The sequence below is a fragment of the Papaver somniferum genome, chromosome 9, assembly GCF_003573695.1.
Source record: "Papaver somniferum cultivar HN1 chromosome 9, ASM357369v1, whole genome shotgun sequence".
In the NCBI taxonomy this organism is placed as follows: domain Eukaryota; kingdom Viridiplantae; phylum Streptophyta; class Magnoliopsida; order Ranunculales; family Papaveraceae; genus Papaver; species Papaver somniferum.
In genome coordinates, this window is record NC_039366.1 from 1,313,197 (window position 1) to 1,384,825 (window position 71,629).

General features: G+C 38.7%; 4 protein-coding genes and 1 long non-coding RNA gene across 15 annotated transcripts; 3 read left to right on the forward strand and 2 right to left on the reverse strand.

Moving 5' to 3' along the window:
• Window positions 1-4,310: 4,310 nt before the first annotated feature.
• LOC113314378 (40S ribosomal protein S27-2-like) lies at window positions 4,311-5,363 on the forward strand. Its single transcript, XM_026563174.1, has 4 exons — window positions 4,311-4,432; window positions 4,529-4,630; window positions 4,739-4,767; window positions 4,897-5,363. The coding sequence occupies exons 1-4, from the start codon at window positions 4,430-4,432 to the stop codon at window positions 5,021-5,023; spliced, it is 261 nt and encodes an 86-aa protein (XP_026418959.1). The 5' UTR covers window positions 4,311-4,429; the 3' UTR covers window positions 5,024-5,363.
• A 6,263-nt stretch (window positions 5,364-11,626) lies between these two features.
• LOC113310117 (transcription termination factor MTERF8, chloroplastic-like) lies at window positions 11,627-22,589 on the forward strand. Of its 5 annotated transcripts, XM_026558696.1 has the most exons (5): window positions 11,627-12,866; window positions 13,487-14,060; window positions 14,684-14,931; window positions 16,572-16,627; window positions 22,564-22,589. In XM_026558696.1, the coding sequence occupies exons 1-2, from the start codon at window positions 11,754-11,756 to the stop codon at window positions 13,517-13,519; spliced, it is 1,146 nt and encodes a 381-aa protein (XP_026414481.1). In that variant the 5' UTR covers window positions 11,627-11,753; the 3' UTR covers window positions 13,520-14,060; window positions 14,684-14,931; window positions 16,572-16,627; window positions 22,564-22,589. The 5 variants fall into 5 exon arrangements, with proteins under 5 accessions (XP_026414481.1, XP_026414480.1, XP_026414482.1 ...); XM_026558695.1 differs by lacking the exons at window positions 16,572-16,627; window positions 22,564-22,589 and adding an exon at window positions 15,917-15,991; XM_026558697.1 differs by lacking the exons at window positions 16,572-16,627; window positions 22,564-22,589 and having other exon boundaries at window positions 13,487-13,732; window positions 13,871-14,060; window positions 14,684-15,918.
• LOC113310116 (cell cycle checkpoint control protein RAD9A-like) lies at window positions 21,058-26,906 on the reverse strand. 3 transcript variants are annotated; one of them, XR_003340934.1, is made up of 13 exons: window positions 26,708-26,906; window positions 26,488-26,607; window positions 26,276-26,384; window positions 25,294-25,545; window positions 25,067-25,182; window positions 24,746-24,810; window positions 24,068-24,321; window positions 23,737-23,893; window positions 23,071-23,114; window positions 22,836-22,978; window positions 22,262-22,326; window positions 21,477-22,122; window positions 21,058-21,231 (listed from the first exon to the last, which is right to left on the reverse strand). XR_003340934.1 is itself a non-coding variant. In XM_026558693.1 (11 exons), the coding sequence occupies exons 1-10, from the start codon at window positions 26,810-26,812 to the stop codon at window positions 22,857-22,859; spliced, it is 1,344 nt and encodes a 447-aa protein (XP_026414478.1). In that variant the 5' UTR covers window positions 26,813-26,906; the 3' UTR covers window positions 22,226-22,326; window positions 22,836-22,856. The 3 variants fall into 3 exon arrangements, 2 of the variants coding, with proteins under 2 accessions (XP_026414478.1, XP_026414477.1); XM_026558693.1 differs by lacking the exons at window positions 21,058-21,231; window positions 21,477-22,122 and having other exon boundaries at window positions 22,226-22,326; XM_026558692.1 differs by lacking the exons at window positions 21,058-21,231; window positions 21,477-22,122; window positions 22,262-22,326 and having other exon boundaries at window positions 22,520-22,978.
• An 18,655-nt stretch (window positions 26,907-45,561) lies between these two features.
• On the forward strand, window positions 45,562-49,219 carry LOC113313687. Of its 5 annotated transcripts, none has more exons than XR_003341991.1 (3): window positions 45,562-46,796; window positions 47,038-47,124; window positions 47,411-49,219. XR_003341991.1 is itself a non-coding variant. In XM_026562480.1 (2 exons), the coding sequence occupies exons 1-2, from the start codon at window positions 46,236-46,238 to the stop codon at window positions 47,073-47,075; spliced, it is 624 nt and encodes a 207-aa protein (XP_026418265.1). In that variant the 5' UTR covers window positions 45,562-46,235; the 3' UTR covers window positions 47,076-49,219. The 5 variants fall into 5 exon arrangements, 2 of the variants coding, with proteins under 2 accessions (XP_026418265.1, XP_026418266.1); XR_003341992.1 differs by having other exon boundaries at window positions 47,472-49,219; XR_003341993.1 differs by having other exon boundaries at window positions 47,479-49,219.
• Window positions 49,220-53,136: 3,917 nt separating this feature from the next.
• Window positions 53,137-54,326, reverse strand: LOC113309477. The gene is made up of 2 exons (XR_003340620.1): window positions 53,912-54,326; window positions 53,137-53,689 (listed from the first exon to the last, which is right to left on the reverse strand). It is a non-coding gene; the product is annotated as an uncharacterized LOC113309477 (long non-coding RNA).
• Window positions 54,327-71,629: the final 17,303 nt, after the last annotated feature.

Here is a 71,629-nt window from a genome sequence, read left to right on the forward strand (position 1 = left end):
CAAGTACGCAAACAAGTTCGCGGACTTAAGGCAACCGACAGTGATTTCCAAACTCAGCAGAAAATCTCGGCAAGGAGACTTTCACCAGTTCGCGGACTAGGTTCGCGGAATTAACGCGCAAACGTGTTTTTGGAAATCCTAGTAGGAATTCTCGGTAAGAGAACTTCCGTCAATTCGCGGACCGAGTTTGCAAACTGAGTTCGCGGACCTGGCAAAGCCAATTCCTACGGTTTCTCTCAATCAACAAAGTTCACAAACTCCGGATTAAGGAATAGGACTTATGCACATATGTGTTACCACACAATGCTTATATCCATCATCGGTTATATTGACCTAAACTCTCATTCCAACCATTGAAACATTCTTAGAGGACGTTATATAGTTGTTACACTATTTCTCGTCAAAGTGATTGAAACATTATGACTTTCGTCATTAGGTGAAGATAAACCTGATCAAAGCGAAACGCTTTATCAACACATGATTTCGAGATATAGATAGGCGAGATATACTCGGCTCAAAATATCAAATGTGTATGATCCAATCTATATAACATACGACTTTTGTCTCATAAGAAGTAGGAGATAGAATAGATAGACTTTTGAGTGATAGATAAGTTCAAGTCTCCACATACCTTTTTGTTGGTGAAGTTCCATGGTTCCTTGAGTAGATCTTCGTCGTTGTATGATGAATCGCCATGAAGTCCTTGAGATCAACTACACTTTTCTATCCTAGTCCGAGACTTAGATATGTAGACTAGAAATCAGGACTCATAGTTTTGATCACGAACATTGACAAACATGTTTGATATAGCAACGCATGCGAGGTCGACCGGGCAATGCTCTAACACTAACAACAATTACAAAAAATATTCTGGCCACAATAACCAAGCTTTAGCAATGAAATATTCTTCGCCGCAAAAACTATCGTCACCAAAGCCATGTTTTCTTGTAGTATGTCTATGTTTTGACTCTACAATACAATTCTTTTCAGGTGTGTGTGAGCAAGAGATTTCATGAACAATACCATGGTTACTAAGAAATGAAGATAAATTCTTATGTAAAAATTCTCCACCTCCATTAGTTTGAATAGTCCCAATATAATATTTAGAATATTTTCAACTTTAGCTTTTAAATGAAGAAGAATTTGCTTGAAATCTGATTTTCATATAAAGGTAAAATCCAACAGTATTCGGAGAAGTCATCTATGATGTTTTCATGACAAAATAGGGGAGTTTTTATTACATTAGTAAGGGCTAGAGACCTACAAACAAATTGTAATTTCTGGAGATGGCTAAGTCTTCTGTGCCAGATATCAGTTGCAGTAGTAGTTGTCACAGCCGCTAAAGCTTTATTTGAGGATTCATGTAAAAAGTGAAGGTTTAGAGTCCATTAAGATGAGGGCCTTGTAAAAGTGTCTTCCCAGTTGATAAGTCCTTCACTTTGAAACCAGTTGCATCAAATGTAATTGAGTAGTTATTTTCAGATGTGAATTTATGAACAAATAATTGTGATGCTTGTGGCACTAGAAGAACATTAGAGAGTTTAAAAGTATGATTTGGTGTAGATTTCAAAGAAAAACCAGTATTAGTTGTTCTCATAACTTCACCATTGGCAGTTTGAATCTCTTAAGCACCATCATAAGCAGAAGCAAATTGAAGTTCTAACCTATCAGAAGTAATGTGATTGTTGGCACCAGTGTCATAAGCACCATCATAAGCAGAAGCAAATTGAAGTTCTAACCTATCAGAAGTAATGTGATTGTTGGCACCAGTGTCAGCATACCAAGGGATTTCACCAAGAATATTTGTTGTGGCTAACATAACAATCATATTTTATGGAGTATTGACATTTTGATACACAAAGTTAAGTTTGTGTCTACAGGCTAAAGCAGTGTGACCATCTTTGCTACCAACTTGACAGATTACATGACCAATGCCAGGTAAGAAAGGATTTGCAGATGTTGTAGCATGTGGTGGTGGTGGTGGTGGTGATGATTGAGGTATAAAGTGATTGGATGTTGATGTTCTTGCAGTTAAATGAAAATTACTTCTAAGCGAAGGATTATAGACATTATTACCTCTACCATGACCTCGACAAGATGAAAAATAAGATGGAAAACTTGAAGAAGGAGCTGATCTTTGATGAGAAAGAAAAGATTGTTGAGACTGAAAAGCAGCAAAAACTTTGCTATTGGATTCAGATGGTAGGCTTTTTGATCGTTCATCGACCAAAATTTCTTCACTGAGGAGCAAGTTGTGAAGTTTATCAAAAGAAACAGGTGGATGACGAATTCAGATTGATGTACTAAAGGCATTATAATCCTGATCATTTCCATTTAAAATAAGAACAATTAATAACTCATCATCACCAACAACAAATCCAACAGTAGAGAGTTTATCTGTCAATTTCTTGATTTCGCCTAAAAATTGAGTAATAGTGCCAGATCCAAGTTTTAATGATTGCAACTTCGTACATAGTTGAACTGAATGTGTGGTTGAAGTTCTTACGAAACGTGAATCAATACTTTGCCAAAGTTCTATTTTTGATTTAGCACCAACAACATAAGGTATAACAGAATCCGAAATGGTTGATTGAATCCATAAAATCAAACTATTATCATCAACTATCCAAGCAGTATAGTTATGATGAATAGTACCTTGCTCAAGATCATGCTGATTGAGAAATTTTGGAAGACAACGAATAAATCCATCAATAAGTCCTAAAACCTTGTATTGGTTCAGTAATAGTAGCAGAAGATTCTTCTAGGTGATGAAGTTGTCATCCTTGAGTTTGAGATTTGTGATACTAGAGATCTAATTCAATTGAATGTTTGAAATACGAGTTTCGTACTAATTGAACGCTTTTGATGAGAAAATAAATTTAAAGAAAAGAAGTAAAAGAATCAAGATTTGGCGAGAATGAGAAAATAAAGACAAAAAGATCAGAGAAATTGAGCGGAAATGAGGATCTTTGGTCCTCTTGATACCATAGTTGTATTATTCAAAAGATCAATTACATGTTCTTGATAAAATCAACTCTGCAATACTTCATTAATTGTCTTACTTACAAACAAAAAAATAAAACAAACTACTTATTACAGAAAAATAGAGAGCAATTGTCAGTAGACGTGCACACAGGGACCAATGAGAAAGTGACAACAATGATGGAAGACATCTAGCAAGAACTGACTGGAACATGCTAGCAAAGGAAATACATGTAAGCAGTGTAACAGAGGTGTTACTGAAACAAAACTTTATTATAAGTTTCATACGCTTGTGTTCGAAAGAGAAACTTTATTGCCTTGTTCGCAGCTTTCTCAGGTGCAAACTCAACATGGACAAAGTGCACTTTGGGGTTTCCATCCTTATTGAGACGCACATCAACAATATCATCCCCAAATTGTTTAAAGAAGTTAATTACACGAGATTTATTAGCGGAATACGATATGTTGTTGACAATAAGTTCTTTTGATGCTCCTGTGCTTCTCACTACCGGATCATCTTTTTCATCTTTTTTTGGTTTCTTTCTTTTGCTGGGTTTACCCATTCCGGTAGAAGATTGAGCGTCCGAGAACGTAAAAGAGAAAATAAAGTGTGGTGTAGGGTGGAACGTCAACCAATCTTATATATGCGTCAATACCTTGAAAAGATTGCTTATAGGAAGCACCAGTTTACTTAAGAGGAGACCATATTTCATATAGGACAAAACATCTTTCTCCTAAAAATGGTAAACTACCGATCGAGTTGGTACCCTTAGAGCATCCACAATGGACGATCAAAACCAAATGTTTGGTCTAGCAATGAGACGCAGTCGATCGTACTAAAGATCAAAAACTAGACTAAAATTATAATTCCGACTATATTTGGTCTTGATCCAGGACCAAAACCAAATTTGGTCGAGCGAATGTAAAGTGTTCGTTTATTAATAGGCGTTGGTATAGATCACGCTTGGAATGAGGCGGTTGTATTCTTCTAGTTCAGAAATTGAGGTGTTGGTATAATCAACGCTTGACGAAATTGAGGTGTTCAGAAAACGAGCTTTATACACACGCTCCACACCAAGCTCACATTATATTAACGCTCGACTAAATATAGTCTGCTACGGTAGTGTAGCACCAAGGACTAAACTCAAATTTAGTCGGTTTATCTGGTCTTTGGTCTTTGGTTTTAATCGTATCATTGTAGTTGCTCTCATGGCCTTATTAGCAGTCATACTTTATGGGTATTTCCAATATTCATCGGCCCATACTTGCAAGTGCCCTAATGCTACAAACAAAAGAGCCCAAGTCTAATAAAATCAACGGCTGAGATCGTAAGATCTAACATCTCTCTTATATAACTCCTCGAACAAAAAATTTCTCAGTTCCTCCAAAACCTAAAATCTCCGCTGCGGCTCAGAAAGAAAAAAGGCTTTCTAGGGTTTTCTTCATCATGGTGAGATTCGTGGTTCATTAATTCGTTGTTCGTTTCATTAATCATCTCTATTGATGATTCTGATTCTGATTCTGATGGTGTTGTTGTGTGTTGCAGGTTCTCTCAAATGATATCGATCTGTTGAATCCACCAGCTGATTTGGAGAAGAGGAGGCACAAGCTTAAGCGTTTGGTTCAATCCCCAAACTCCTTCTTCATGGTAAAAATTCCTACTAATCGTCATCCTCATCACCATTATTATCAATCTCTATGGTCTCTTTTTGCTGAATCTGATACGGAAGTTCTTTGTTTGTTTGTTTTGAAACAGGATGTTAAGTGCCAAGGATGCTTCAACATGTAAGTACTAGTTATTAGATGAAACCTTGATTGATTTTGTATTCTTCAGTTTTTATTTTATTTTTATAATTTTGGAAAATATTTATGAGTGTCTGAATCTTTGTGTTGTTGTTGGATTTTTGATGGCAGAACTACTGTATTCAGTCACTCACAAACAGTGGTTGTATGTGGAAATTGTCAATCTGTCTTGTGCCAACCAACTGGAGGTAAAGCTAGGCTTACTGACGGATGCTCATTCAGGAGAAAGGGAGATTAAGCGGTTGCGATAACGGAATGTTGTGGTGATTGTAGAATGAATTTTGTTTTTCTTTCTACTTTTGTTTAGTTTTAATTGGAGAATGGAAGCCAGGGAATTTGAATTTGAATTTGAGAAATGGGGTTTAGGATTTTGGTATTAAAGTAATTATGCTGCGGGGACGTCCTGTCTTTTGACAGTTATAGTAGCGCATGTTATCATGTTTTGACAACAGATATTTGGGGTTGTCTACTATCAGTTATTCACGCTTAAACCTGTTTTGCTTTGTTCAAATGATAGTGTAGTGCTTCATGTTTCAACGGAACAGCTAGTTTGTGAAGCATTGTTGATTGTGTATCTAGTTGCATTCCATGTCCATGTGGTTCATACTTGCTGCCTTGTTTTTATCTGGACATATAGATTTGAAGTTATGCTATTCTGGAATTACTGCTCTTTGTTGGAGAACTGTATAACATGCTAGAATGTGTATCTAGTTACAATATAATGCAAGTATCTCAGTCACATTACTCTTCACTAATGGTACTGTTGTATATGATGGAATGTGTGTAATGCAAGTATGTCATTCACATTATTTGTTATTAGTGATAGTCATTTGTTTGTGGTGCACTAGGCAGACTGACCCTAGTTTCGTAGTTTTAAGGATTATATTGATGGAGGGTAAAAAGTTGGAAACCCGTAGGGATAGAAGTGCTAATTTTTGTTAGACTACTGCAAATTTGCGATGTCTAGGTTATTTTGATATGTAGTTTTTAGCTAAACCATAAGAAGAGAAGTGACAACTTCAGAATTTGTTAGAAGTTGGAGATATGATAGTAACTTGGAATCATCTGAGAAGTTCATATGTATGGAACATCATTCACAATTTAGTAGATACTCATTTGGAAAATAGATGATGTATTTGCTCATAGAAAATCGAGATGACAGTGGAAACATCTGCCAGAACCTGATAGAAGGTTAGAAACACAAAGGAAGAGATCATGCATGTTTTTCACAAGTCTGTATGTTTTGGTTCTGTACCTGTCTTTGGTCTTCCGTGCATACTGTTAAAAACACAAAGGAAGGGATCATGCATGATTTTCACAAGTCTGTATGTTGGTGTGCACTGTTAAAAACACAAAGGAAGGGATCATGCATGATTTTCACAAGTCTGTATGTTGGTTCTGTACCTGTCTTTGATCTTCCGTGCAAACTGTTAGAAACACAAAGGAGGGAACATGTCTGTGTGTTGGTTCTGTACCTGTCTTTGATATTAGTTACGTATTGATCGCTTGGAGTTGTTCCGGAAGGTTTAGTCCTCTGGTTCATCAGAACTTGTTGAAATGCTTTCATGCTTTGCTTCTACGTTCTGCTTATCCCACAGGAAGAAACGCTTTGTCACTGCTCTCCCAGATAGGTTGAGACATTTATATTTTTGTCAGTCCAGACTCCAGAGAGAGTTTGTTCTTTAGCATTTAACATAAAATTTGTTGAGTCCTCGCAAATAAGTTTTTCTGATTGCTCTTACCAATTACCATGCTTTTTGCTTTTTCCTTGTTGATATGTGAGCGTTTGCTGTATCAAACAATAGGTTGCCTCTAGTCAGAAAGTCATATTTCATACTCTATACGGGCCCATGGGCTCACTCTTAAGTCCCATATCTGGAGCAAACCCATATGCTATGTTACTTGTAAGCCATTAACATTAGTAAGAGCAGTCTTAGATCTTTTCTTTAAGAAACAATGATGCTTGTTTCTTGACTGCGATCTGGGCAAGAAGTTCCTCGACCCTTCGTGAGTAGAAACTTTCTATGTACGAGAACAAGCCTATTATTTTGACATATCCGGTAAGGAAACATGTTCATTTTTTAGAAACACAGGGGAGTATGAATTTTTAGAGTCTGATTCCTACTTGAACTAGAATTCTGAATCCGTTTTAAAGTAGTCATCCAAAAACCACTCTTCTATATATACCTCATTGGTCATCACACAATCTGTATACTTTTCTCTTCTCTTTTTTCTTCTCGTCATGGGTTTCAACACCAGATTCTTGCTTCCCTTGGTACTTGTACTTGCGGGTCCTATAATGGTGAGTGCTGTTGTTTGGAAAGTTGGTGGTGCTGCTGGTTGGTCCCGTCAGGCTGCACAGGTTCAATATGATTACTCTAGCTGGGCGCAGAATAGATTTTTTACACCCAACGATACTCTCGGTTTTGTCAATGATCTCAAGATAACTAATGTCTTAGAGGTAAGTTCTGATGATTACCAAATATGGAATTACAGGTCCCGACTCGCCGCTTACCGATTACTTCATTTACGGTAATCACGTTCATTGCCAAACGGTCTGAAGGTTAACATTCAGGTTTTTAACGTGCATGATTCCATCCTCTACAAAGACTACGATGTATCCACTCGCCTTCTACGACTTGGGGAATTGATTAACGTGCATCAATAGCTTGAGGTTGAGATTAAAGTTCAAGTAGCTCTAATTGTTCCTGCATTAGTTGTAATAAAATTATTTTTTAAATAATTTAATAATTAATAAAAAAAAATTTAAACTCAAAAATTTTAAAATGAAAAATGTCAAAACATAATAATGATTAAGTACGGACCTTTTGGTTGTTATGTTTTTTCTTTTCTTTATTTTTTATTATGAAAGATGCCACTGGAATTTTTTCAAGAAAGAAAAATCAAGTCAATAATTACAAAGTGCGTGCCGGCAACCTAGTGACCATCTGGGCACCAACAACTTTTTGAATAATAATAACTATTCTATGAAAGAGAGAGACTTCAACTTTGCATCATGACTAATGAAACGGTTCTTCAACCTTTTCAAATATGTGCAGATCTCTTCACATAGCTCACCAAGAATATAGAAAGCCAAACGCCCAACTCATAGCCATGTCTTTTAATTATTTTTAATAATTGCAATTCAAATGTGGGATTTTTTTTTAAGAACGATTTCTCGTGGACCATGATTTTTCTGGGGGTCATGGTTTTATTTTGGGTAAGACATTTTGAAGTAAATCTGAGCCACCACTTCTCCAAATATTTATGTTAATCCCAAAATTACCCTTCCTAATTAAGTTTGTAAGATGATTAATCAGTTAGTGTAGTAATTAGTTGAATTATTAAGTTAAGTTAATTGGTGCTTAGTGAAGTTAAATTAGTAAATTGGTTTTCTATGAGAAGAAGAATTGTTAAAAGGGTAAATTAGAAGAAGAAGAAGATGATGATGATGGAAAAATAAAATAAAAAATTGAGATGGGTGAATATGAATTGAGTGATAATGGCTCCTCCAAATCATAACTTTCATCTCTTACGTATTCGATAATGTTGTTTGAATTGTCCAAAATTTTCCAAAAGTGAAATGTTTTAAGTAGATTTTGGCTAGGTCAAACAAGTTCGGCTATAATATCTTTAAAGGTAGCCAAACTTATTTAGAAACGTCGTTCGGCTAACGTTTTCGAAGACACATGTAGCCAAAATTTGCTTTAATGGAGTTTCTGCTTTGTTCGGCTAACGGGTTCCGGGATAGGTAACCAAACTTTTATTCTAAAATATACAAAGTAGTGTTCGGTTTCCAACATTCATTTTCGACTAATCCGAGCTCAATATAAGAGTTCTCGGAGTGAAGTTCGGTTAGGAGAAAAAATTCTCAAATAAATTGAACTCAACATATGTGATTGCAAGTAGAGTTCGGTTAACAATATTTTTCTTTTGCTAACCAACCGAACTCAACATATTGACCTTCAGAGAAGGGTTCAGTTAGCAAATTTTATTTTTGCGAACCATCCGAACTTAGCATTTGTTATTCTAATACAAGCGTTTGGTTAAAGGACAGACTTTTCCAATTAACCCAACCAACCGAACACAACATACTGGTGTTCAGAGAGGAGAGAGGAGTTCGGTTAGAGATATTTTTTTGCGAACGAAAAAATAAATTTGTGATAATCGAAGTGTTCTTATTGTTCTTGGTTTTAGAATATTCGGTTAGGAAACTAGGTTTTTTTTTTAAACTATTCCTAACCGAACATGTCACTGTAACTTCCATTTAAACCATATTTTGATGATTTGTACTCAAATTTCTCAATAAAAAACGAACTAAAAGTGATCGGTTTTTCAATCGAACAAGGAACATCAAGGATAGAGAGAAGAAGAATAGGAGAATTTTTTTTTTCAAAACTAAAATTTTCCATTCCCCTCCTATCTCTTTTTTGTTTTTTTTTGATTTTGCTTAATGATTCATTTGGATTACATATATATGATTAGATTCATATAGTTATTATGTTAATTTTAATTTTAGTTAGATTAAAGGGTAAATGTGTATTTTCCTAACTTTAGAACACCCCTTATAAGTATTGGGAAGTTGGCCGAATAAAATCATGTCCCCCAAATAACCCATGGTCCGGAAAAAATCATTATTTCTTAATACGGTCCGTGAGGTATAACCCCAAAGGTGTCAGTATCCATCCACAAAAAACCCATCAAAACAAAAGTAACAAAAAAATCTCAAATAGCAAAAATAACACAAAATCCCCAAAGGTATTTTTCCACCACTAACTACCAGTACTAGCAACCAACACCACATCCACCAACAAATACTAGCATTACTGAGAACCGAAGCTCGTTTTCCAGTAAGAAGTACCGGGTCGAGCGAAGATAAACCGCGTAACTTGTTTGTACCCTATTACATTTACACCAAGGAATGGATTTACGCATGCCTAAAATGCTCTTCATGTTAGCTAAGCATGGTTCATTGGGCCTAAGCATTCTTCCTTTATAAAGCAAGTATGGCTAACTAGGCCTCACAAACACCTTATATAGGAGCCCATGTGCATAAGTTCAAATCAAGCAAATAAGGAGACCCATCACCAATGCCACATCAGCAACAATGGCCAACCAATAGACGACAGGTCAGCACTAATATTCAACTTAGTTGTCCATCTTGATTTCAACTTCTTTGTGTAATTTTTTGGAAGAATGACCAAACACTTTACACAGATCACATTTGTGGGTTTCCACTGATATTCAATTCATTCTTGAGTTTCCAGTGTTTGCTTACAGCTTCCTTGACTGCTGGAAAGGAAAGTATTTCCCCACGCAAAAACCGATGACATAATCCTTACATCGTTTAATTCCTGCTGAAAAATCACCTGCTGCATAATCCACCACCCTCTCACAATTTAGCTTAGCAGATGGAGTGAATTTCATTGGAGGTTGAGGGGTGATAGGCTTTGCAGAGGGAAAAAATTTCTCCAACCTTTAGTAGTGTTTGAAGAACCCCCAATTGAAGTTGCAGAAGAGCCCACTGTTCCATTTGAATTAAAACCCCAGTCTTCTTTCTGATGTAGAACTATCTCAAGCTTATTATGAGTTAGTTCAGTAACAATATCCTCATTACCCTTCTATCATCTCCATGGTTTTTAGGGTTTATAGAGCTAAGGTTGAGCTTCAGACCTCCGCATCCATTAGAATCAATCAAAACAGGGAAATCAGACCCCAAGTCTGATTCAAATTCAACCATGGCGGTTAGAAGAAGCTAATCATACTCCTCCAAACACGAACCAGAAAGTAAACTTTTTACCTCATCTTGTACATCACAAGAAAAGGGAGAAAATACACAAAAAAAAAAATCAAAGAATTTTGACTGAGATAAGAGAGAGAAATCGAAGATTTAAGATTGGATTTTTTAGTCATGTGTTTTTCTTGACTCGTTTTCTCTCTCCTGGATGTCCACGGTTTAGTGTTTTCTAATGATGGTGGTGATGATGTAGTGAATTCCGCAGCAAGAGAAGCAAGTTGTTCTTCGTGAGGAGGAGAAAAAGAGAACAAATTGGATAAGGATAATACAAATACACAGTAAATCTGTTTTATTATTAGAGGCTTATTAAATTTGGGGTGGGGGCTAACAAAAATGACTTGAATGACCAATCAAGGGGAAAATAAAAAAACTACATCCATATCCAATCTAAAATCCAATCTAGTTCAAAAACTACATTCCCATTAAATCCATTAATGAACAGTTTGGGAAACTATCCATAAAAATGCGATCGGTCCAGATCGAATACACGGATTTCGGTCTAAATGCTCACTCCTAATCAGAGATACGATGTTGTCGTTGACCGTGCAGCTAAGATGTGTTCGGGTATGTGGCCTCTCTTTAAATGCTGACACATCATATGATTTAACAGCGTTAAATGTAATCAAATCTTAATAACACGTGGCGGTTTTTTAGTGGCTGGCACGCGGGAACTGGGAATTCTCGGCACAGACGATCGGGAGACCGTTAGAGGAACCAATTATACTCAAAATAATTTATACCTATTTTGATAAGCAAAAAGAAATATCTGAATTGACCTAATTTTCCTATTACGTGTTACCATAGCAGGAACTAGGTATTACCGGGCCTACGGCCCGACTCAACCTTGTTTGGGTTTGGAGGGGGCAGATATTTTAGTTAGATATGTGTAAAAAAAATAAAAAGCGGCCACCTACAAATGTATGTGGTCCGACCACATCTTAACCGGGACGGTCATCAATTCTTGGAAACAAACCTACAAAATCTTGGGCCCATATCAAGGCCCATGCTCGGGTAACTCCTGCCTACGCCCAGCAGAGTCTTCATTTCAATTTTTTCGTATTATCCTCTCAATCGAGTGAACTCGGAGAAGACCGGTTCCGCCAGAAACCCTGTAAGTGCGATTCTAAAACCCTAATCTTAAAATTTTCCCCCAATTCTTCATTCTATAGCAATGTTTCGTTCTCTACGCACTAAATTGATTCGAAATAGGATCATCAATGGAGTAGATTCAAAACCCCTTTGTGTACAAAACCCTTGTTTTATTCTTCTTCATCATGTCAAGGTTAGATTTGTTTCTTCATCTTCATCATTTGTAGTTTGTTACTTGATGAATTCATGTGGGTTAACTGAAAAACAAGCTCTCTCTGCTTCTAAGAAACTTAATTTCAAAACCTCATCGAAACCAGACACTGTTCTTACTTTCTTTCAAGATTACGGGTTCACTAAACCCGACATCTCCAAAATCATTACCAGGGAGCCAGTCATCCTTTCACTTGATGCTCGTAAAACCCTTAAACCCAAACTTGATTACTTCAATTCTAAAGAGATCTCTAGACTTGAGATCATCAAGTTATTATCTACTAACTCAACCGTTCTAACAAGAAGTTTACAAAATCATATCATTCCTTTTTTCAATTTCATCAAAAACATCGTTGGTACCGATAGATATACATGCATTGTTTTCCGGAGAACGATGTTTCCTCCTGTGGGTTTCATTGAGAAAATGAAGCTCAACTTACAGGTTTTGAGAGATGAAGGTGTTCCTCAATCAAAGATTGTCAAGTTTCTAATCAGTCACCCGAGATCACTATGCACTGGCAAATTCAAGGACATTATACAAGAAATTAAGGGTATGGGTTTTGATCCACACAAATATGCATTTACTAGTGCTATTCATGCTTTGTCTGCGATGAGTAAATCGACTTGGGAAATGAAGTTGAATGTTTTCAGGAAATGGGGTTGGTCGGATTCTCAAATTCAGAATGCATTTATATTTCATCCTCAGTGTATGAAGCACTCTGAGAAGATGATATCGGCGAAAATGGATTACCTTGTAAATCAAATGGGTATTAGTTCACCGCTTATTGCCAGATGCCCTGTGATTCTGAATTATAGCTTGGAGAAGAGGATTATACCTAGGTGTTCATTTTATCAAAGTTTAGTCTCCAAGGGTCTCATTGAGAAGGATAAAATTAGAATATCTTCACTTTTATGCATAACTGAGAAGTCTTTCTTGGACAAGTATGTGATCAAGTATCAGCAAGAAGCTCCTGAACTACTGAAGGTAAACCATAGTACTATGTCTAAATCAATTATAGAGATGTGAACATGTTGGTAGTGAAATTATAGTTTACATTTGTCTTTCCTACTCTACTCTGGGTCGATTTGACTTATTGGCCTGATTCTATTTTCTCCAATATGAAAATTGTCTGTACCAGCCGCTTTGTTACTTATGTATTGATTGACAACAAAAGCATATATTTGTACGGGGTAGTTGTTTTATGAATTCTACCAACTCTTAGTTTATCTGGAAGTTGAGCATTGAATTTGAATTACTAAGTTTTAGCTGTAGATTAAATGGAACTGACATTTTAGGATAGTTATATCTGTGTTTTATGTATGGTTTCGTAAGTTTATTAGCTTATCAAATTTTCAGTACATCAAAGTTTTATTGTTTGGATACTATCAAGCTCTCTTTGTATTTGTAGCCAGTAACATTCTCATATAGTTTACATCATGAATTTTGAGATTTTTGTGGTTCTCGTAAATTTATAAGAACCTCTCTTAGGCTTCTGCTTAGAAAGGTGCGTGTTAGTACTTCAATGCCCTATGCAAACTTTTAGAGTACTGGTAATAACATTTGGAATATCCTGATTAAACTTTTCTTTATGATGCCTCCTTCAGGTCAAAGAACTCTCAGGTGGAATTGTTGACTGATGCAGATGTGAATGTTCAAAGTTTTCACAGTGGTTCAAATACTGTACCTTTCGTCTCCGTGGATCTATGGTGGTCGAAGTTTTCATCGGGAAACAGACTGAAATTTCTTTTTAAGTGTGTCGGCGAAGGTAGTCAGCGACTGGTGACCTTAAATTCAAGGCAACCGAATCTTCTACAATAGTTGCATTTTACACCTCCTAACAATACGATAAGGTAATAACTCGGGAATTCCTTGTGGTTCTATTGTATGAAGCTGCGCAAAATGTCAGAAGTGCCATGCTACTTTCTTGTAATCGAAGGGGTGAAAATGGATTATTCTTTTTTTTAACAAAAGCAGTCAACTGTATCCAGGAAACTCCATTCTCAAGGATCTATAAAATTATAAATAAAGGAGGACACTTAGTCTGAACTGTGTTCCATTCTCATTGACATGCCTTCTTCAATGGAAACTCTTGTGAAGGCAGTGTTGGATTTGTCTAATAGGCTTATCTCTGTGTTCAAACCTGGTGGACCGTTTCTTCCCTCCACGTCAGTAGTTCAGGTTTGTTTTTCTCCTCTCCAGTTCGTCCACTGGATGGTATTAATATGTAAGTTTCATTTACCTAAGTGGAAACACTCGATGTGTGAGCGGACCCCAGTTGCACCCGTTTACCTTCATTTTTCCTTGTTACACTATCAGGCCCAACTTGTCTTAAGATTTAACCAGCATGTATTTTGTATCATCATGTAGATATGGTCAAATGAATCGCCCCAGGGATAGTCTCCGATGTTAGTCATCATATTACTAATACCTGATTCACATAGAAAGCTTATTTTTCAATATCCTTAGAGCTTTTTAAAATCGTCGAATTCACCACAAGATTTTTTAAATTTTTCGCGGCCCTTCAAAGATGAGAGGATTATTGTCCGCATTGAGAGGAAAGGAGTTGAATAATATAAGTTTTGGGTTCATTAGCACGGGATAAAGAAAATGCAGTTTGTTCTGATAACTAGTGAAGTGATCCATCCCGAAAGGAAATTACCAAATGAAACAGCATACTTGATGCTTCAACAGATTCTAACACCCTCATTGATGAGTTTATTTGACTGCATTTCTTGAATATACTTTCCAGCTAGTTATTCGGTAATTGATAACGAAGAAACTTATTGAATACTGAACTGCAGGGTTGTGCTGGACTTGCAAAGCATAGACTGAAGGAATTTCACCAATTCTGAACAGAGACATTTCAGATATGGTGATTAAGTAGATGAGTGGTCAAGACTCAAGATACAAATCCTCATGTTAAAAGGAGTTAACAGATTTGGTTCCTAACATTCTGGCAAGTTCATTCTTCTACTTTACATTGCTTCATGATTCATGAATAATAGTCAAGACTCAAGGGACAAGTCCTCATGTTGAAAGCAGCTAGCAGGTTTGGCTCCTAACATTATGCCAAGTTCTTTCTTCTATTTTACACTGCTTTTGATCTCCATTTAGTTAAGACTTGAGAACTAAAAAAAGGAATATTAATGGTTAGTTTCGGCTGGGATTTTCTTTATGGTGTTCCATTTTTTACCTGCTGTAATTTCGTCTGACTGACATAATCCAGTAATCCACTGAGCCCAATTGATTCCACTCATGGTGCTTATGTTTTGTAAATGGTTATTGGTCCTGGCTCTATTATTCAATTGGTTACTCTGATTTTCTAACCCAATTATTGTTGGATCATGGATCAAGATAGGAGTGAGAGAGAGATTTGAACAAAACTCACATAAAGATTACATTGCTTAAATCACTCTACACTTTTCGTTAATCAAAATTAGTCTTAAATAGGCTTTTACATGCACTGAAACACTAACCCACATACTAATTGTTCCACTAACATTTAGCTTCTAAATTGTAGCCTTGTAACAATTCAACAAACACTAAAACACGTTTAAGTCTCCCTAATTAATAGGAGATAACATTTACTAACTCTAAACATAACACATGTTTTTTTAACCGTGTTTGGATTATAAATCCCAATAATTATGCCTATTTCAGTTGCCACTCCCAGTCTGTTGACACTCACTACAACTCTCTCAGATTAACATTTTATCCAAGTAACAAATTCTTAAATTCAGGAGTAAGGGTAGATCTATAGGATGTAAATGGAATAAATTCTTCCTTCTCATAAAACTCTAACATCTCAAAAATATCATTTCCAAACACAAAAATTTTAATTTACCGAAAAAAGAAAATGAAATGAAGAAAATTGTTCAATAAATTAAAGAGATTTAACCCATTAAAGATATCACATCAATCAAATACTAGAAAAATGACATTAAGATTGGAAAGTTGGTACAAGAAAGACTGACTCAAAATTTAATAAAATGATCTTACAATGAGTAATTAGCTCCTACATTTGGTAATGGCAGAACAACCACGATTATAGGGATTAGCCTGAGCACCAGGTTTACAATTATAATAAGAAGCTCCCTTCTGAGAACAAGGTACACTGTTTTTCTTTAACGATTCATAACTAATATACTTTGTTGTTTCCAATATTCTTCTACTAATCTCTGAATCCATTTCATCGTTTTCACAATCACCTACTCTTGAACCTTCACATCTTGATGATCTAGTAGTTGTTGAAATCCAACCCATGTCATGATTACTATTGCTATCAGAGTAAGCTTCCATTAGTGATGTTGTTGTTGTAAGAATAATAAAAATGGTGAAGAAGAAGAAGAAGAATACCAGCATTGTTGTTGAAACTGAATATCTGTTCGCCATTGTTGAAATTTCTTTGAATTTAGTTTGAGTTTTTTGTTTTTTTTTTTCTTTAAGATTTCCACTCTATCTCTCTGTCTGTGTTTGTTGTCTTTGTTCTGACAAAGAGGTATGGGAGCCTGGGAAGGAACCGTTTGCATGTTATAATAAGTGCTGGTGACTGGTGAGAATTAAATTGACATTTATTTGCAATGTCATTTACATTTTTGCCATTAGACAGGTGTTGGAGAATCTCGTGAGGTGAAATTCTTTTGAGGTACCAAGTATTTTATGATTAAGAAGTAATTGCCCTTTGTGCAGGTATAGGATATCCTCCTATTCATAGGAATTACTGCATTTGTACGAGTGATCCACAGGTGACAAAAATTTCTCTTTCCCCTACCTCTATCTGGATGAACCGACAGTAACATCTTTATTTTAAGTTGAGTCTAGTTTGAGTAAATTGACAACAAAATCGTTATATAATTTTTATTTCACGAAAAATGATAATTTCATTTTCTAAATTTATCATATTTTTAAATTTCAGGAAAATGAAAAAAAGAAAACGTAAAATAAAAGTATCATTTTTCCTAAAACAAAAGTAGTATTATTTTGCAACTCAGGAGATCACTACCATAAAATGCACAAAAATTGTAATGGAGGCCGAGGAGGAACAATTTTGCGTTGTTGTATTCCACGGAGAGTTTGAAATGGAGGATGACTAAGATTACCAAACAAAAAAGCAAATATTACAAACAAAAGTATCAATTTTCCTGAAACAAAAGTATCATCTTTGAGCAACTCACGAGATGACTACCATAAAATAAACAAAAATATGGAGGCTGAGGAGGAACAATTTTGCAGTTGTTGTTTTCCACAAGGGAGTTTGAAATGGAGGATGACTAAGATACCATAAAAAAGGAAGCAAATATTACAAACCCATTTATAGTACCAAAAATCACACCGGAAAACATATAGAAAAGCAGAGGGAATAGTAATATGCATAATCAACTCTTGCATTTAGAGAGCTTGCTGCAACCACGATTGTAAGAATTAGCTTCAGCCCCGTATTTGCAATTATAGTAAGAAGCACCTTTCTTAGAACATGGCGTTGTATTTTTCTTTAGTGCCTCGTAGCTAACATACTTGGTCGTTGCTAAAATTCTCCTACTAATTTCGGAATCCATTTCAAATTCATTTTTAATCTCGCGACGGCCAACCACTATGAACTACGGAGACTTCAGCCCACGCACATCCATCCTATCCAGAGTAGAAAATTGCAAGTAGGAAACCAGACCTGGTCAAGTTGAGTCAAAATGGTTGGTGAGAAAAGATAAAGGTGTTTTGTTTTATCATCAACCAATTAATTAGAAACTGATCAAAACTTTAATAATACATTAATCTAATTAATAATTGGTCAAAATCGTCGGTTCCTCAAACATCAGCAGCAACCACAGCCAGTAGATCTAACTGCACAAATCTCAAGAATGATATCATATCATTCTTTTTCTTTTTCAAATTTCTGCTAGCATCTTAATAGTATTTTGGCAACGTTCCCCAAAAACTTTTTAGTGATTAAGCTAAAGAATGAATTGAACCTATAACGACATTCTCTAAAATACCCTAAACATTATAATCCTAAAGTAATTTTCAGTGGTTGTCTCAATCTTTGACCCTACCAGATTTGGTCTCACTTTAATAAAGAGAGGTAAACAGCCCCCGAGTAAACTGATGACCTTATTTTAACAGCGATGATAATAAAGAAGCAAGTTGCGTTTTTGAATTTCCGCTCATCTGTCGGTTTCTCATCAGAGCAATTTGATCTAGAATGTTTTTTCAAAAGAATCTCCGATTTGTTCCAAGGAAGAAAAAGAAAAAGCGTGTTATAGCTAGCCGTATCTCTAACAAATTGTTAGCACTAGAACTCCAAATAACATGGTGCATCTAATGTCCATCCACTCTAATTTCCAAAGCAGTAGTAGTGGACTCACCGTCCACTTGAACTCCTCCGAAACCGTCTCGTAGCCACTTCAAAATTAGCAGGAGGCCAATTTAGGGTGAGTTGGATTCCATCCTATCCTGTGAGTCAACGGTTTTGGGAGAGTTCAAGGAGAATTTCAGCTTACAAAAATTAGAAAATGTACTGTGATGCCAAGTCGAAATACCATTTTTTCTATTTTTTTTTTTTTTACTTCTAGCAAGGTCAGTGAGAAGGTGCAGAAGAACAATCTATTAGTTTATAGGGCCCTTTCAACACCTACCAAAATAGAAAAGAAATTGATAATCTTGTTGCTGATTTCAAGGATCTTTACTGGCATGTAGGGTTAAAGTAGGACGATTTTTTAATGAACCAGTATCATGGTAGATCGAACTATAACTGTTACGAGACTGGGATTTCAACCAGTATATAGACAAGAATCAATTTGGACTGCAATCTTGGAAAACTGGCCCAACATTAAAAAAAGTTGGAAAACTGCCCCATTGTTAGAAATCTCAGTTAACTCCGCGTGTGCGAGTTCTCACGTACCAAAAAAGACAAAAATACCCCGAACCGCTAAGATGTTGCCACGTATGCGAAAGATCTGACGGACTGAAATGAAGAAGTAAGCACGTGACTCGCACGTGATATTCAATAAAATTACCAAAACAATATTACCTTTTCCCATTTTGACTTATGTGACCATTGTCTCAAATTGCGACACGTCGCCGGAGTAAATGCTTACAGCCGTTGATTGATAACACTACCAGATTCTTCCACGTGTCATGTGAAGAATGCAAGGCATTCCAAAGGGTTTCCGATGCACACTTTGTTGCACAACACAAGAAATTTGCTGATCAGGAAAATGCTCTACGTGAATAATTTGAAAGTAAAATGCTTTCATTATGTAAGCATAACATATGAATTGCACTACTAATTTTATAACAATAAAGACCATACCATCATACCATAATAAAGGCCATACCATAATACCATAATATATTACAACCATATTATCTTTAGGTAACATAACATAACCGGTCTTCAAAGTTTTTGGGAAGCATAACATAGCCAGTCTTCAAAGTTTTTGGAAAGCATAACATAACCGTAAGTCTTAATACAACCATAATACCACTGACCACTAGAACAAAGAAAAACTAGACTAGACATACTTTGAGTTAGGCTTTCTTTGCCTTTTTGATGATGGTTCACAAATATTATTTGTCTGGTTCTGTATGTTAACTGTGCCATGGTAAGTTTGACTAAACAAACCAGCAGCTAAAGAAGAACCAGCACCACCTGCGGAAGAGGTGGTTGGTGCAGTAGTTACCTTCTTTGAAACAGATGTAGATGGTGTTGTAGAGGTTGATGGTGCAACAACAATTGTAGCTTTAGCGGCAGAACTTGATGGTGCAGCAGAGGTTGAGGGTGCAATACCTTTTGCCTTCCTTTTCGATCCAGTAGAAGATGTAGCTTTAGCGGCAGAGGTCAAAGGTGCAGCAGTTCCATTTGCCTTCCTTTTCGATCCAGCAACAGATGTAGCTTTAGGGACAGAGGTTGAACGTGCAGCAGCAGCAGTTCCATTTGCCTTCCTTTTCGATCCAGCAGCAGATGTAGATCCAGCAACAACAACAGCAGAGGTTGATGTAGCTCTATCAGCAACAGCACTTTTGCTTGAAGATGCAGTTGCTGATGCAGATTTTAATGCAGATTTCTTCCTGATCTTCTTTGTGTCTATAGTTCCTACAACAATAGTATCTCCATCAACAAGAATCTCTATTCTCACTCTTTTCTTCTTTGGATTAGATCCAACAGGCCCACCCTTGCATGTTCTGCTGTTGTGATCATCACCACCACATGTACTACAATCCCTAGGTTTGCTTTGTTTATTCTTCTCCATCCAAGATTTCTTCCTTCTTACACAAGGTCTTCCAGGATCTCTTAATCTGATTGGAGCAACCAGATCCACCTTAGACTACACAAGATGAAGAAAGGGATTATGTTCAGTATTCTTTATATACCTAGATCTAGAAAGAAAACAAAAAAAATTATAAAGAAAAAGTACAAATAAGATCTTTCTTTATCTGTCTTCTTAATTTCATACTGCATAAATTTCAGTACTGCATATTCTCTTAGATGTTTCCTGAAAGCAACTATGTCTGGAAATGCCATTTTAGTACACAACACACCAGGTTCAGGGTCAGGTGCTTCTTCATTCTCCATTGTCAGAGTTTGTTTCCCAATATAGCCACCATAGTCTTTTTCCCATTCTTCATCTTCATCTTCATCCATCTCATACTGAAATTTTGGCCTATCATCTGGATGACACTGATCTTCCGCTTCATTCTGCAGATTCACTGGGTCTTCACTAATATTAGCATCTTCAATAATTGAACATTGTGTAACAGCATCATCCCAGAACTCCGTTTCTTGCTGATCATGTATATTGTTTGCCACACTAGCTTGTGTTGTCATAACTTCAGGCACATCTTCATTACCAAAGTTCAATCTAGTTGGTCTGAACTCTGTCTTCTGTTGCTGCTTTGTAGACTGTTTCTTAGCTAGTTCAGCTAGTCTTGGACTCTTCCTAACATTAAACTTCTCACTAACCCTTTTTTTTGGAGGAGTAATATGTAGACTAGACAAACCACTACCACTGCCACTGTGTGCACCACCAACTGAACTATTTACCTTATCACTGCCACAACCAAATGGTACATCACCATCAACCATAAACACTTTATACTCAACAAATCCATCTTCATCTGGGACAATTTTGTTCCACATTTTAATAAAGTCATTTTCCTTTTCACACATAAAATTTTCTTTATCAAACAACATAAGGTTAAACTTTTCTTCCATACCCATTTTGATCATCCTATCCTTCACCATTTGTATAAACCCAAGACCACTAATACCAGCAACAACATTTGGAAAATACATAGGTGTAAACTTATTATTTCCATTGCTCACAGTAACTCTGATGTTCCTATCCATATTACCCTGATATATATACAAACAAAATTCAATACAAGCATGTCAAAATCCACACCAGCAAGTCAAAATATTACATACAACTCATGTTAAATAACAATCAAAACTTTCAGTTTCACACAAACTGAACCCTAAATTACAAAAGAAAAAAAAAATTCATGAAACCCTTAAATTATAATTTCATTACGTTTACAAATTAGCACAAAATATCATCTGATTCAAGCATAAACAACGATTGGGTTTCAATAACTTACTTGTTTATCGACCAATTAAACTGCAAATTTTTCAAACTTATACTTTCATCGTCTCTAAGTTGTTCTTCAGGATCTTTCATCGCAGTAACATTAAGAGAAAAATCTTAATCATTAACAGTTAAAAAATTTCGAGTTCAATCGAGATGAAATTGTAGTGCCAGTCACTTTACCTAATATTCTTCTCATTCTTTCTCCTCTCTCGTCTCTGGTTAGATCTAAATGAAACAAAGAAGAAAATATCTTCTCGATATCTTTTAGGGCAGAACTTACAACCATGTGAGATATCACGTGTGACGGTGACACATCTCACCATAAGAAGTCGACACGTAGGTGACATGTGTCGTGACTGGACGGTGACACGTCTCGTAGATGAACTTCATTGAATATCACGTGCGAGTCACGTGCTTACTTCTTCATCTCAGTCCGTAAGATCTTTCGCATACATGGCAACATCTTAGCGGTTCGGGGTATTTTTGTCTTTTTTGGCACGTGAGAACTCGCACACGCGGAGTTAACTGAGATTTCTAACAGTGGGGCAGTTTTCCAACTTTTTTTAACGTTGGGGCAGTTTTCCAAGATTGCAGTCCAAATTGGGACAGTTTCCCAATTTTCCCTTTTACTTTTAACAGGGAACAACAATGGGTCCCTAATTAGAAATGAAAAACTAAAAGAAATCAGGCTTGGTAAAAAAAAAATCAGATTAATTATGAGTCAATCGACATATGTTCAACTATCAGTAAACAACCAATATTCTGATTACATCCAGCATAAAACTGAAAATATACCTGGAATTCGGTTGTACTCGGTCAGGCTTGCTACAATTTTAAAGTGGTTGTTTAACTACTTCTGCCTGGAATTTAACAGGAGATAAAGTTTGTAAGATTCATCTTAAAGTAGGTTAAAACCATATGTAAGCAGATGGAGATGCATCTTCGAAAATTGCTTAATAGCAAAAAAAAAATAAAAAAAATACTGTGTGCCTGTAATTTGCAAATTTGATAGAAAGATGTAAAATGTGCCGTGAATCAAATCAGTTACTCAAACACATGGAAAGTTGTCATTCTGATATAACTATATCTGTTAGCAGATAACGAACAATTGGCCCAACAACAGACAGAGCCCTACTTTCAAATTGAAGAGTATTCAGTGTGTGTACATTCAAATTACAGTTGTCAAGAAACATGGCAATAGCGTTTGCTGGTCAGTGAAGCAAAGAGCATATAGAAGAATAACATAGCAGCTCCGAAACTCGTAAAACAAGCTAAAAGCCTACAAGCCAATCTTTGCTAAAACAGAGGAATGAACATGTACAACTGAAGAGACTGCAACTGGACTATATATCGCAGGACTTCAGCTTACCTATGTCTGTTGCTTTCCTTGCTAGTATGGAGGTGTTGATTGAACAAACATGTCATTCTCATCCTCATCGTCATCCTCATCTGGACCTACCCAGTTACTAGGATGATGTTGGGACCATCCATGGCCATCCATTTCATCTCCCCCTGCAATAGATTGGTAGAGCTAGTTGCTGTAGTGCATCTTTACAGCGTAAAATTCCACTAAGTGAAAAAGTAGTAAACACATTTTAGCATACCTTGAGGTGCTTGCACATAGGCTGTTTCCACCGGAAGATGGTTGCTATATCTAGTCAAGAAAAAGTACTTATACTTCTTACAAGATAAATTCAGCTGATATATCTTGAGAACGATGCAAATTATATCACCCATTCCGTGGCTGCACCCATATAAGGGTTACCAAAACTTACTGCAGGAAATTAGATATATCCCATGTATGTGGAAGACACTCTTGTATGATTGTTACAGAGATGTAGATTTAGGAGCTCATGTGGGTCTGAGGATATTTAAAATTCCGAATAAGGTACAGGTCATTTGTGATTATTCCAAAGATTGAGGTGTCTAGATCAGAAGATGGGATGATGTATCAAAGCGGAAGCATGCCAGTTATTTGTAAAGAAGAAACACGAAACCAAGAGTGATGTACCTATGGGACTTGAACCTGAACCTGAAGTGACACCTGAATACTGTCTATCCAATACTAATATTTTCAATAATAACTTGAAGGCATTGAAGTTTTGCAGCTCAATAGAGTCTGTTCCCATAGTTTTCATGGAGTGTTAGCTTCATGTGATAAATGGCAGTAAAAGATATCGGATGTGAACTATATGGCTATCTCTTAGTCTTTCTCCCCACATGACCTAGTACTGCAGTATATTATTCATGTGAAACAAATTTCAGGATACATATCACGGCCAGGAAGCGTGCCTTCCCTTGCAGAAGCCCTGTTTGAAATACCCATTGCTGTAACCCTCTCCATTAAGCTTTCTCCATTAGTATTCGGATTCGCTCTTGGTTCAACCTGTCTCTCTTCAACACCACTTCCACTTCTGGCAGCACTTCCTGTTTTTGTTCAAGATTAGTTAGTAGGTCTAACATAAGTTCAGCGACTAGGGGCAGTTGGGTATGGCATAACAAATCAGTATTTTACACATCTAATTACAATTAACACAATAGTTTTTCTTATACCAAATAATATGAAACTAAAAGAGAAAAACACAGAAATGAATGTTTTACCCGAAAGTTCTGACCAGATTCTGGTATGATCTGATGGTTGCTCAGAAACACAAGCTCTTGAACCCTCCTGCTGAGCTGCGGAACCTGTTCCCTGATCCGCTCGATCACCTGTCTCAGGGTCTGCTGCTGGTGGACACTCTGGTGGATTTTGTGGATGAAGTTGAGATACAAGCATGGAAGCTAAAACCAGTGTCACGTCAAAGTCTGATGTTGACCCATCATCAAGACCAAATTTTGGGGCCATTAGAATAGGCCTGTTACCAAAGACCAAATTTAGAAGTAAAAATTGTGTACTCCATGAAGCTTGCATACAATTTTAAAAGAAGGAAAATAATACGAATCCTTTGAAAGCCTTACTTTCAATAACAGAAACGTAATAACAATTTCTTCAGGATGCTACTCAGGTTTGAGTCTATGGATTTCAGAATTCGATCACACCCAATCTTCTAGCAAAGATGAACAGTATATCGAATACAAAATATATGACATCCAAGCACTGAAGTTTGTACAAAATTTAATCATTGAATGCTGTCACTATTGTACTATCATTTAACCAATTGACGACCTATTAACTTGAAGTTCCGATCAACTATCCTAATTGGACAAGATACAGGCAAGTTCTTAATTGGTTTAGGAAAAAGATGATGAAGAGGAAGATAAGATAAGTGAGTGTCTTACACGCCTGCTTTCTCAAAAAATATGTGAATGTCAACTTCACATCCCTCGCAGAAGGTAAGAAATGCCTGCATTTATCGAAATAGGAATTTGGCATTAAACGCACAACACATGTGAAACTGAGAATATTCCAAAATTCACACTATAGCTGAAGAACAACCACAGATAATGTCATAAGAGGCATAAATGCATAATATGCATATAAAATGGTAAGGTTTACCGCCAGGTGTTTCCTTTGGCATATATTACTTCCATGCTCATAAGATTAACCCTTAAGGAAAAACCAAAACACTAACAGAAAGTAGAGAAAGATGACTATCATGCCTTTAGCTCCTTCACCGCAAAAGTCACATCCACGGGATCTCCAGTGTGTGTATACTGCAGAAATTCTTCAGAAGGGTCTATCCAGAGCTGAGTATGTAAAGCTGTATCACTATCATCTGCAATTTATATACATTTATTAGATTCACCAACACCAAGTACACTTACAATGCTCCTTAAAATGTACATTCAACATATAAGAATTTTTTTTTAAAAAATTATGGTCTTACCTTTGGTTGGATCGATATAACTTCTAAACTCGACTGCTTTCCCTCCTATTTCACTATCATCATCAGAAGGTAAGGGAGTTGGTTCTGTGGCAATCACAGTAATCTCCTGAAGTGATGACTGGAAATTACCAAGAAATCTGTTCAAGTCACGAGGTCTCACTACAAAATTACTTGGGAACCTCGTCCTATCAAGGGTAAGATGTTGTATGTCAGGCTCAACATTACAAGTAATCCAATAGGATTTCTTTATACCTGCACATAGTTTTATTTAACTAAGAATTTTGATTTTTCTCAAAGCTAATTTCAACTGAATTGTCTTATAGTTAACACCCTTAAATGGATAAGGCACAGACAGCATACTATCCATTTAGGAATGTGAAAGCATTTCATAGAGTGCATTCAAACCATTATCACACTACATGGCCAATTATCCAATATAACCGATTGGTCCGAGACAATTAGACTTGAGAAAATTAAAACTACTTAAATATGGAGAAGTTAAAGCTATAACTTGTTAGACAAATCATTTCAGATGAACCATAATACACATATCCTACCAGTTAGGGAGCCACATCCATTCAACTTATATCTAAACCTAAACTAGGATCATCAATAAATGTTAGATTAAGATGAACTAAAGGCAATAGCTGTTACACAGTTTATTTTCGATGAAACATGTACTCTGAAAGTTAACAACAACTAATGGCAAACAAAACACAGAGTAAGCATCATCATCTATGTAGTATTTCAGAACCCAATTAGAAAAATGATTATGTATTCTGCAGGGTGACTATGTACTCCCCCACTGCAGAAGATGTAACCTCAACCCCTAACCATGGTACAGGACAATGGTGGACAATCCCATGTACTATACCCAAACGTGTACACCATTCCAACTAAAATACACACCACAGATTACTTAACTTGAATTTCGACACTGCAATAAGCTAAATAGGAATATATGAAGAAAGTCGAAGAATACCATTGGTGCAATCTATAGTCCACTGCATTTTTGAAGCATCAGATTTCGGCATTAGTACACAAAGGCGATCAATACTCGCAACTGGAGTCCTCAGAACTGCACAAACAGCCTAAAAAAACAGCTGGTCAGAAAATAAAATAAAATTACACAACCCAATTAGTTATACAGAAAATGATTTCAAGACCACAGAGCAAACCCCAACCGCGGATTACCTTCAAAAGCACACTGCACTGAACTTGGGGTTCAGAAATTGTATAAACATCGAAGAATTCAGGCTTCAATGTAATAGACTGGTACGCTGACCGGGATGTATTTAGTGTGTGAAATCCAAGCTACAAACAACAAATTTTAGAGAAAAAATCTTCAATTGGACTCAAATTCGAAAAACCTAATTATCAATTGAAGAATTAACAAAAAAAAACCCTAAATTACCTGTGATGGAGAAGCTTGAATGGAGAGTTCATTACCAACACGAGCAAGACAAGTAATTGAACGGGCGAAGGTTTTTAGACTGTTCCCTGATAGGCTAAGCTCCATTTCCCTTTTCTCTTTCCCAGCTTCGATTCAGTTTCAGAGCCCTCCTTTCTCCTCTAACCCTTTCTGGCGGGAATCGAAGGGGTAGGACAACATTTACAATGGGTTATGCCGTGGGGTAGAGATCCCACCTATACCGACCCAGGCAAAGGGGCAAGATCCTTACCGGCCCTATGGCCCCCTTCGCTAATCGGGCCTGAGTCCGGGATCAGGGACGGAGCTAGGAATTCATGTTGGGAGACAAAAAAAAAAATTGGTAGAAACACTGCATGAGTTCAGGCTTTTTGAGGTTCGGATGACAATTGCTATAGACGCCATACTTAGAGTCTCAATCACTTGTGTGGCTTGCAGTTTGTTGAACAGTGATATTTTGGGGTAGCATGTGGATCCTGTTGTGAAGACAAATGCCGGAGTATTCATCTTCTGGTCACACGACAGTCGATAGCTTAGTCTTATGTTCGCAATTAATAAGGCAAGAAATTCAGTAGTTGTAGTATTTTTTGGAATTAATTTAGGGGATGGTGGAATGAAAGAACTAACATGAGGACTTCTAGACTTGCCTTGTACTAAGAAATTGTCTGTGCAAAAGTAATGTCAGATTCTTTATACTTTAGTTTAGAACCAAACCACTCTCTGTATGAGAGAATGTTCGTATGAACTTTTTCTAAAGTCATACCGAATTTCTAACACCAACTCCATGACTCATCCTTGTTATTAGTTGCTGCAATATTCTTCTTCATCTTCTTGTTAGTCCATTTAGCTAAACTTTTAGGAATTTCCAAACCACTAACACGCAACCAACAGTTCAATAAAATGATTCCAATTCACCTACAATAGATCATCGAATACATGTTCTTCAAGTGTTACTTGTTAACTACTGCGGAGACGGTTTCCTGTAAACTTAAATAACAAAACAAATCTTAACCATTTCCAGTTTTAACCTAGCTGAATTGTCCCCCTTTATACTAAACTTTCAATTTTAATAGACATATATATATATATACACACGTAATATTAGAAAACTCAGTGGGGACTGCTGTCCCCACTAGACTATTACTAGCTCCGTGCCTGGATCCTATCTTTTTTGATACACTTAGGTTGGGTCTAACAGTAATCCAAGATTCAAGTTTATTCTTGGATCCACGTCACCCAAATACATCGCCGAGCGCAGTAGGGATCCAAGATTTCTAGTGTATACGCTGTTTGAAGAAGCGCGACACGCACTTAGAAACGGCGTGTCGTTGGGGCTTCGCCTGAGAATCAATTTTGGCAGAGTCTCGTCCGTATTACGGTATTTTCCTACCATTTTTCAGGTCATTTACCTCTTCATCCCTGCACAATCCCAAGTTCCTAACATACATCTAATTGTATCCATAGTCAGGCAACTTCATTCATTCTTCTTCTCTGAATCACAACATTGTTCTTCACCCTAATCACCCACCAAAACCCTAACCAATTCAATTGAAGCCATCACTATCTACAGCAGCAGATTCTCAATCAACATCAAACCCATCTCTTATTTCACAATCTCCATCAATTACAGAGACCAAACACCACCATTGCTTCGCTCAACATCTTCTATGCCTTGATTTCTCGATCTCAATTCCATCTTCTCTGTTCAATCTCAGCTGCAAACCATCTTCATCACTTCGAACTAAAATTCATCCCTAACAGTCCTCCATTAATCAATTCGGTCCAAACCCCATCTCTTACTTTACTGATTTATCATCCTGAATCAACTCCCTCTCTGTTCATCAATCAATACTCTTTGAATCTCCTTCTTGTCTTCTCGAATTGATAGCAGAACTCATCAGTCTTGTTATTAGAAGCAAACCACACTACATATCAATCAACTCCGATCTTGAGCCCTCAATTTCATCTCTTCGGTCTCTCGGTTTCAATAGCAGCAACCATTATTCTTCCCAGTTTCAGATGTGTAAATGAACGGCGGAAGAATATTTTATGCTGGTACGCGTTTAGGAACCGCGTATGGAGCTTTTTTGATACGCAGTTTCAAATCGCGTGCCCGGGTTACTTCCTTCTTGGATCCAAGCCACACGCAGTACTCTCTGGGATGCAAGGAAACTGTAGCGGGATAAACGACACTTCCACAGTGTTTAATCTTGGATCTTGGAGATGGTTAGACCCAGCCTTACAGTGGGGGTTGGGTTCAGGTTTTTCAAATTCTAGGAATTCAATTCTCACGTAATCCTTTTTCTCTAGAATTAAATTTCGTTAGGTCCGTCGATGTAATGTAGAAGACGGGAGGGGATTGGATTCCTACGAAATTTAATTCTGAAAATTTTACGTCTATTACTTTAAGGGGATTTGGTATATTCCACCGGAATCTAATTCCAGAGATCCCGAGAGCCTGAACCGAACGCGTTGTTAGGTTGTGTTTGATATGAGTAAATTTCATGGAATTGGTTATCTTTTAACGGATTTAAAGTATTTTCTGTCGGTTGATTATAAATTTATTGCAAGGAGTCGTGAGCTTATTTATATTAAAAAGTATGTTTTGAACTTAATTCCATATAAATTTACGAAGAATCATTCCTTGTCTTTCCTAAGATAAACATTACATAGAATACGCTTTTCATGAAATTGTTTCTTTTCTATGATATCAAACACATCCTTAAAATCATTGTTACAAATGTTGACTATCGAATTATATTGTTGAAACAAAATCTACAAGCATCTCATGGAGCACCGACCTGGGTGTCTTAACGACTCTCCGTTGTTTTGAGGGACTTGATTCAATGTCAAACTCATGAATGCTTAGCTTGCTTGGGGCAGGAAGGGTTGTTTCTGTGATTTTTTAGGCAACTTTTTATTTGAATTGAAGTTCAATTGGAGGAACATTTCATCTCAAGATTTAGATGGAAATGATGGAGGTGAAACTAATAGTTGCTGATGGGAGTACCATTTTATTGATAGTGTATCAAAATTTATATATAACAGTTGGTAATGTGAATATCAGTTTAGTGTGGAGGATACCAAAACCCATATACAGTATCACTTCTTTAAAATAATACCAAATAATCATAAAATAATACATTTCAAAAGTTCACCTTAAGGATTAATAGGTCCCAAGTAATATAAAGTAATAATGCTACTAGAAAACCAAAAAATAATTTTTACAGTATTAAATTTTCTCAAAATATGATTTAATATTGGTGTATTCCATCCCTAATAGTTCGTAGTGCACCCAAAAGGCTCGGAATCACGTTGTTGTATGGAAATAAAAAATGTTGAAGTGAGATCGATACTTAAAATGCACGTATTCATATCGTAATTAGTCAATAATATATTATCTCTACATAATTAGTAGATATTGTACTTACAACTATAATTAGTATTCAACTTCTAGACTAAGAATTAATCTCTAAAAGGATAATATAATATTTAATAATAAAATAAAAATTAATATATTATGTTTTTAATATAATAAATTTTCTTAGTCACAATCCTATTATTTTATAAAATTTATACTGTAAAATAAATAAAAGCATTTGAAATTAATTGCCTTCAATCTCATATCTATCACATGTTAATGTAAGATGTCTAGCTTTAGATTTATTTATCCAAATTTATATTCACCTTGTGAGTTTAGTAAAAGAACTTTGTTTTGGAGAGGGACGTGGATGGTGAGGAGTTGGTCTAATGAGTGCATTATCCCGTGGCGTTTGCTCTAATTGTAAAATCCATATTGATTTATTCAAAGATCTTTCCCTTTCCACGTATATTTGTAATCGGATGGTTGTGGTTAACAACCTCCGATCCTTGTTTGACTTTTTGCTTTCCACTCTTGTACTTTGATCACTATACACTCTCATATCATAGTGAAATCTATTTTAGGGTCTCTAAAAATTCTTGAGGGACTCCTCTATGATTATATTGTCTAAAATGAGGATAAATATTTTACCATATTATACTTCTCCCCTTATTACAATCCCAAAACTATTTACTATTCTAAAATAAACAAAAACCTAGATCTAAGAAACAAATAGGTTCAGTTTTTTTCATAGATACATGGCTTTTTAACAAAGTGGGTAACTTTTTGAACTATATTTGAGAAAATGACCGTTTTTTTTTAATCAATGATAAAATGGCCGAGTTTGACATTTTTAATCCTGTTTTTTTCTTCAAAAAACGGGTAACATCCGTTAAATGTGCACGTGTCAGTTAACCTACTTAGAAAAAGAAAAATTAACGCTCGACTGAATAACTCACAAACTTCTTCGTATCTGAACCGGTTTTTAGTCAACTCGCCTCGTAGCACGTGAAGAAAACGTGCATCCTTTGTAACGGTCGGATCCACACATTTCATCAATCTACTTGGAAAAAATCAAGGGACTAGATTTCACCCCTTTTAGTAGGAGAACCCTAGTATTTCTCCTACCAAATAGCTCATAAACCCCCAATAATCTGCAATAAACACAAACATAAGTACATGAGCCAAAGTTTTACAAATTCTCAAGGTAGTAGTAATAGGAGGAGCAGTAGCAACAAGGTAAGAGCCAAAACAACCTTAATTTCATGTTTTATCTATGAACATGGAAGCCATGAATTCGTAGGCATAATTTCCTACTACTAGGTCGTAGGCAAAATTTCCTACTGCTAGGTTGTAGGCAGATTTCCTTGTCGTAAACTCTTCTACCACTAGAATTTGATGGACCTCTAGTCAAAGATTAGTTTTTGTCCGATTTTTACGGCTAGAAATTGATGAAATCTAGGTCTTAATGATGAAAATATAGCGTAAGTGAATCTGAAAATTCAAAAGAATACCAAGTATTTTGTTTCTTTATGGCCAAGTCTTAATACTAAAAACCTAGAAGCATGTGAATTTAAAAATGCAAGAAAAAAATCTAGTATTTTTACGGCTAGGTCGATATTTGTAAACCAAAACCTATGAGATAGGTTCGGCTAGGAGTTCATGAATTCACATCCATCAAATGGGGTTACCGCTAAGCGTTCAGGAGTTTCCATCCTGTTGGTGATTTTTAACTTAGGGTTAAAATCGTAAAACTGTACATCCGACATGACGTCACTATGACCATTAACGCATTTATTAAATTAATCAGCATGCTTACGTAAGGATTACCGGGGTACCTTTTTTCACGGGTCAGATTCCACGGTAGAACCCTTAACACTAACTGACATCACCTATACCAAACCCTAAATTTTCATGCTACCGCGCCAAGGCATGCCAAGGCATGCCAACCAAGCCAGCCGCACCACTGCGCCAATGGCATGCCATGCCAGCCGCACCACCGTGCCAATAGAAAACCATGTCAGCCACGTCTCTGCGCCGAGGCATGCCAACCATGCCAGCCGCACCACCGTGCCAATGGAAAACCATGCCAGCCACGTCTCCGCGCCAAGGCATGCTAACCATGCCAGCCGCACCACCGTGCCAATGGCAAACCATGCCAGCCGTACCAATGTGTCAATGGCAAACCGTGCCATCCACATCTACCGCGCCAAGGCATGCCAACCATGCCAGCCGCGCCACTGTGTCAATGGCAAACCGTGCCATCCACATCTACCGCGCAAAGGCATGCCAACCATGCCAGCCGAGCGCGTGCCAATGGGAAACCGTGCCATCCAAATCTACCGCGCCAAGGCATGCCAACCATGCCTGCCACACTGCGCCAATGGCATGCCATGCCAGCCGGCCTTCCCTTCACGGCTGCTAAAACGAAGGCGTGCCAACCATGCCTGCCACACTGCGCCAATGGCATGCCATGCCAGCCGGCCTTCCACCTTAGATGCAAATCTTAGCCGTCCAAGGTCGCCATCCAACGCATGGTAACCTTTGGACCAACGCCAAAACCCTAATTTTTGGTCGCGCCTAAACTATGCCACCTCGGGCCCGCAACATTCCACTTGAATTCTTCCTGAGTTTTACGTTCAGGCAGTTTTCACCTCCCGAACGAGTTCAAAACCTAAATATCCCCACTTAGGGAGATAGGAAATTCTTTTCCGGTCAATTTGAGGGGCGGACCGTCAAAATCCGAGTCCCTACGAGAATTCTACAACGATTCTAATAAAGGGTGCTAATTAGGGTTTCTAAAACGAAGGCGTGCGGCCATCAACAGCCACCCTTCCATCTTAGGAGCAAATCCTAGCCGTCCAAGGTTACCAAACAATGCATGATAACCTTTGACTCAAAACCCTAGTTTGGCCACGCCAAGGCATGCCATGCCAACCTTGCCGCGCCGCCATGCTGGCCTTCCTTATGCGGCTACCAAAACGAAGGCGTGCGACAATCAACGGTCTCCCTTCGATCCCAGGAGCAAATCCTAGCATTCCAAGGTTACCAGACAACGCATGGTAATCTTTGACCCAAAACCCTAGTTTGGCCACGCCAAACCGCGCCAAGGCATGCCATGCCAACCTTGCCGTGCCACTATGCTGGCCTTCCCTAAGCGGCTACCAAAACGAAGGCATGCGACAATCAACGGTCGCCCTACAATCCCAGGAGAAAATCCTAGCCGTCCAAGGTTACCAGAAAACGCATCGTAACCTTTGACCCAAAACCCTAGTTTGGCCACGCCAAACCGCGCCAAGGCATGCCATGCAAACCTTGTCGCGCCACCATGCTGGCCTTCCCTATGCGGCTACCTAAACAAAGGTGTGCGACAATCAACGGTCGCCCGTCAATCCCAGGAGAAAATCCTAGCCGTCCAAGGTTACCAAACAACGCATGGTAACCTTTGACCCAAAACCTTAATTTGGCCACGCCAAACCGCGCCAAGGCATGCCATGCCAATAGCATGCCAACCTTACCGCGCCACCATGCTGGCCTTCCCTATGCTGCTACCAAAACGAAGGCGTGTGACAATCAACGGTCGCCCTTCAATTCCAGGAGCAAATCCTAGCCATCCAAGGTTACCAGACAACGCATGGTAACCTTTGGCCCAAAATCCTAGTTTGGCCGCGCCAAGGCATGCCATGCCAATGGAATTCCAACCTTGCCGCGCCACCATGCTGGTCTTCCCTATGCGGCTACCAAAAACGAAAGCGTGCGACGATCAACGACTACCTTTCCTCTTACGATGCAAAATCTCGACCGTCGAAGGTCACTAAGCTAGCAAGTCCCCCAATCTTGACTTGCCAGACGACAACAGTATGCTACATGTTTTCCACGAAAACATTCGAGATATCAACACATATCACAAACTGGGGGATCCTCTTTGGGTATTGGTTTGGCGGTTTACAGCGTGCGGCGTACACTACGCCTGTCATAAGGAAGTGTCATAAGGCTGAGGCGGTTAGTAAATACAGGGAGTAATGGTGAAACACTCTCTTTTATGGAACATCAATTCCATGCGTTAACGGTTACCACATCCTCCCATTTACTCACCCATTTTTTCCATTCCTTAATGAGACCACAGTACGTTTCACTTCGACTTGTATAAATAGGTCTTACCTATTTCCACCGAACAACAAGTTCAATCAGGAGCAATACAACACTCAGAAACATTCGTTAGCTTTCCATCTATGAGCTTCCCATTTTCTGATACAAGCCGTGAAACAACTACTCTTCCAGAATCAACCTGATCTCAACACTTTCTTCGCTTCCCTCCCCAAAACCAACTCATTCTCCTTCACTTTGTGACCGAAGCAAGTCTGGAACGGCCATTTATTTGTTTAGGCCGGATTTGTACAGATTGATCTCTCGAATCTAAAGTACTCCCTTGCAGTACATTGTTTAGGGTTTAAACTCGTTTCTCACCCACACACCCGAAATCAGCAGAAATCGTTTTCACCCTCAAACAATTGGCGACCACAGTGGGAGATTGATCTTTCAGTTACAATGTCAATTTTCGACCATCGATTTCATACTTCGACCCAGACATCAAGACGGTAGAAGCAGGCGATCCGCTCAGGGATCGACGACTAAGTTACCAGACGACCTGATTATCAGTTTTGACACGGCAAGGGATGACTGGGGACTACCTACGAACGATCCAACCAGTCTTGACGCGGCAAAAGGAGACTGGGGACTTCCCAAAGGTTAAAAACAAAATGATCCGCTGAGGGATCGACGACTCGATCATCAAGTGACTCAGGGACGACTGGGGACTTTCCACAATCGCGGTGTTTCCCATGAAAGTCGTACTTGCACCTGACTCGTTTTCGTTAGCAGATCCAAAAAATCGAGTAAGTCTTGCCTAGACAAAATACATGGTTTACTATTTCAAGTTTTCACGGGAATGATAAAACCGATAGCCATGTTATGTTTCATCCCATGTCATCTACCGACACGCAACGTTCATGTTTCCATATCTTCCCTTGGACGTTTGTGTTACTTACAATCATAACCAAAAACGGCATCATCCTAAAACAGTTCATCCAGAATAATAATCCAAAACCCTTATAGATAAAAATTATCTATCAATTCAAATCAAACCATAAACCAGGCGCTTTGTTTGCCTTTCCAAAAAAAAAACACAGTCACCTACCCGTACGTGCCCACTTTGCATAATAATGATTACCCATCACAATTCATGAGGTAGCCGACGTTACTACGATGATATTCGAAGAGGAATTATTTATGATGAAGTATTTCTACAAGTTTATGAAAGGCATACCCACGTCCAGGGTTTAAACCAGTTTCAGAAGAACAATATTTCTATAGATTTATGGAAGGCATACCTATGGCTAGGGTTTGCACCAACACAAGAAAAGCAAGAAAACAAATTGAAAGAGAAACGTTGGAGTACATACCTGGAATATGCTTGCCCACTTTATTGCTACCGCTCCACGCCAAGTCAGCGCCGTGCCAAGCCAGCGCCTTGCAAAGTCAAGCGTCCACGCCAAACCAAAGCCCATTCCAAGCCGATCCAGCGCTAAAAACTTGCATCTCTCCAGCGCTGACAGCTTGCATCCCTCCAGCGCTAAAAACTTGCATCTTCCCAGCGCCAGCAGATTGCATCCTTCAAGTGTTGCTATTGAACGCCCAGTAGAAGGGATTAACAATTCAATTTCATCACACGTAAAGATCAGGAATGACTTCTCCAAAATCGAGACAAAGAAGATCAACAATCCCCTTGAGTTCACAAAGACCCTCTTCTTGTCAGGAGCTGCATGATTTACGGGGACTTCGCCCACAAAATCGTGCAGTCCATGATGAAACACTTATGTGAGATTCTGTATTTTCCCAAGGCGAAGCGTCAAGACATATTTGCATCCCTCAACCGCACTACATCAGGGAAACAGCTGTTTCCAACCAGAGAAGCCGTTCCCAAACCCTAACCTCTCCTGGAAAGCACGATTGATAAATAGAACTGGGGACTCCTAACCATTATTTGATAGAAGGGTGTCCAGTTTGACAACAAACTGGTTAACGCATCCGCTCCGCTTCAACGTTCTCTCCAACAACCACTTCACTTCAACGTCTTCCAGCAGCGGCTCCGCTTCAACATTCGATCCAACAACTACTTCACTTCAACGTCCGTTTGGTTTTTTTAAGTTTCAACATCCTCTCCAAGGGCCGAAGCTGCTTCAACGCCGCTTCTTCCTGCAAAGGGTCATACCACCACGTTCCCCATTTCAAGGATCATGATCACAACCAGCCATTATTCGTAGTTGTGGCCGCCTTTTAATCCATATTGCCAAAACTCCTGATCATGGACAGTTCGCTCGCTAACGCATCCGGCCGATCCTTATACTTCCATGGATACCCATATACTTCCAACCAACCTACTTTGTTACCACGACAATACAGTCTCTTCTGATTACATTTGCTACCAAGAACTGTTGCCGCTCATTTGTTGATCCAGCCAGAGCTTCACCACAACAACAATCACTACAAAAATGGAAACATGTAAACCATACTTGGGGACTGAGGATATACATGGAATCCCTTCACTGTCAAAGCTCAGGTGGCACAGTCAACCAAAAGGCCATGGCCACAAAAAAAGTCATATACTCTTCAAGGGTGCAGCGCAAGAATAACATCACCTCTCTGTATAGAACACGCCTTCGATACTCTACGAGCGTGGCAGATCCCAGACCTTCCCAAAGGAAACAAATTCAGAAACTAAAGAAAAGCGCGACTGGGCATTGATCATCGCAGTCCATCCTGACGACCATCAAAGATTCGTGAGATAACTCCAGAGATGCGGCTAAAACAGTTTCCTAAAGAAACAGAGGGAGTCACGATAAACAACATAACACAATCATTTTCTACCTCTTCGCTACCCAGAATATTTCATCCATATGGTATTCTGAGCATCCCGGCATAACATCCTGAAGAATACAATAAGCTTGCATCAAATCCCGTGGACGTGGATTCAAGGAGATGCAATGGAAGTACACTACACACGGGGACTACCAACATGGGACGCTTTCACTCTCCTCAACCAGGTTATTTTTAATTTCAACGTCATCACTGTCAGAGTTTTACGCAAAAATTGCTCAACATGAAGCCGTACATATGCACCGAAGACTCCAAAAGCACGCCACAGAGATACATTCACATATTCGGCCATGACCATCGGATCAAACGGAAGTATAACTTGGGACTGTTCACCGCATCCCATTCCATACGATAGTCCAAGATTCAGAAGATGGTTCGAAGGATGTCTCTTGGAACAAAGTCCTTGAAGACTTGATAGCAGCACAACGGCGACAGAATGTCTCCCAACTCATCTTTTTCAAATTGTGTCTTCGGAAGATTTCTACCATACAATCATCCACAACATATCATCATCGCGATCAGAGGATCCAGACACTGAACAACCTAAAGTCAAGGAAGGCCGACAACGCAACAACAATACCCAAGATTATCCCTGACATGATCGTTGCCAAGCATATATTTCATCCATTCATCCCAAGAATGCAATGGAGTTTTGGTAAATTTTAGAATCCGCTGGAGAGACACTACAGACGAAAGCACGGATCCAGACGAGCAATAAAAGAGGGTCGATACCTCTTTTCATGCGGACGGAGTTTCTAGAGTTTGAACAGAATGAAGATTAATTCTTGCTCCATGAACGTGAATAGATGACTGGGAGCGACTATACCACCTCGGGCCCGCAACATCCCTCCTGAATTCTTCCTGAGTTTGACCGTCGGGCCGTTTTCAGCTCCTGAACGATCTCAAAACCTAAATATTCTCGCGTAAGGAGATAGGAAATTCTTTTACGGTCAGATGGATGGGCGGGCCGTTGAAATCTGAGTTCGTTCGAGAATTTTACAACGATTCTACTAAGGAGCGCTAATTAGGGTTTCGGCATGCCAAACCCTAAATTAGACAAAGTTGTCAGGCGCCATCACCACCATTTGATAGCCGAACTTCCAACATCATCACCATTCCCACTATTCCAAGCCTACCGATGCTGACGGCTCCATTCCAAGCCGACCGATGCTAGAGGCTCCATTCCAAGCCGACCGATGCTGACGGCTCCATTCCAAGCCGACCGATGCTGACAGCTCCATTCCAAGCCGACCGATGTTGACGGCTCCATTCCTATTTGAGTAAAGTAAGAAAAAGAGGCAACCGGGACCGCGAAGACAAATCATGCCAAGACGTCCGCACCATGCCTTGTCCCCACCACGCCAAGCCGTCCGCGCATGCTTTGCCTCACCAAATCGCGCCTTTCCATGGCCGCACCATGCCAAGCCATCCGCGCCATTTCCTTGACCCCACCATGCCAAGTCGTCCGCACCATTACTTGCCGCGCCAACACCAAAAACTCGCCAAGCCAGCATCATGATGTTCCCTAACCCAACCAAGATGACGCATAACCAGACTAAGCCGACGATTTTCATCTCACCACTTCACGGTCTGCACTACCAATACAACTAATGCAAGGCCGCCAACACGAGAAGCACAATCTCTCCTTACCTCTCGAAAAAGGTTAGTCGGACCTTCCTGACCATATTTTCACGACTTGTCGTTTCGATTTTCGTCCTTGCCCGTCACCATCTTATGCTTACCTCGCAGCAACACTCCTGTTTCGAGCTAAGGATGAGATTTAATGTTGATGGTGGTTTTTAGCTTAGGGTTAAAATCGTAAAATTTTACATCCGACATGACGTCACTATGACCATTAGCGCATTTATTAAATTAATCAGCATGCTTACGTAAGAATTACCGGGGTACCTTTTTTTTCACGGGTCTGGTTCCACGGCAGAACCCTTAACACTAACTGACATCACCTATACCAAACCCTAAATTCTCATGCTACCACGCCAAGGCTTGCCAACCATGCCAGCCGCACCACTGCGCCAATGGCATGCCATGCCAGTCGCACCACCGTGCCGATGGCAAACCAAGCGAGCCACGTCTCTGCGTCGAGGCATGCCAACCATGTCAGCCGCACCACCGTGCCAATGGCAAACCATGTCAGCCACGTCTCCGCGCCAAGGCATGCCAACCATGCCAGCCACACCACTGTGCCAATGGCAAACCGTGCCAGCCACATCTACCGCGCCAAGGCATGCCAACCATGCCAGCCGCGCCACTGTGACAATGGAAAACCGTGCCAGCCACATCTACCGCGCCAAGGCATGCCAACCATGCCTGCCGCACCACTGCGCCAATGGCATGCCATGCTAGTCGACCTCCCCTTCACGGATGCTAAAACGAAGGCGTGCGACAATCAACGACCGCCCTTCCACCTTAGATGCAAATCTTAGCCGTCCAAGGTCGTCATCCAACGCATGGTAACCTTTGGCCCAACGCCAAAATCCTAATTTTTGGCCGCGCCTAAACTATGCCACCTCGGGCCGCAACATCCCTCTTGAATTCTTCCTGAGTTTTACTTTCTGGTAGTTTTCACCTCCGGAACGAGTTCAAAACCTATATATCCCCGCTTAGGGAGATAGGAAATTCTTTTCCGGTCGATTTGAGGGGCGGACCGTCAAAAATCCGAGTCCGTACGAGAATTCCACAGTGATTCTAATAAAGGGTGCTAATTAGGGTTTCTAAAACGAAGGCGTACCGCCATCAACGACCACCCTTCCATCTTAGGAGAAAATCCTAGCCGTCCAAGGTTACCAGACAACGCATGGTAACCTTTGATCCAAAACCGTAGTTTGGCCACGCCAAGGCCTGCCATGCCAACCTTGCCGCGCCGCCATGCTGGCCTTCCCTAGCTATGTGGCTACCAAAACGAAGGCGTGCGACAATCAATGGCCGCCCTTCAACCCAGGAGAAAATCCTAGCCGTCCAAGGTTACCAGATAACGCATGGTAACCTTTGACCCAAAACCCTAGTTTGGCCACGCCAAACCGCGCCAAGGCATGCCATGCCAACCTTGTCGCGCCACCATACTTTCCTTCCCTATGCAGCTACCAAAACGAAGGCGTGCGACAATTAACGGTTGCCCTTCAATCCTAGGAGCAAATCCTATCCGTCCAAGGTTACCAGACAACGCATGGTAACCTTTGACCCAAAACCTTAATTTGGCCACGCCAAAGCATGCCATGCCAATAGCATGCCAACCTTGCCGCGCCACCATGCTGGCCTTCCCTATGCGTCTACCAAAACGAAGGCGTACGACAATCAACGGTCGCCCTTCAGTCCCAGGAGAAAATCCTAGCCGTCCAAAGTTACCAGACAAAGCATGGTAACCTTTGGACCAAAACCCTAGTTTGGTCGCGCCAAACCGGCATGCCATGCCAATGGCATGCCAACCTTGCCGCGCCACCATGCTGGCCTTCCCTATGCGACTATCAAAAACGAAAGCGTGCGGCGATCAACGACTACCTTTCCTCTTAAGATGCAAAATGTCGATCGTCGAAGGTCACCAAGCTAGCAAGTCTCCCAAGCTCGACTTTCCAGACAACAACAATATGCTACATGTTTTCCACGAAAACATTCGAGACATAAACACATATCACAAACTGGGGGATCCTCTTTGGATATTGGTTTGGCGGTTTACAGCGTGCGGCGTACATTACGCCCGTCATAAGGAAGTGTCATAAGGATGAGGCGGTTAGTAAATACAGGGAGTAATGGTGAAACGCTCTCTTTTATGGAACATCAATTCTATGCGTTAACGATTACCACCTCCCCCCATTTACTCACCCATTTTTTCCATTCCTTAATGAGAGCAGAGTACGTTTCACTTCGACTTGTATAAATAGGTCTTACCTATTTCCACCGAACAACAAGTTCAGTCAGGAGCAATACAACACTCAGAAACATTCGTTATCTTTCCATCTGTGAGCTTTCCATTTTCTGATACAAGTAGTGAAACAACTACTCTTCCAGAATCAACATGGTCTCAACACTTTCTTTGCTTCCCTCCCCAAAACCAACCCATTCTCCTTCACTTTGTGACCGAAGCAAGTCTGGAACGACCATTTCTTGGTTTAGGCCGGATGTGTTCAGATTGATCTCTCGAATCTAAAGTACTCCATTGCAGTACATTGTTTAGGGTTTAAACTCGTTTCTCACCCACACACCCGAAATTACTGAAATCAGCAGAAATCATTTTCACCCTCAAACACATCCATAGAAGGGATCGATACGGCGATGATGTCGACCGAATACTAGTTGAAAATGCAAAGAGGGTATTTCTTGAAAGCATTCGATATGGCATGAATGTCTTTGCTGGGAAAGGTGAGTATAAGGGCCAATACTTAAAACAACAGATGTTTTGAAAGGTGTGACTTATTATGATTGTTGGATATGGTATTCTTTTTTGGCCTTTCATGTTAAAATGGCGCTACCAATATTATTTTGCACAAATCTCCGTTGTTTGAAAAACTGAAGTATATAATTGCTCCAACTGCAAATTTTACCGTCAAAATCATTAACGATAACATGGTGTATTTTTTGGCGGACGAAATTTATCCAACGTGGTCAACTGTAGTTCAAGCGTACACCGAGATACCCAAACACGATGATAACCGTGATAAAAGTTATTTTAACAAGAAACGTATGAGATGTATGAATGTGATGAACGAGCATTTGGAAATTTGAAGAGGAAGTTCTCTGTAATTTTTGGACCATATCGTTCGTTTAACCTAATAGAAAGGAACATAATTATGCCCAACTATATGATTTTCAATAATATGGTAATCAAGGAGACCCGAACGGGATATCAATGGACAAGTTATCCAGATAAATATTTGAGAAAAGAAGTTTAGCCCCTTCATGATATGCCCGCAAGAGAATCCACTCCCTTTGGAAGCATCCATTAATTCAGATATATTATTCTTTTCGATCTTTTAGTCCCCTACTTAATCTTGACGGTTATAACGTATACAATGGTATGGAATACATTAGGATATATCTGTGCACAATTACGTTGAATTCTGAAGAAAAAATGCTCACATGATTTAGTTTTTTTTACTTTATAATTATCATTTCAACCAATTTATTTACATTATATAATTTGGTTTGTATAATTTAAATTAAATAGACATCGAAATTGAATCTATATTACATTGAATTAAAATTAAGGATTACGTATTATATTAAAACTAATAACTAAACGAGTGTTATGGCATTATCGTTATCGTTATCCTTATCTAAGGTGTCGTCTTATTTATCATAAGCAGTGTCAACTGTAGTTGGGCGTAGTCGTGCCTTATGTTCTTGAATTTCGTCAAATTCATCTTGTCAGGGTCGTAGTTATGCGACATTCGTCCTTGACGGGTACATTCCCATGATACCTCTCATATTCACACTAATTTGTTTTTTGTTCAATTGCCTGGCGACCATTCTTCATTTCTGCATCAATTTTCTTATGCTCAACTATTTTATCAATGCCATCTTTTTTGTTTTTCAAAATATTCTCGAATGTTAAATTCTGAAGTTAATGATTCTGCGGTATCTTAAGTTTCCTTTCATCTTTTTTATTAATCTTTTGACACTCGTTCGGTCATATATTTCTGCATTTCTATTAACATTAAGATTTGAATTACCTAGTGAGGATCCGCCAGTGTTGGGTTGAGAATTTGTGTTTGTTTCTGGTGAAGAATAAGGAGACCTTTGAGAAATATTTGTACGTAATTTTTTAAGTGATTTCTTTGGTACTTGATATCCATTCAAATGATCAGGGTTATACCGGTTCAGCTTTATGATAGTGTGAAAACATGCTTCATGCTTGAAATTCGGAGTTCTTGCTCTTTGACATTCCCCTTAAGTTTTTTGTTGTTGTAGTTTGGATATTTATAAATTTTTCTATTACAACAAACATAACACGTTTTAAAAGTAAATTAAACGATTTGAAATGAGACTTACCACATCGACTTCGATATCATTGCTCTCTCTGCAACAATTCATCTGCATCATCAAAGATAACCAGTTGTTCACGTCTTTGTTAATTGTGTTAAAAGTTAAAACGACCTGACAAACAAGCACCATCACATTTTTGAATATTCCCAGTGTCTTGACTAAAATGCTTATGAATATTCCTCCAAAGTGTATTATGTTGTTGTTGAGCAACATTGGTAACATCAAGTGTAAACACTACAAAACTTCTGCAAATAACTCTATCTTCATCCAGACTATACTTTGCACCACAAACTTTTAGTAATGAGACATATCATGTTGAAGCGTTATGTGTTTGTGATGAACCAACCGTTGTTTTAATTTTTTTTTTCTTTGGATTTGAAGACTAAGTTGAGATTGAAAGTTTGAGATTGAAAATTTAAGTCGAATATAATAAATTTTGGTTGTAGAAAGTGTGAATTTCAAGTTGTTGGATGAACTAAGAGTTATCGGCTCAGAATAGGCAAGCGACATAACATGAAAAAATAGTCGTCTCAACCAGAACCAAGACTCGGATGTCGATTTTCCAATTATCCCTTGTTGATTCAATCGTCTTAATTTGAGTCGATCAACTCAAACTTGAGACGGGATGGATAAACTCCCAGATTTGATCATTTGCCGGTCCATTTTAACCATTTTCCTGCTCATCGAAAGGTAAGAATGAGCGTACCCCCTTGGAGTTGCTCAAAAAATGAACAAACACACGAGGCCCATATCTAGGCCCATGCTCGGATATCTCCTTAAATTTGAACGATTTCTTAGGGACCATGGTTTTTTTGAGGGGACCATGGTTTTATTAGGCCACCTTCCCTATAGTTATAAGGGGTGTCCTAAAGCATTGAAATGACTAACAAAGATATTCTCACAAACCCATTACTTGTCATTCGTCTTTGGTTAAATAAATGAGAAGTACTCATTAAAATGAGTTGAAAATGGAAGTTGCAGAGAGGTTTAATGGAGGTTTTTTTTTTCAGAGAAAAGTTCGGTTATCACAAATTAATTTTTTCTTAACCGAACTCAGAGTTCGGTTGATTCACAAAAAAATACGTTTAACCGAACTCCTTGTATTAGAACAACACAAGTTCATAAGTTCGGTTCCTTCGCAAAATAAGGATATCACCGAACTTTACTTTACGAGAATAATGAGAAGTCCACAAGTTCGGTTCGTTCGCAAAAATATGAAGTTGTCTTTGTAACCGAACTCTACCTTTGAAACTTCATAACCGAATTCTACCTAATTCGCCAAGAAATAAATTTCGTAGTAACCGAACGTCTGCCTAATTGCATATATTCATATATAAGCCCAGTTCGGTTGATTCGCAAAATATGTTGAAGTTTGCGAACCAACCGAACTTCTAACACTAGGTTACTTTTAACATGCAGTTCGGTTGGAAACTTTGTTGCGTTGAAGTTTGCGAACCAACCGAACACACAAGATGTACCCAAATAAATTGTTAAGTTCAAAGTTCGGTTACCTACCATTTTATCCTAGGTAACCGAACATTACACTGTACGACCAAAACCTCCATTGACGAGCGAGTTCGGTAACCTGCGTGTTTGGAAAACGTAACCGAACTACACTTTCAGGTGTGTTCGGTTACATGTTCTTGACATATGGTAACCGAACTGGCCCAAATCTACATAAAAAATTTCATTTTTTTTGAAAGTTTGGAGCATTCAACCAACATTATCTAAGTTTGAAGCATACCTGGGTACCCACATACCCTTCCCCCGGTTGTGGTTGGTAAAATCCATCGTTTTTCATGTTTTCCTTCTTCATCTTCTCTAACTTTACTCTCTCAATAATTCTACTTCTTTAAAAAAAAACCATCTGATTTTTTAATCTCACTAATTATCTTTAACTTAATCATCTCACTAATAATTACATTAACTATTATTAAAACTAACTAATCATCATCCAAAATTAATCAGGAGGGTAATTTAGGTATTAATATAAATATCTAGATAAGGGGTGACCTAAATTTACTTCTAATGTCTTTACCCGAAATAAAACCATGGTTCCAAAAAAACCATGGTCCCAAAAAAAACCATGGTTCCCCAAAATTGAAAGTTTGAGATTGAAAATTTAAGTCGAACATAAAATTTATTTTTCCCCAAAATAAATTTTGGTTGTAGAAAGTGTGAATTTCAATTTGTTGGATGAACTAAGAGTTATCGGCTGAGAATAGGCAAGCGACAGAACATGAAAAAATAGTCGTCTCAACCAGAACCAAGACTCGGATGTCGATTTGCCAATTATCCCTTGTTGATTCAATCGTCTTAATTTGAGTCGATCAACTCAAACTTGAGACGGGATGGATAAACTCCCAGATTTGATCCTTTGCCGGTCCATTTTAAGCATTTGCCTGCTCATCGAAAGGTAAGAATGAGCGCACCCCCCTGGAGTTGCTCCAAAAATGAACAAACACACGAGGCCCATATCTAGGCCCATGATCGGATATCTCCTTAAATTTTGTCAATACTCAGAATCTTCGAGTTGATATCTTCTCAACCGAGTGAACAGGAACCAGGCCAGTTCTCCCCAAAATCTGTAAGTGCGATTCTGAAACCCTAGTTTATTTTCCAATTCTTGCAATGTTTCGTTCTGTATGCAATACATTTGTTCGGAATAGGATAATTAATGGAGGAGATCTTAAACCCCTTTCTCTATGCTCACATCTTATATCACAAAACCCTTATTTTATCAAAATTAGATTTATTTCATCTTCAATTAGTTCAATAGACCAACCCAATTCTTCTTGTTCTTCATTTGTAGTTTCTTACTTGATGAGTTGATGTGGGTTAACTGAAAAACAAGCTATCTCTGCTTCTAAGAAACTTAATTTCAAAACCACATCTAGACCAGACTCTGTTGTTACCTTCTTTCAAGATTACGGGTTCACTAAACCCGACATCTCCAAAATCATTACCAAAGTGCCAGTCATCCTTTTATCTGATTCTCATAAAACCCTTAAACCCAAACTTGATTATTTCAATTCTAAAGAGATCTCTAGACTTGAAGTCGTCAAGGTCTTATCTACCAACCCTGAAATTCTAAAAATAAGTTTAGAAAACCAAATCATTCCTGTTTTCAATTTCCTCAAGAAAGTAGTTGGTACTGACAGATACGTGTTAGCCATTTTCCAACGCTCAAGATTTCCTCTAGAACTAATTGAGAAAGCAATGATCAACATACAGGCTTTGAGAAATGAAGGTGTCCCTCAATCAAGGATTGTTAAGTTTCTAATCAGCAGACCCTCGACACTAATAATAAGCACTGTTAAATTCAAGGACATTGTACATGAGGTTAAGGGTATGGGTTTTGATCATTACAAAAATACATTTCTTATTGCTATTATAGCAATCACAGCGATGACAAAATCAACATGGGAATCAAAACTGAACGCTTACAGAAAATGGGGTTGGTCAGAAGACGAAATTCTAAATGCTTTTAAGATTCATCCTGCATGTATGACGTTCTCTGAGAAGAAGATATCAACAACAACGGATTACCTTGTGAATCAAATGGGTGTTAGTTCATTGCTTATTGCTAAATGCCCAGTGATTTTGAGTTATAGCTTGGAGAAGAGGATTATACCAAGGATTTCTGTTCACCGAATTTTAACAGATAAAGGTCTAATGAAGGATAAAATTTCATTGTATACAATTTTGCAAATGGGTAGGGAGTCTTTCTTAGACAAGTTCATCATCAAGTTTGAGCAACAAGCTCCTGAGCTATTGAAGGTAAACCATGGTTAACTATCTACTACTTCTTTATCAAATTAGAGATGTGAACATGCTTGTAAATATAGTTAACTATCTACTACTTCTTTATCAAATTAGAGATGTGAACATGCTTGTAAATAATCCAAAATTTACGAATTATAGTTTATGATAGCCTGTCCCTATGTTGGGCCTTTTAACTTATTACCCTGATATTTTTTTTATTACCCTGATAAGGTACTGCGCTTTATGTCTCCTTCAGGTCAAAGAACTCTCATGAGAATTTGTTGGCTCATGTAGATGTAATAGCACAAACATACAAAGATTTGTCAAAATTTCTCTGGAAAAGGTATTTTCCTCTTTAAATTTCCTCCATGCTATGATCATCATTGCAAAATTCTAACTCACTTGGAGCACTCACAAATTCAAAAGGTATCGGATTGCATAATGCAAGCTTTTTTCACATATCCAGTGTTATCACTGTTTGGGAGCTTGCCCATGACATATTGTCCCTGTCTCTACTAGGATAGCTTAAAATAGTAGTCTTTGTATCTCCTAGTATCAGCCCAATAGTAAGAAAACTGAGGGTATTTCTTTAATTATGCAATTTGGTTTTCCATGATATGCTGGAGTAGCATTAAGAAGACTCGCAAGCGGCTTCAATGCAACAGAAACTGGTCTGACATCATGGCGTAGTTTGTAGGTTCCACCGCAAGGCATCGAGCACAGAGGAAGGCAGTCTGGTAGGAGATGTTGCTGCAGTACTATGGGCTCCAAAATTAAAGCCAGAAAGCATGGAATTGGAATAAGAAGCTTTGAAGCTAACGAAACTGTTAATATAGAATGAGAAAGGATCTGACAGATCTCTCATATAACCACTAGTAGGTTATATTAGTATGTTTGGACTTTTAGTTTGTATTCCCTCCAGTCACAATGGTATTAGCAAACTAGTTTGCGCTAGCTACTCTACCAGAGGTCCGTAATTTAGTAAATGATGGTACACATCATGCCTGAAACCAACATTTTGCCCGAGTATGTACCAAAAACAGGTGTTAAAACTTAATATACTTTATCATTAAGTTGTGTCATGATATTTCTCTGCTTTGGCACAATATTTCTCTGATGCGTAATGCTATCAAGTATCTATAGTGGAAGAATATCCCACCAAAAACCATTGTATGCCCTTAACTGTTCATGTATGCCCTTAACTGTTCATGTATGTTCTTGTCATTAGTTTTAATGTGTGAAGATCATAAGGAACACTGAATCTCGGGTTGTCTGACTAGTGAAATTATTGGAAGTTGGTGCCGTTTCAGATGTTAATATGGCTTGAGTTGTTTAAGATATCAGTCCATTATTGTTCAATATTTTCCTTATCAGCTATGCAAGTGAAATTGCATTTCTTACCCGATACATTTTCTTGAAACATTCCTTACCTGATACATGTTTTTTTTTGTTCTTGGAACTAGAATTTATGCAAGATTTCTTTAACTTAACATTTTCTTAATGAAGAATACAGAGAGGGAGTTATGCTGATACTTACAGGGCATCTAGTAAGCTAATAGGAATAGGTGTGTTCTGTGCAATATTGAGCTAGGACAACAATATTGAATATGATAGCTTTAAAATGAGTTCTAAGGTAAAAAGTTTTCAAGTATCTTTGGAGGAAGAATATCCCACCAAAAGCACTGGTCTTTCTCTGGTTTGCTGTGTAAAATGCTGTACAGACAGTGGATGACCTCATTAAGAGGGGTTGTGAGATTACTGAAGTTATTTGCTGTGTATGCAACAATAGCTTGGAAAATGTGGATCACCTGCTTTTGCAATGCCCTTTCTTGAAGAGAATTTTGGGAATATCAGATCAAAGTTGGATTCAACTTGAGTAAACAAAAACTCTGTTCAAACCGAAGGCTGACAGGTTTTTAAGGGGAAGCAACTAGCGAAGAAGATATGGCCGCTGCTCCCATTTGCAGTGGTATGGGCAATCTGGTATGAAAGAAACCGAATAGTGATGGGGAAGAAATGAGGAAGAAGTTTGGATGAGATCATCATTGAAATTAAAAGGTGGTTATTTCAATGGGGTAGTCCACAGCTGGTTCAAAATTTTCACTTTTAGGTATTAATTTTGAATTGGGAGGCACATGAATCGTAACTAATTTCATTTTGAACTGAACTTTGGGCCTGGGGCTGGGCTCTATGGTGGTCAAAGTTTTTATCAGGAAACAGATCGTGAAGTCTCCTTCTACATCTAGCAGCAAAGGTGAGCTCAGCGGCTGGTGGTGACATTAAAATTAAGAACTCTTTTTAGTGCTATTTTATGAAGCTGTGTAAAATGTAAGTAGTGCAATGTCAATTTCTTACATTGGAAGGGCGAAAAAGATTCTGTAACAAAAGCATAAAGCATGGCAGAGCTGCTTAGACCACCCAGTATTTTTCTGTTACAATTCTGAATAAAGATAAATCTTAATCCCAATAGTTATTAAATGATGGAAATGGGATTAGACTCAGTCAGTGCATTTAGTTATTTGTAAATACAACTCACAAAATTACTCTTCAGTGCAGAGGAGGGGATCTCTTGAAAGCTTTGCATGTAATCCACCCAAACAAAGTGATACTTCCTTCATGCTCGGCCTTTTCTTTCCAACATATTTCAAACATCTTTTAGCGAGTTTAGCCACAACCAAAACAACACCTATTTCTCCTTCATTAAGAACGCGGGCATCCAAAGACTCAGACAAGCGATCTTCTTTCATTGAATTAATGAAATATAAGGCTAAACCCTTCTCTTCTTTGTGTCTTGACAAATTGCTCTTTCTCCTGTTAAGAGCTCAACAAGAACAATTCCAAAGCTGTACACATCACTTTTATCAGTGAATTGGCATGAACGAAAGTATTCAGGATCTAAGTAACCAAAGGTTCCTTGCATAAGTGTGGTTAAGTGAGTTTTTTCTGTAGGTATTGATCTAGAAATTCCAAAGTCAGAGACCTTAGCATGGAGCTTTTCATCCAATAATATATTGGTTGATTTTACGTCTCTGTGAAAGATTGGTATGTCAGCATCTGAGTGTAAATAAGCCAGTGCTCCCGCTACCTCAGATGCAATTCTTTGTTAATTCTTCGGTTGAATGGCTCACGATTTGCTGCATTGGTCACGACCATTCTTCGGTCATGATTCGGCTCAGGTGCTTTAGAGTTGGCTTCAGGCAAAGCTTCGTTGTGCTGGTGAGTTGCTTCCAATCTTTGGGCGATCTTATCTCTGAGTTCTTGGTTTTCTCGGGCCAGCAATGCCACTGTCTCTGCGTACACCTTTTGATTCTTCTTCAACTCCTCAAGCTCTGCCATCAGCAGGGGGAATGATTTGATCCTTGGTTTGGAGTACTGAGCCGTCCCTGCCCCCCGGGGCCATGGTATGATCTTCATCAACCGTTTGGATTAGGGAGATGGGAGGTTCGGTGCTCACTAACTGTAATTCCATATGTGGGGTTAAGGGTCGGTTTCTTGTCAGCAACGGCCGGGTTGTTGGTAGAGTTTGGTTCTGCTCGTTTGTTGGCGGCATCCCGAAGACTGGCTATAGTATTGATGATTCCGAAAATCCTTCCCGTTGCTCAAGGGCGCGGGTAGCTGTTGCGGATTTCACTGCATCGGCCTTAGCTGCATCTGCTCTAGATGCATCTTCTCTTGCTGCATCGGCTTTTGCTGCTACTGCTCTAAGAACCGTCGCTGCTATATCGTTGGTATTTGACGGTGAGGTGATTTCCGCAGTATCTGGCTTTTGGTTTGTTGTTTTCACCTTTTCACCCTTTTGCTTTCTGCGTGTCATGACTGGTGTTGTCATGGCTGTGTCTTTGGATGATGCTTTAGCCTTTCCTGCATCCTTCGTGTTTTCCATCTTAGCTTTCTTTGCCTGCACATGTAAAACATCATCGAAAATACAATATCCATGGGGGTCCTGTTAGCAAAGTTAATCAAGCGTGTAGGACAAAAGCATGACTCGATCGAAAGTTTCCAAGAGAACGTGAACTAAGATGAAGATTTGGAGAGATCCAATACTTGAAAACATAGATCTACTCATGGATATAAGAAATTCTTTGAAGGGAAGTGCAGGGTGATCGGTTTTAAATATGAAAAACGCGGAAATATCTGAGAAGAACGAAGGTCTTTAAGTTTTAAACACGAAGGATATGAAACATTCTAGAGAAAACACGGATCCGTAAGATTCGTCTTAGGGAAACATAGAAAACTCTAGAAAATGTGTAGATCTGTGGGTTTTGTGTCTTGAAAGCCTAGATAACTTTTAAGAAAAGTATAAACCTACATGAAAACTGGTTTCATAAATGGATGATAAGCTTTGAACCATATGTAGAAAATTAGTTTTGGAAGATTGGTTTTGAAGATTAACTTAAATCCGAACACTATCATCCATAGGATAGCATGGGGAGCCGAAAAACAAGTAAAATCACAGGATAAGATAAATCTTTTACTGGGACAGAGTCCCTGTTTCTAGCGCCAGATTGTGAACACATAAATATCGATGGCATCCACGTGTTCACAAACAATAATCGCAGTGTGCATAAAATCGTTATGGGGAATAAAGTAGATTTAAAATGGCATAAACACAATGACTCATCGACTAGGAGCCTTCGGGCTCGTCCTTGTCTAGTCATGAGAATGTAATTCAGCTATCCTTATGAACACGATGCATGGTATCACATAGCATAATGACAAAAGCAGAAAGTCAAGTGCTGAATATAAATTAGACAATGATTTCCGTGGTTCAACATTAAGGCCTACGTCCACGGGGTTAGGGTTTCACTATGTATTTGGAATTACAAGGGTAGTCAAAATGACTTTATGTGAATCACGAAGATAGAGGGGAAATAGATCTCATACTTACTCTTCCTATTTCTCTCACCTATTCTCTTACTCTCAGTTGGTCGACCCCTTCTCTCTCAGTAGAGAGGGGTATTTATAGGGATGATACATGGGGTCCACTATTAAGACTGTTGCAACCTTATCTTCTTGATCTTTGCCCAAATCCCGCTGGTATCTTCGTGTTCGATCAAAGGCTCCATCGGTCCTGTATGGTTACGATGGGTCACCTCCTTTCCTTCCAAAGATCTGCTGACATGTACCCTATGCCTATGGTATTTAATGTGGGTGGTTGGGGCGGTCCGCACGCGTCAGACAGATGTCTGATGCCCCTGTCACATCTTCGTCAGTGGAGCTAATCTTCGCCGTTGATCTTCGATCTTCCTCGAGATGGGATAAAGCAGATGTTTGGGTGCTCTTCAGTACTTTGCGGTGGCTCGTTCCTTCAGTGCTCCTTGATCCTGAGCCATTGGATCATCGTGATGACACACAAATATAGGCGATAGAGGTCCCCTGGGTGTCGGGACATGGCATCATATCTTGATGTCTCACGGTTGCGGATGATGAATAATATGTATACAGGGGTAGTTCTCGCAAGTGGTTGCACATCCAATATTCATGTGTCTTTCAGGATCATCAAATTTGTTAACAGTATCAAGAAGCGGTATGATGTAGCCGTAAACGTCACAACCAACAACTACCAATTCGTTTCTGAGTGTCGGAAATAGTGAAGGGTGTTCCATGTAGAAAGGGTTCTGATGACAAAGTGTAGTTAGTAAAGTTCTGATACCCACAAACAGAGGGTGCTGGTACACGAACATGAACATAATCTAGCGTGATTTGTAAAACTTCGTACCGTCGATGTAACCATGAATCCAAAAAGGCAACTGGAGTACCACCAGAGTGATTGCATGTGATCTTGAAGCCGCTGTCATGGTAACAATTACTAGTATCCATTCCGAATGGGTATGGAATACTCGCGTTCCCACATATGTCTCTACAACATGGTTTAGCCAGCAACGAAACCAGGAATTTATGTTTGGGTGGGCTAAATTTTTTTTATTTTTCCAACAGATGAATCATGAAATAACAAAAAATGATAGTGATAAGGGAGAGTGCAATTCCTGCTACAACAGAACTTGAGTGTTTGATTTCCCCCAGTTCTAACCTGATTCTAACATCAATAGAAGATGTAACATACACGAAAAATATAGGAATACAAGACGAAAGGAATACTTGACTACCGCTGCCATAGTGTGCGAGAAAATGGACTTGATCAGCAAAGCCACCAAATCAAATACTTGGTTAGCAAAGTATAGGAACCCACAAGGGTTATAAATGTGCCTAACAGAAGAAAAAAAACATGCTAAAAGACCATCAAGTTATTCAAGGAACAGCTTACGATGGAGGAAAGTGAAGATTACAAGGTTTTATGCTATACGGGAAGTTGTTAAAATTTGAATGCAGTACATAGATTATCATCGCATTGTAGTACTCAGAAATAAAGATAACTATCCATTAAGATTGTTGTAACTTGTAGCTCAATTAAGAGGGAGACGCTTAGCTCAATTTTTCATTAACAAAAAGGAAAAAGATTACAACGGAGCAACTTTTCCCCCAAACAAAATGTAATTCTCTTTGATATGGATTACAGATGGTTCTCATACTTAGCTTGAAAGTACATAGTGACACGGTTTGTAGATGTTGTCTTTTGCATCGAAAATATACATCCAACTGAGTGCTGCGCTCTTCTTAATTCACAGTAAGAATCTTCAAAAAAATGAATACATGATAAACTGAAAATATATATATAAAAAAAAAACAATGAACCGTTAATATATATTAATGCAGCAAAACACATCAGTGTTAATTCAGTATGGATACATAGATCAAACTACAACATAAATGAGATTCTAGATGTCTAAGACTCGGAAAAGAAAAAAGTACAAGATAAAAAGGTGAAGGCGAAGAGAACCTTATGGAGAGCTGATAAACCCAACGTAAAAAATAGTGTAAAAAGTATAGCCGGCTGATGTTCCCTCTAGCTGCAATATCAAAACAAATAGGCAATTCATCAAACAGTTAACCACTTAAAACTACTGAAGTGAAGTCAACAACTACTTCTTTGGGTTCACGTATACAAATCTATGAAACACTTAACGTAGTAAGATTGATGAGACTTGAAAAAGGCATATCTTTTTCATTAGTACAATTCATCAAACACTTTACTTACAAATGCTGATGCTTGGGCTGATCAAAATTCTTACCTGGGCTAATATTATTTTCTTAAAGAATTACAATGGCATAAATAAACTTTTAGGCATTTTGGGGTGGGCTACAGCCTGGGTAAGCCACCCCTACTACCGTCCCTGATTATTCGTTTAGCAACCTTATCACTTCTTCTTATCGATCTCGCTGGTGTTGATACTGCTTGTACTAAGTTTGTTGCTGCTACCTTATTTGCTTCTCTAGTTGCATAAGACACCATTAGTAGTACAAATAGAAGTGGAATTGCGGATAACAATGACGGCATTTCTCTAGTACTAGGTATATTATTATGATCTCTACTGTTAGTTTTGAGAGGGTCTTTAGTAATAGTAATCTCAATCCGTTGTTCAATTTTGACTTGAAAGAAAGACGAAATGAAGATAAGGTCATTGAAGGCCACATGTGTAGTACCAATAATTCAAGCAGGAACAGGGAGGAATTGTATTTCCTGGTGGTCAAGCTCATAAATTAATGGGATGATTATGGACCATATACGGATTATTAGACTGGCGATGACCACATCATGATATACGAAAATTCAACGGAAAGACCTTAAATAGATAGGCCATTTATTTTTCTCAGCCACCCAAGTGTATCGAGCTTCAAATTTGTTCCCATATATCATCTGTAATCTTCTCTAGTCTGGATCGTAGGCTCCAGGCGCAATTACAAGTGGGTTCAAGGCATTTAATGAGTTCCTCTTCAGTCTTCCATGCCCTTTACTTGCAAGTTTGCAACCTATTTTCACCGACATTTTTTTTTTTTTGGGTCAATCATGTGATTACTGGAAATCCAGCAACACACCCACATGGAAAGTGAGTAAGATCTAAGACATGATGACACAAGAACTTAAATTTATTTATTAATCTCAAGCGAAATACAAGTTACACTCGTGGGTTATTAGGAAACCCTAATTCCTTTCCAAGCCTATGAATTACAAGGAAACCATAACTCTTTCTCTCTCCTATTCTAGACCTCTCCCCCTCCGAAAGATCTCTCCCTTTACATTGTCCAAAGGTCTCTATTTATAGGCCTAAGCAACCTTAGTGGCATACAACTCATATCATCTCGCCGAGGTTACTTTATGCTTCGTCTGGAGCATATTCCGTAAAGTTTACCCCCACTTTTCGCTGACTTCACGTGGTCTTGTCGGGACACCTGTCCTTTTTCTTGCGCCCTACTGTTCCTACTTCACGGCTTATCTTCTTCGCCAAGTAACCTCTTCGTGGCTTTGCCTTAGTATCTTGATGGTCCTTCTATTTTATTCGTGGTGGAGAGCTATCTCGCGCTTGGGATTTGTATCTCGCCTTCTGATGTTGGCTGATTTGACAGGTCACTGACACGGATCTTTGACTAGGATTTTCTTACTTTACTTGGTATGACACGTGGCAATCCTATTTCGTGTACCTACATTTTAGCTTTTCTTATTCTGTCCAAGTTGCTACGGGGATGGAATAAGAACCGTTTCAGTTTCCTTAACCGTCACGTTCTCCATACCCATAATTCCACGTGGCCACGTTCCCTGGAGAACCGTCCGTCACCGGTCACCTTTACTTCTATCATGTCGTTTCCCGGTTTTACCGGTCCATTCTTCTTGCTATAAATACACTTCTCCACCCTTACCTGAGTTTCTTTTCTGCCTCTTTTAATCTCTGCTCTTTTCTTGTTTAATCTCTGCTCTTACTTTTACCTTGTTTTCTCAAATCCTCTACTTTGTTCATCACCATGTCTCCTAAAGGCGTTTCTGCATCTGCTTCACTTAAAACTCTCGAGATATTTCACGCCGAGATCCAGGAGTTAGGTTTAACCTTAACTACATCTGTTGATTCTTCCCCAGATCCCGCTGTTCTTGCTACCAAGAGATGAAACTGAACTACCGGTGGCTTGGTTCGGACACTTGGTCTGCTGATAAGGTGATAATCTCTCTAGGTCAGTTGAGATCGGGACTGTCTTTCCCTTTGTATGATCCTTCAAACCCCATTTTCTTGGAGATTCTCGGTAGGTTGCTGTGCAGGGTTTTCCAGCTTACTGGTAATGCGATTCGGATCGCCAACGAGTTCAAAGTCCGTTCTCGTGATGGTATCTCGCAAATTCCTTCTTCAACGGACGAATTTGATTCCTTGGATTTCAACATAGACTCTTTCATGGACAACTATTCAGCTGTGTTTACAAGCACCAGGGAGCATCAGGAGTGGGGTCTTGAGCTTGTTAGGAAGGTGGTTTCTTCCCCCGTTAAGGATCTTCTACTGGATGTGGATTCCCAACTTCGTCTCTCCGTTGATGACTGGGTGAGGTTTCCTTTAGTAGTCGGCGGTCCTTTTGTTTGGGGTTACGACGAAAAGGGCTTTCCTCGCAATGGTCCCCTTCCCAGACATTGTTACCTCGAGGGATGTGATCCCTGGAGACTTCGCTGGATTGTTCCTAGCGAGGTATGATTTTTCCTACTGCGATTTGTATCATTTGGAGCTATCAATTGTACTTATGCTTCTCAATTCGTTTTAGTATGCGATGCCTGCTGCTGGACTTGTCAAGGTGCGACAGGAGAAGAAAGTGGTTGCTAAGAAGACTCCCTCTGAACAGGTACCATTTTCGTCTATTGCTAGCGATTTCGTGATAATTGTCTATCCTGACGTCATGCCTCTTTGCATGGTGAACTACCCACTTCTGGGGTACCCAAGGGTCACAAGAAACGTTCTCACCATACTCCTCCTCCTTCTTCTGAGGTACCATCCTTATCACCTTTTATTTGTAAATCTTAGCCTTTTTGGTTTTTAACTCTTGACTTCGAAGACGAGTGCTCCCCTATCTGGTGCATCCAAGAGGCTGCGAAATACCCTGGATGTGGATGCCTTAGCTGCAATACAGCCTTCCGCTCTCCTTGGTCGTCCCTTTCGCACTAAGCAACAATCCCCTTCAGTTAGTGCTCCTGCTCCTCCGAAAGAAGCTGATTCTGTTACCCGTTCCAAGGACGCTGATTCCCCTGTTCAGCCAGGAGTTGAACATCCTAAGAGTTTTCCGTAGGTACCTCCCTCTGGCGAGAATGGAAAGCAACCTGTCCGGCCTGCAATGTCAAATCCTTTCTTCGACCCTGACATGAAATTCATTCGAGGTATCTACCACAAGGCCCAAGAAGATCCGGCTATGAGATCTCGTGCTTTGGAGTCTTTGTCCGCCTCTGTTTCTGACGACTTCCTCTCCCAAGACTCGTATGTGCTTTTGAGTGCTTCAATGAATCTGTCTCTCCAGCAGCACTCTACCTTGATGAACCAGGTGATTTCTTTGTGCCTTTTCTGCCATTTTTCCTCTTCGGCTCCGAGATCTATTTTCCGAGTTCAAGTTTTGCTTCGTAGGAAGTCTACCGTCACATGACCAACCTCGTGGAAATTCAGTTTGTTCGCGAGATGGCTAGGAAGGATGAGGCTAAAGTCAAAGCTTTATCGGATGACCTTCAGAAAGAAAAAGATCATTCCCGCAAGCAAAGCCAAAAGATAGAGAATCTTTTGAGTAAGTTCTTTTTTTCTTGGACGTCCCTCTATTGTTCTTTCCTTTGCTTCCATTATTTTCTTATTTTATGCTTCGTCAAGCTCGATGCATGCAACGTCAAATGAGCACCGACGAAGCTTCCTCCTCGCTGGAAGATATTCGCGCTGAGATGGTGAACCTTACAACTCAAAATGATATTTATGTTTCTGAGAACTCCATCCTTAATGAAAAGGCCGAGACCCTTTGCTTGAAAGTGGACCGTCTCTCAGTTGAATGCTCCCATAACGAGGAACTGAACCTCCATCTCCACAATGAAAACCTGCGCCTTAAGTCGGAGCTTCAATGGGTTTCCAATTCCCTTACTACCTCACGGAACCTCCATTCTTCGTCGATATCTAACTATGAGAAACTGTAGGAAGATTACGATCGAGTGATCAAAAGAAAAACCGAGCTCGCAGCTACTCTTCGTAGGTCTTGGAGCACTGTGGACAGTCTAAACGAGGAGATTTATTGTCAGAAGAAAAAGGTGGAGCTCTTGCAAGCTAAATTAGCTACTACCTCTCGTCCAAAACCTGCGAAATCCTCTCCTCCGATCAAGCCTGCAAGTCTTCATTGAAAAGGCGCTCTCGCCATTCAGTCTGACAAGAGCACTTTGAAATCCCTCATGGTGAAGGTTGGGATAGAATGTATCATGAGTTATGCGTTCACTTGAAGATTCCAACTTCAAAGTCGCCAAGCTCGATCATCTGTACTATGATGTTCAGAGTACTTTAGATACTACTATCCTTCAGGCGGAAGGTAGTTTTTAGGTGTATTATTATATTTGTTTGACCCGACGTACTTCCTTGTTTCTAATGTAGTTTCTCTTATATTCGCAGAATCAGATGAGCGTCATAAGAATCAGGTCCTTCGTATCACCAGGGAGAGAGATGAAGCTCGTGGTGAAGTTTCTCGTCTTATTGTGGAGGTTGAAAGACTAAATGATAATATGGACGAGATCATCGATTCTTCCAAGAATGTATCCAAGACGACCCCCAAGAATACTCAGAGCTATTTGGTTCCACTCTTTAATGACTACTTCGCTGAGCGTGGCATTCCTCCTCCTTCTTTTCCTTTGGAGATTTTTTCTGATGATGAGAAGCCTCAGGATGAAGCTGCTGAACCTACCAACGAGGAAGTGTCTCTTGATGACGACGAGGAACCAAAATTTGACACCGCGAAGGACAACGAGGGGTCCAAGGGAGATTCTACTAGCTTTACCGGAGCAGGAGGCGAGATCCTTGAGACAACCACCATCGATAGTGCCATTCCTCAGTAGCACTTTTAGTTTTGTCTTCTCTCGTCTCAGATTAGTGTTTTATAACTAATTTTTTTATGGGCGCTCCAAGCTTGGGGGACAAACACTTTATTTTGGGAATCATCACATTTCATGATATTATGATTTTGTTTTATCAAGCGTGTGTTTATTTGATTTCCGATATTTGCCTCAAGTATATACTGACCGTGGAAACTCTCAAAAGAATAGTGAAGCCTTTAAGTATATACTTGCCTTTTATTCTTTTGCGAGTTTTCATCTTCGTTTCTGCCTTCAACTTTCAAATCACCCTCAGTTCCGGCTTTCTTTCTTCACTCATCCATGTTGCCTTTTGCTTTTCGGCGAGGTTAAGAATGCTAATTTAAAAGAGTGAGGAGCATCGGTTGCTAAAGTATGCGCCCGGTCTTAGTTTTTTACCTTAGGTTCCTTCTTGCCCTGTCCTGTAGCCTTAGATTGTATCTTAAGCGCTTTGTAGTTTTGTGCGGATAATGCCAAAAGAACAAAAAATATAAAAGTATATACTTGCCTCTTGTTCTAGTTGGCATTATCCGATCGAGACGAGATGGTTCTGAGAATGCTCTTTATAACTTTGCTGTTTCAGTAGCTGTGTCTATTTCTTGCTTATCTCCTTGGTTTCCTTGTTTATGAGGTATTAATGCGCCTCCTAATTAAGGTCTTATTGCTCCTCACCCTGTTTTTAAGGGTATTACTTCGGCGAAGTCTCATGCGCTTGCTATTTTTGAGAATAACAATCCATCAACCTCTCCTTAACATTTTTGCTAAGTTTTATTTTTGCGACAATATGACAGGCCTATCTATTCCCATGAATAGCAGCCCCATGACATTACCGTCTTTTTTGGTCACACAACTCCCTAATCTGGAGGGTGCCATCCCTTTATATTTCCCTTGAGTGCCCCTTCAAGGAGGTTAACCCTAACATGCATGTTGGTCTCCTCCCATCCGTTTATTACGACATTTAGTTGTTTTCGTGACTTTTAATCCTCTTCGCCGATAAGGCTCGGAGTTACGAAGTCACACCCTAAGTGGGGTTTCTTTGGGATCAAGTGCATCGTAGCTAAGACTTGCCAGAAAGACATGGCCGGTAACGCTCCAGACGTCCCAGGCACCCGCAGGTCAACCGAATACGTCGACGCATTGGTCATATTTCTGGACCCCTTACCGAAGGCCATTATAAAAGGGTCCCTCAACGGATAGGTCTTATCATTGCCCCTAGATTTCTTCCTGAGAGTTGTCCACGACATACGTTAGGTATTTTCCTCTTGCATTTTCATGCGAACTAGGGTGAATGCCGTGGGTTCCCAGCCTTTCTAGGCGAAGGTTTTAAGTTTCCCTAGAAACTTTTTATTTCATATTCATTATTTTCCTCCTAATATTGAGGTCTTACTGTCTTTGGTTACTCGGCGAATATTTATTTCATCAAAATTTCATCAAATTTTTATTGCTACGCTCCTGAAAATTGAGTACATCGATCGTTTCATTTTTATCATGAAAATAAAGTGAATACATTTATCTTATCTCGCCGCACCTTTCCTATTCTTCTTCCATACGAATGTGCTCGGCTTGGTATTTTTTCAATTCCTTCATTCGTACTGCATTTCTTATCTTGAATAGTGCGGAAAATAACGGCTACCCAGTTGATAAAGTATAGATGATTGATCCCACCAACTCCTCTTATGAGATTCTTCCCTTCAATTCTTTGCATACTGCTTCTCATCTTGCGACGAGACTTCGCAAGCTCTCATTCTTTTTTTGAATTAACGAGAAAAGCGCTGCTATCTCTGGCTTGCACGGTTCATTCCTTGAGTATTTGTTTACCATTTGCAAACCACTTTCTCTCCTTTCCTTGGGGATATTGTTTCTTCCTCGAGTAATTCGATACTCCCTTTCCCTGAATTCTCTTCTGCTGCTTTCTATGGCCTTCTTCAAATCTTCTCGTTCCTTTTGCTCACCTCTCCCCAGGCCTTCTCGTTTTTGCGTATAATGTCTTTCTTTAGTTCGTGCTTCTCCCACATCATATCTCTCCTCTTGCATATTACTATCTGCCTGCTTCCTTTTCAAATGATTATTTATGATAATCAACTTCTCGTTTTCCCTTTCTAACCTTATTCGTTCCCTGACCAGATCCTCTTTCCTTCGCCTCTCTTGGTAAAGTTCTTCCTTTAACCGGGCCATCTCCTCTTCTTCGCGACTTTCTTTCAATTTACTCTGTGAATTTGTATTTCAACGCTTTCCTCGGCATCTTGCCCCTGTGCCTTTTTGCCTCTTGACCGGTTCACCTTCCCTCCTTCTCGTGGTATTTGTTTCTCCTTTGTCGTGGGAGTTTCCTTTTTATTCTTTGTCATTTCATTTTCTTCAGCTACCTTCCCCTTCTTGTCCTTTCCACCTTGTTTTTGATTAACCTGGCCTCCTTCCTCTGGAATTGCGTTATTATCTTCCTCGATATGATATTTTGCTTCATCGATTTCCTCCCCATCCTCCTGCGTTCCTCTCAGTTCTTTGCTAGACTCTATCGTAAATACTATCAGCTGTTCGGCTCTTCTTTCTTCGCTGACTTTCTTCCTTTGTTCCATCTTCTTTCTTAACTTCTCCTCGTAGTTATGCACGTCTTTTGTTATACATTCATTTGCATCTCTCAGATCTCCTCTTATCTCGCCAATTCCGCTTGGCATAGGGAACCATATCGCCTGGTGATATGTTGACGCAAATCCCTTTATTCCATGTATCCAAGGATTCCCTATGAGACCATTGTAGGGAGAATCGACATCTAGGACACAGATTGTGACTTTCGTCTAGTTCGCCAGCGAGAATCTTCACGGTCAGTTTCTCTTTTGGCTTAGAGGCTACCCCATTGAACCCATATATGTTATATGTAGAAGGTACAAGATCCGATTCCTTTTATCCCATGGTCCTAAAGGTATGGTAGAAGAGGATATCGACTGAACTCCCAGTATCAACTAAGATTCTGTCTATTGCACAAATTCTCCCTTCCTAAGCTTGCTCTTCCTCCCATCTGGAATATTTTCCGAATCCCAAGGTCACGACCAAAGGATTTGTGTGCGAAATTTCCCCATCAGGTGCATCTTTCGCCGAGAAGCTTATCTCCCTCTTCTGCCATTCCTCTAACGGCTCTTTCATCATGACGCTGGTTTTTTTCTCTTCTGTCTCCCACAGCTGATGTTCCGGCCCATTCCATTCTTCCCCTCTTATCTGCCAATCATTTACTTTTCCTTATTGCTTTCACATGCGCTGCTCGATCTGATGCTCTATCCATCAACATATCCCTATTTCAATATCAACTGAACTTTTTCCAACCCTAATTATCTAGATCTTCTATTTTCACAACCTCGACTTTCTTCTAACTCTTAGATGAGGATTGACCCCCAATCTTCAATCCCTGTTTCTGGCGCCAAAATGTGATTACCGAAAATCCAGCAACACACCCAAATGGAAAGTGAATAACATCTAAGACATGATAACACAAGAACTTAAGTTTATTTATTAATCTCAAGCGAAATACAAGTTACACTCATGGGTTACTAGGAAACCCTAACTCCTTTCCAAGCCTATGAATTACAAGGAAACTCTAACTCTTTCTCTCTCCTATTCTAGACCTCTCCCCCTCCGAAATATCTCTCCCTTTACATTTTCCAAATGTCTCTATTTATAGGCCTAAACAACCTTAGTGGCATACATCTCATATCATCTCGCCGAGGTTACTTTATGCTTCGCCTGGAGCATATTCCATATAGTTTCCCCCCACCTTTCGCTGACTTCACGTGGTCTTGTCGGGACACCTGTCCTTTTTCTTGCGCCCTACTATTCCTACTTCGCGGCTTATCTTCTTCGCCAAGTAACCTATTCGCGGCTTTGACTTAGTATCTTGATGGTCCTTCTATTTTATTCGGGGTGGAGAGCTATCTCGCGCTTGGGATTCGTATCTCTCCTTCTGATGTTGACTGATTTGACAGGTCACTGACACGAATCTTTGACTAGGATTTCCTTACCTTACTTGGTATGACACGTGGCAATCCTATTTCGTGTACCTATAAATCAACAATTTCGATTTATTCAAATCAAAATGTGATTACATGATCGCTTACAAGAATAATAAAAATATCAAAATACAAGATAATAAGAACCCTAATACAAATGAAGATATCAATTACAGGTAAATCGTGAAGAGAAAGAGCCATATATCGTAAAGATACCCAATCTTTATAAATGTAGTAGGGAAGGATGAATCCGGAATCGATTCCGACCATTTAATCTGTTTTTCTTCTTCTTCTTCTTCTTCTTCTTCAATAAGAGATACTCCTATAAGAAAGGAGTTATTTGCCCAATATTTTGTAAACCCAAACGAACCCGGATGCCTTAAATCCCTTGGATTGAATATAGATTCTAAGAAATACCGTGTTGGATTGTCGATGTTCTTGAATCGAGAATAGAAAGTCACCGATAATTATTGATAATACTCAAGTTTCATCAAGACTTCAAGAAAACGAATCCTGGATATTATCAAGTGGAATATTAGTAATCATAACTAGTAACTCTTTGACTAAAATTTACTTGAAATTTAAGAAAATGAAACGAAATTTATCTTCCACGTTTAATGATTAAAATCACTGGAAAATTGTTTTCTCAAACCTGATTTTTAATGATGATTACTTGATAATGACCTCACTATTCTGCACTAACTTAAAATAACCATTAAGAATGCACCGAGTGTTGTAGGGGGAATCTTTACACACCCAAAAATGAAAAACGAATTTATTGATTTATCCGCGCCTAGAATTTATAGAAATAAGCCCCAAACCTAGGATTTGTCTTTGGTACTAAAAATGAATAGATTTTCCCTGATCATGATTGACCATTCATTCATCCTATAGGAAAGGATTCTTTATTGACACTACATGCAAGTCCAATACATATGATGCATCCACATTGGTTTTTTCTACTCTTTAAAGCATGAGGTTCTCAATCAGTTGTTGGAAAATGGGTTCAAATAGAGGATGAATTAAACACAGAGGAATTTTTGTACTCCTGACTTTCAAGGCTCGAATAGATTTCTTTTAAACAATTATTTATACTTTCCCAATATCAATTGGCGATTACCACAGGTATGCCAAATAATGCCTTCAGGTTACAATAAAATCCCTACAACAGAGAAATTGGATTTAAGGTTTCTACTCCTTGACCCAATCAAGAACACGCGAGAAAGGTTTCTGATGATACTTTAGAATGAGAGAAAACAAGTTGAATTTATTGATGAGAATGGGAGAATACCTTTGTTATTTATAGGGGATATTCATGCATGTTAGTAATGTCTTTTCATCACCAACAGACACTACCAAAAGCCATTAATGATGGCTTATGGGAGAGACGCGTCTGTTCAAGTTTGAATAGAAACTTCTAGGTTTTCCAAAGTAAAACCAGAAAAAAATTCCACGAGACGTTGTCTCGCACTCTTCTAGGGGGCCTTGCCCCCTAGACCCCCACGGATAGAGGAAAACAATCTCGAAAATATCCAACATTCTCCCCCTATTTTCAAAATTGAAAAAACATAAAATAAAAGTAAAAAGAAAACTTTTAAATCAAAGTGGCTGCATCACACAAGTGACTGCCTACGTACCCGAGCGGGATCAAGCCAACGTAGTTCAAGCTATATTGAGACTAATAATCATCATTGAAATCAATACATAAATGATAGGTATCTTTTGGATTTGAACCTTCACTTAGTGTAAGAAGTTCAAAGCTTTATCAAGGTTCTATGGTGAAACTAGTCTTGAACCAAATACCCCTTATGATAAAACCGAAATCTCCACACATATTGAATTCATAAAAATCATGTGTTCTGTAGCTTAGCACGTTGATGGGCATGTGCTTATATCCCTCCCGGCTGTGTTCGAAGCATAGAAGATACTTCTGAAATTATAGAAGATATCGAACCTAGAAGCTTTGGTCCAAAAGTAGTAAGAATGAAATTCTTAGTGTTACTAAATATGTTATGCATGTTGATGATGACCCTATAACTTATGCTGAGACTATGAGTTCCAGATATGCTAATTTATGGAAAGAGCAAGATAGCTTTGCGCGTTAAGTGGCCACACATATTGAACCAAACTAGTCTTGAACCAACTTTCTCCTAATTTCAGTTTAGCCAAAAATAATTGGTAACACCAAAACTGCAAAGTAAGAGATCCGTTTCACTTTTATCACTTCAAATTAACCTCAGAAAAAAGCATCTCAAATCGGATACAAAAGTTAGAATACACTTTCGTTTTTTATTTTAGAAGTATGAGGAGGAATGATTTTATTTTATTCCTTCTCCTCCCGCGCGCCTCAAACCATGAGGTATTACAACACTTCAAAACAAACCTATAGGATAAAATATTGATTCACTTATCAATCGATGAAACAATTAATATTTACATACGATAGGGTTCAATCAATATTGATTATAGAGCTCATTCCATGTTAATATTCGAATGAGCAAGCCAAATCCGTATGCACCTATTCGTTTCTCACCCACTAATAAATAGGTGTGTGTGTGAAGTTTTTTCTCCCATAGTTTTTTTGGATGAAAAAACAAAAAAATGGGCCTGACAGTAGTTTTCACATCCAAATATGGAGTGGAAAACACGTGAAGCCCGTATCTAGGCCCATGCTGGGATAGCTCCTTAAATCTTGTCAACACTCAAAACAATCTTCATTTTCATGTCTTCTCAACCGAATGGACTCGGAAAAGACCAGTTCCGCCACAAAACCTGTAAGTGCGATTCGTAAACCTTTGTTTTTACAATTCTTCATTTTCTGTAGAAATGTTTCGTTCCGTATTCAACAAATTGATTCGAAATCGGATAATCAATGGAGGAGATCCAAAACCCCTATCTTTGTGCTCACATTTTACATCCCAAAACCGTTATTTTATATTTCATCTTCAATTAGTTCAACAAATCATCCCTATTCTTGTTCTTCTTCATTTTTAGTTTCTTACTTGATGAATTCATGTGCGTTAACTGAAAAACAAGCTTTCTCTGCTTCTGAGAAACTTAATTTTAAAACCGCATCCAATCCAGACTCGGTTCTTACCTTTTTTCAAGATTACGGGTTCACTAAACCCGACATCTCCAAAATCATCATCAAGATGCCTGAATTCCTTTTATCTGATGCTCATAAAACCATTAAACCCAAAATTTATTATTTCAATTCCAAAGAGGTCTCTAGACTTGAAGTTGTCCTGCAAAGAAGCTTAGAAAACCATATCATTCCTTTTTTCGATTTCATCAAGAGCATATTTGGCATTGATACATATGTTGGAAAATGATTAATGAAATATGATTTTTAAAGTTTTAATAAAAATTATAATTTATTGTTTTCTTTTGTGAATGAAAAACTTATTAGTCCCACACCGTAGAGTTTCCACTTTTTAGTTGTTTTAAGAGACTATATAAGATTTTTAGTCCCACATCGGGGAGTTCCTCTTCTTAAGTTGTATTTGTCAATTATTTAAACAAATTCACTACTTTTGTAAAACCTATGGGAAAGGGGTTTCTCTATATTTTAGAAGGACCCCCAAGGGAAAATATTTTATATTGTTTTCTTATGCGTTCGCGATTTTCCTTAAGGGTTTTTTCGGAGTTGCCAAGCTCAAGTTGAGCATCTACTACATATGCTAGTAGTAGGTGTAGTAGGGTGTTTTATCCTGGAGATATCCGTCGTGTGAGGGGCTATAGCATCAATCTTGAGTGTATCCGGGCGATAATGTCTTAAGGGAAACGTGTTGAACACGTGACTCACTCTGTTTTTCCAAAGTTTTGCCTTGTTGCTGTTGCGGAGATTTGGGGAGCTCGTCTATTTCACCAAGTCGATCACTTCCACTATAAAGGATCTAAGTATCAATAACTTTTACTTATTTGATTTTTTTTCCTTGTTTTTGATTATTGCACCCAACAATCTTAAGACATTAGAATTTGTAATAGTCATGGATGTTAATTGTGAAGTGAAAAACAAAAAACAAATTTTTGGTCAGCTGTAGGGTTTCGAATTTATCTCTTAACCTAAAATGAATTTCGATGAAACCTTTTGACCTAATGTAGTAGACATCTTGATAGTTACCCACATAAAGTTTCAGAATTTTTGGAGTCGTAAAAGTATTTTTGATATTTTACAAAATAGAGAAACGTTTCTGAAAAATTCTGACGAGCAGAAATTTGTTGTTAACTAAAGTAGTTTTTATGGGGGTAACCATGAGTTTTTGATATGGTGATTCAACCAAAATTTGTATATCTAGATGTTATCTTCAAAAACTCATATTTTATTTTCCGATTCGGAACTAAGGTTTGTGAGATGTGGTGTATTAGGTGATTGAGAAATTACCGTGTCTGTGGTCAAACTATAAACGGAGATTATGACATGAAATTGGAAAAAGGACATGTATACCAGGAGCATGTGGATGAACACAAGTCTTCCAAAGCTGACAAAGGAAAGAACATCAAACAACTCTAAGCTTACTCTTCAGAATAAAGGTATGTTTCGTAAAACTGAATCCGACATTACTTTAATTAAGGGTGATTGTTATGTTTGTAAAATTCCTGGCCACGCGGCAGTAAATTGTAGACAACATAAAAACCTTAATAAGTACAAATTTAATGCTAATTTAGTTGAAACAAACCAGAACGAGTTAAGTGGCATGATGTCGGAAGTTATTTTAATAACCAATGTGAGAGACCATTAGGTGGACTCTGGAGCCACCAAGAATGTTTGTTGAAACATAGACCTGTTCAACTCCTATCAGAGGATAGGGGACGTCGAGAAACTATTTTTGAGTAACTCATCTGCAATAGAGGTTGCATAAAAGGAAAAGGTCGAGCAGAAGCTCATATCTGTAATATTCTCACATTGAATGAAGTTTTCATATTCCGAGCATATGCGAGAATCTTGTATCTTGTTCTGTTGTAGATGGAAAAATATTTAAGATATTATTTGAATCTGGAAAACTTGTTTCAACTAGGCAGTGATTATTTAAGCAAGAGTTATAGGACTTTGGGTCTACATAAGATTAACGGAAAAACTGATGATGCGAACATAGTTGATTCTTGTGCTTTGCTTTGTGTGATTGATTGTTTTACTTGGTAGACTTGGAACCGCCCCGGCTACGATGTGGTTGGGCCACATCAATTTTATATGTGGCTCCTCTTCATTTTCTGACACCTATTTAACAAAAAAACCTTCCCCCTCCAAATCCTCTTAACTGTTTCACTTTTTGAGAAGAAGTAGGAAGTTATAGAAAGAAAAAAGAAAAACAGTTAGGTAATAAAACTGTTTTCCAAATTTTTTTCTTACTTTATGCGACGTGTCATGATTTAAAGAGGGGCCAAATACTTCAAGTATGTGGCCCGTCCACATCGTAGCTGCACCGACTTGGAACCGTAAACTTATAAGTCAATGCTTAACTGGATATCATAGGCTGCGTACCCAAATTTAATTTGGATTTTGAACACAAAAGTGAAATCTGTGAAGAATCAAAATATGCTATAAAACCTTTTAGCAAAAATGTTCAGAGTAATTCTAAGCCTTTAGGATTAATTTAGTTAGGCCTAGTTGACATGAGTTCAAACCAAAACCATTATGGTAAAAGATGGTTTATAAATTTCGTAGATGATTGTACGAGGTACTAGATACTTGCTTAGGGATAAGGATGATTCCTTAGAAGCCTTAAGATATATAAACTTGAAGTTCAAAACTAATTAGTAGCCATGAACATAACAACCATATCCTTAAGGAGATGATAATTTCCATGTTGATTAGTTCAGGATTACTTGCGGCCTTGTGGGGGGAGGCAGTCCTCTTAACTAGTATATCCTGAATAGAGTACCCTTTAAAGGATCAGATGAAACTCCATATGATTTATGGAAAGGTAGATGACGTTCTTATGAATGCCTCAAAGTGTGGGGGTGTTTGAGTAAGATTGTAATTCCTCTTCCTAAAAGAACTAGATTGAAACCAAAAATGTTGATTGTGTCTTCATATAGGGTATGCTGAGTATACTTGTACATATAGATTTTTGGTTGTGTGTTCTGATTTTTTATGACTTTGGTGTGAATATTATTACGGAATTTAGGGATGCTGAGTTCTTTGAAAATGTTTATTCAAAACCTGTACCTCTTTAGAGATATGTTGTTGATCCCCTAGATTATTTTCAAATACTCAGAACTTATTTTAAAGGAAGATGAAGTTGATGTTGAGCCTAAGAGAAGTAAAAAAATTAGTCTTGAGACTTCTTGTGAAACCGACTTCATAACATGCCTAGATTAGTCTGAGCCCCAGACTGGTAAAGAAGCCTTGATATCTACTGAAACCCCATTCTGGTAAGAAGCTTCATTTAGTGAAATGGACTCAGCCCGTCGGAACCATACATGGGAGCTTGCTAGTTTACCTCCAGGGAGTAAGATCATGGGATTAAATGAGTCTTTAAGAGGAAACTATAGGTAGATGGAACAGTGGAAAAATATTAAGCTAAGCTGGTAGCTAAAGGCTATAAACTAAAAAAAGATGTAGATTTCCTTGATTTTTATTCACCTTTGACGAGAATTACTTCTATTGAGATGCTAATTGATATTGTTGCCATAAACAACTTTGAGATGCATCAGATGGATGTTAAGACAGCTTTTCTAAAACCGTGAATTAGATAAAGAAATTTACCTTGACCAACCTGAGAACTTTGTAGTGAAAGGTTATGAAGACAAAGTTTGTAAATTGAACGAATCTTTGTATGGTTTTCAAATAAGCACGTAAAAAATGACATGGAAAATTTGATCATGTGATAATGTGTAGTGGATTTAAGTTAATGAATCTTACAAGTGTATTTACAAGTAACTTGTTAAGGATGCTTGTGTGATTGTATGCCTGTATGTTAATGATATGCTTATACTTGATACAAACATGGATGTGATTAATTCCACTAAAAACATGCACTTAATGGGAACGTTGACTAGAAAGACTTAGGCTCTTTTGATGTAATCTTAGGGATGAGGATTAGAAGATAATCAAAAAATTATAGTCTTAGTGGTTCTCATTATGTTGAATTTGTGCTTATGAGGTACAATCAGTCTGATTGTAATCCTGCGTGTACTCCATACGATTCTTCTTATAGACTCGAGAAAAACAAGGGTAATGCGGTATCTTAACTTGAATACTCAAGAGTTAAGGATGTCTGATGAATTTAACGAACTGTAAGAGTCCAGACATTGCCTATATTGTGAGTGAGTTAAGTATATATACTTTTAGTCCAGAACAAGAGCATTGGGATGCACTTAGTAGAGTATTATGGTACCTAAAATACTATATTACCTTTTGTTTGATTTATGAAAGTATCTTGTTGTCTTTGAGGGACTTTGTGATGCAAACTGGATTGTTGACTCAGATGAGTCTAAGTCTACGAGTAGATATGTTTTCACTCTAGCAAGAGGGTTTGTTTTTGGAAGATTTTCAAACAAACATATATTGCTCAATTCATTATGGAATCTAAGAGTATTGTGTTAGATAAAGCACGAGAGGGGGTCGAGTGCGTAAGATGCTTTTGAGAAGACATTCCTCTCTGGCATAGGCCTGTGGCAGCTATATTTATACATTGTGTTAGCCAACCTATAATAGATAAAGCGAAAATAACTAATCTCAACCGGCGTTATTTCCATTGATTGGATAAAGTCTAAGGAGAATATCGCACAACCTTTGACGAAAGGTTTTTACAAAGAGATAGTTAAAGATGCATCGAGGGGGGTGGGGCTTAAGCTCATAAATTAAACTTGCCATGAAGGATACTCAACCTTGCTGAATGGAGATCCCAAGATCAAGGTTTCGAATGAGACAACTAATTTGTGGTGGGTAAAGGTAAACACTATCAGAGAATTTCATTCTCTGTCCCTTCCCCATGTGACTGCATGTGAAGGATGACTTTTAAGAAGTCTTAATGAGTTCTATAGTTTCAATTTAAGATTGAAGTGGGGTGTAGCAGTAACACTCTTGATGGAAACTTACCTATCTGAATGAGGAAGTGGGGCCGCTTCCTATGAGAATATGAGCTTTGATTCTCTAGAGCATTCTGAGAAACATGATATGTCCAGGGCCAAATTGGACAAAACGGCACGAGCTTGGCAGCAACCTTGGAGATATCATCCGTGATCGTTATCGCGAATTACATCAAACGCTAGAAGTTCAAGACATAGTTCACTGTCTCTAGCAAGTAATTCCGGTAATATCTCACTAACCAAAGGTTCAATACCTCATGGACACCTCTTCCTAAAATAGTATTTCCTGCGCTTTTTATGTGATTTTTATTTTGATGGTTTTTGTATTACTGGAGCTTAGGACATAAAGGTCACTAAGGATTCACTAGTTCATGCTTTTTCACTTTGGTGAAAGGAACCTTTAGTCTCACTTATGACGAACTAAAGATGAAAGCTCTCTATCCTATATAATTTTTGCAATCCATAGTATGACCCTGGGGTCAACACACTGTTGTTTGAGGGAGATAACGTTGGAACGGCTGGTATGACTTTAACATGCACGATCTGTCTGCCTGTTCAGTCAGTTCGGGTCGTGAGATTGGGTTGTTGCTTTACCAAGATCTATTTGTGTTTTCGTGTTTTATTGAGTTTTCATTCATGTGGGGGATTGTTGGAAAATGATTAATAAAATATGATTTTTAAAGTTTTAATAAAAATTATAATTTATTGTTTTCTTTTGTGAATGAAAAACTTATTAGTCCCACACCGTGGAGTTTCCACTTTTTAGTTGTTTTAAGAGACTATATAAGATTTTTAGTCCCACATCGGGGAGTTCCTCTTCTTAAGTTGTATTTGTCAATTATATAAACAAATTCACTACTTTTGTAAAACCT

Coding starts and splice junctions, on each gene's coding strand:
- LOC113314378 (XM_026563174.1), top strand. Junction 4,631..4,738: donor CCCCAAACTCCTTCTTCATG/GTAAAAATTCCT, acceptor GTTTTGAAACAG/GATGTTAAGTGCCAAGGATG. Junction 4,768..4,896: donor TGCCAAGGATGCTTCAACAT/GTAAGTACTAGT, acceptor TTTTGATGGCAG/AACTACTGTATTCAGTCACT.
- LOC113313687 (XM_026562480.1), top strand. CDS start 46,236: ATGATCAACATACAGGCTTTGAGAAATGAAGGTGTCCCTCAATCAAGG. Junction 46,797..47,012: donor AAGCTCCTGAGCTATTGAAG/GTAAACCATGGT, acceptor TACCCTGATAAG/GTACTGCGCTTTATGTCTCC.
- LOC113310117 (XM_026558696.1), top strand. CDS start 11,754: ATGTTTCGTTCTCTACGCACTAAATTGATTCGAAATAGGATCATCAAT. Junction 12,867..13,486: donor AAGCTCCTGAACTACTGAAG/GTAAACCATAGT, acceptor TGCCTCCTTCAG/GTCAAAGAACTCTCAGGTGG.
- LOC113310116 (XM_026558693.1), bottom strand. CDS start 26,812: ATGGAGCTTAGCCTATCAGGGAACAGTCTAAAAACCTTCGCCCGTTCA. Junction 25,546..26,275: donor GACTATAGATTGCACCAATG/GTATTCTTCGAC, acceptor AACTATGTGCAG/GTATAAAGAAATCCTATTGG. Junction 23,115..23,736: donor ACGCTTCCTGGCCGTGATAT/GTATCCTGAAAT, acceptor GACTAGATATAG/CAACCATCTTCCGGTGGAAA.